A 72,089-nucleotide genomic window follows, 5' to 3' on the forward strand; every position below is an offset into this window, starting at 1 on the left:
TTTATTTGGTTCTTCCTTAGATCCTCCCTTCATTTGTTCATTCATTCATTCGTTCTTTCATTCATAATTTTGGTCCTTCCTTCATAAAGTCCTTTGTTCATTCATTCGTTCTTTCTTTCCTTCCTTCCTTCCTTCCCTTAGTTTGTTCAGTCCTTCCTTGAATCCTTCCTTCTTTCATTTGGTCCTTCCTTCCTTCATAATTTCAGTCCTACCTTTGATCGGTCTTTCATTCCACTTTTGATTCATTCCATTTAGTGGTTGTCGACATCTATTTTCTCATCAGTGACATCAAGTCTATTAAAATCTGTGCGACAACGTGTGTAAAGATTTTGGACATCATCTTGGACATTTTTAATGCTTTCAAAAAGTTTGCTGCATTTATAAAGAGCCCATGTGTTGATGTTGTTCAGTATCATGCGATTTACTTTCTATGTGTGATTTGATTGGACAGAACTCACAGGACTAATTTTTTTACTTTAGCCAATCACCATAGACGAGAAAGAAATAAAGTGGTGACTGCAGGTTAAAGGAAAGTAGTGAGGTAAAAATACCGATACATCACTAAAAATTTACTCAACAGAGAGTAAAAGTCCACGTTTTTAAAACTACTTAGTGACTTACAATTTCTGAGAGAGACTACTCATTTACTGTCATTTTGTATTTGTAATTAGTTACTTTACACCACTGCTGGTAGGCTACATTAATTTTAGCTTTATAGTAACAAATATTATCTTGTAATCGACTGATATATTATCAGTTCATTAAGAACATAATAGGCTAATATAACAATGTATCATATAAATAATATATAAATATATATATATAACATAAATAAACTACTGTGATATGACAAAATCTACTAATTCACTAAATATATACAGTATTTACTAGTTCATCAATCTTAATGCTTAAATCTTAATACTATAATATACCAAGATCCCAACAAACACACAACGTTGCCTCAGGGTAGCGATCTCCTTAAATTGTACCAACCTTGCAAAAAGGTTGAGGATTCTACAGTGTTGTGGGTTGTCAATAGTGTCATAATGTTGCTATTTAAACATCATGAGGGCCACATTGTAGTAAGTACTGTATTATAGCTTTCTACTGTATTTTTATCATGTGTGTTAAATGCGTTTGCTCCACTGGTGTCAGTGTGTTTCTACCTAAGCCTGTTTTCCACAGAAATCTATTTCTGTTACTCTGCTTCCGTCCACCTCATTCAGACGCTGACGCACAAGATCAAGCACGCAGGAGCTGCAGGTCTGGCCCTATTTTGTCTTGCAGTCTATGATCTGGCCTGGTGACCGCTCGACCGACCTGTCTTTGTGTTTCTGAAGTAAGGACAACAGACTTCATCTTTCCTAGAAGTCCACACAGGAGAGCCGATGGATGATTGTGTTGCTCCAGTTGGCTGAGCTCCTGCCTGAGATTATTACACATTTTCCAAAACATCCATTGGACTCGTTCCGTCTACATCACACTCCACATGAAAAAAAAAAATACTATAGCCATTTTGAACTATATATATGAGTAAAGTGTATTATATTACATATATTTTTACTATGCAACACTTTTTTAATGTTAACTATTATTTAAATTGGCCGACATGGTGGTGCAGTAGGTCGTGCTGTCGCCTCACAGCAAGAAGGTCGCTGGTTCGAGCCTCAGCTGGGTCAGTTGCCGTTTCTGTGTGGAGTTTATATGTTCTCCCAGCTCCGGTTTTCCCCACAGTCCAAAGACATGTGGTACAGGTGAATTGGGTAAGCTAAATTGACTGTAGTGAATGAGTGTGAATAAGTGTGTATGTATGTTTCCCAGAGATGGATTGCAGCTGGAAGGGTATCGCTGCGTAAAACATATGCTGGACAAGTTGGCGGTTCAATCCACTGTGGCGCCCCTAGATTAATAAAGGGACTAAGCCAAAAAGAAAATGAATGAATGAATTATTTAAATTGTAATAGTATACTTTAGTTTTTACTATAGCGAACTGTGGTTTATTGTAGTACTGTACAGTATAATACACCCTGCTGCTTAGGGCCTTAGGGAATTAAGCTGGATTTATACTTTCGCCTGGTGCCGCATCGCGCACCTCCACTGACTCCGCACGCACCTCGTGAAACAGACGAGGCTTTTATACTCACCGCGTTCACCATTGTGATATTCTTTAAAACAACAGGGGGTGGTCAAAAGAAACTGACCTTAAAATCAGATAGATAAACAATCTCATGGCAATTCATAACCTTTTGATTTAGTGGCCAATTCGTATGAATTCGTACGATCTACGCTCAGTTTTCAGCATTTTGTGCTTTTTTACTCCATCTGTCCTCAAATCTGTTGTCAAATAGTTTCAAGTAGTGTGGTCACGATACTGGAATTTCAGACTTTGATACGATACCTTGAAAAATATCGATATATCGAATATCGGTATAAGTATGCGAATTGGGACGCACCAACTGATTGGGCACTGAGCAAAGAAAAACCAGCCTCAGACAGTATTTTAACAGCCTGAATTTGAGGACTGAATTTGATTGCTGGTTGACAAGCGGTATAAAATGGCACGGAGAAATACCCTAACCACAACAAAAACATGACTTAAAAAACATTTACCCTGACTTTTAATGTTTAGAATAGATCTTTTAAAAACTCTATGACTGTGGGAATAAAGTCAGTATGAAGGCGTCGGCCATTTTGGAATGAAAACTCCAATAGAACAACAGCATATTATAAGTCTGTTAAATAAACTATTGAAAGTGCTGATGATTGTAAAAGTAAGTGTTGTATTGTTGTCTTTCAGGTTATATCTCAGCTTTAATGCACTTTTTAAATAAATAAGTAAAAAGCAAAGCAGCTGCTTGCCACCGCGACAATAATGAGATCCAGTGGACGGCCGATCACTTTCACTCCAAAATGGCGGAATCCGGGGCTGTTGCTGGGCGCTGCTGTTGCAATGGAACGTTCTATTGAGTGTCGTCTCCTGGTCATTCTAAGCTCTTTGATTACAGTCAGTGTAGCTCTGATTCCGAACGCGTTCTAGGGTTGCCACAGCAGCGGAGTTACAACATGGCGGAAATGAGCATTTTAAAAAATCTATCTACTGACCAATCAGTCATTAAATACAACATTACAGATGATTAATTTAGCGTGTTTTACATCACACTGTAATACGAGATGCTCTTTAATGTAAATGTGGCCATAGTAGTCGTACTTAGTCCTAATTATTTTGAAAATATCCGTTTTCTGCTTACTTGCTAAAGTGAATTAGCTAACGCTAGCTACAATATAGATGGAGTGTACTGAGATAGTATAAGTTAATAGGCTAATGTTGCAGCATGCTGATGATCATTTTTCATGGTCTTTGCGGATCATAAATTTAATTTTAAAGCTTGAAAAAAGAGAAAGTAAATTTGAGCTTTGTGGAATACCTGAACAAAACAAATCCTCAGACATGCTAAGTTAAAATAGCCAGATGAACCCTGTAGTGTGAAGCTTTTATGATTTATTAAGCATATTTTTTTGTTACGATTTTCCCTCTGAGAATTCTCTTTGATAATGTGATGTCGTACTGACTGTATGTGAGTTGACTGAATAATTGCCATTACACACTTTTACCTGACTCATAAATTGTGTTTCAGACTGATGTAAATTACTCATCCGCGTGTGTTTCTAAAGCTCTAAACTTATGTTGATGTTCAAAACTGAAGGAGATTTGTTGATGTGTGTTGTTGTCCATATAATAAAAGCCAATGAGATTCACTGTAGTTTTTAGAAAACGGTCCAAGATCTCCCTCTACTGGGTCTTTGACAAAACAACTGCGTTACACGGCCAAGTGTTTGTTAGGGTGTGTGTCTGTGAGTGAGACAGTTTGAGTTTGACATTGAGGTATAGATACACCATTATGAGGGATGTAAACAAAATAGTTCCAACATGTTTGCTTTTTTTACATTTTTAATTTCTTTAGCTTCAAAGAATCCAAAAAGAGCCACATATGGATAGATATGTAAAAAAAGTAAAAATACCCAGTTGGTAGTGCTGTCGCCTCACAGCAAAAAGGTCGCTGGGTCGCTGGCTCGAACCTCGGCGCAGTTGGCGTTTCTGTGTGGGCTTTGCATGTTCTCCCTGCCTTCGTGTGGGTTTAATCTGGTTGCTCCGGTTTCCCCCACAGTCCAAAGACATGTGGTACAGGTGAATTGGGCAGGCTTAATTGTCTGTAGTGTATGAGTGTGTGTGTAAATGTGTGTGGATGTTTACCAGACATGGGTTGCGGCTGGAAGGGCATCCGCTGCGTAAAAACTTGCTGGATAAGTTGGCGGTTCATTCCGCTGTGACGACCCCGGATTAATAAAGGGACTAAGCCGACAAGAAAATGAATGAATGAATGTTACGGCACCTGTTTAAACATTAAGTTACGACAGACTTGCCTCTTGTTACAGTTATGAAATAGTTTGATAACAAGCAGGAAGTGTTCATGGCCAATGACATGACCATATTGAAATGATCTATTGGCTCGGACCTTCGTTTAGGTTTGATTGTGTATTATTTATTGATTTTTATTGATAGAAAATATGTTTAGATTCCTTGTTGAATTCAAGTCCAAGTGTGTTCAGATTGCAGGCCTAAACAAGTGTCAAGTCTTGAACTGCTCAGGAAACTACGTTTAAATAAATCAGTAAACATTTACAGAACAGGTAGCCCTAAGCTACATAGTTTACTAGTGTGGCTGTACTTAAATGAACAGAATACAGCAGAACGCTGTATTTTATTGCACATTTAAACAATAAGAAACTAGATTAAAAGCCAGATTAAAGACCTATCTTTTCAATAAAGCATCACATACTGATATGATCCATGAGCTCCATGCGGGTGAGTGGGCTTGACAAACCACCTGTTGAACACACTCCTATCTTAATGCACCAGACATTTACTTAAATATACTTATAAGCTCTATATATTTGTGTCTGTGTTTGGTTATATATTATTATATACATATATATTTATAGTTAGTTTTTTATATTTATTATTATTACTTTGTTTCTTTTTCATATGTTCAATTTAATGTAAATGAAATAGTACAAATGCTTTGGTATGATATTTGGTATGTCAATACAGCCAGTTTGCATCAAATAGAATAGAATAGAATATAATAGAATAGAATAGAATAGAATAGAATAGAATAGAATAGAATAGAATTACAGAGTGCGTGAGTGAGTGAGTGAGCGGAGCTGTAATGAGCAGAGGCGGCATTCACTGCTGTCCCGTTACCTCATTGACATTCAGTCCCAGTGACATACACACACAGAGGAGAAGTAGACATTGTCCAGAAGAGACAGACAGCGAGCCGCTCGAGCTCCACAGACCCGCAGCAAATGGACATTCCGCGGCCGGAGAGGATGAGAGTTTGACGCGGTCATGGAGGAGCGTGAATGAAGAACAATGAGCAGCGAGTGCTGACCTGGAAACAGTGAGTTCGAGTTTGGCTGGGGGTGAGGGGTGGACGAGGGATTTACTGGGTCAAACTAACTAGCTAAACTACCCCCACCACTCTATAGAAAGTCGGAGAAAGAAAAGTGAAAAACACAGCAGACAAAGCGCCGAGGACACGATGAACATTGACAAGGTATGGGGAATTCATTTCAACTTAACTGCTGTTTATTCATTAAGTAATGCAGTTTAAACGAACAATCTGATGACTGACTCTCAGTGCCACAAGTGGCGTTATAAGAGTACAAAAATGCGACCTCCTGATGGACGTGATTGGCATTGTAAATTCTGAGGCTGATAAAGTTGCATTGTTAGTTTTTTTCGGCCCGAATGGGACTTGTTTGATTGGCTAGTTACAAGTTATTAAATTAACACCGCGACAGTATCACTTTAATAATCAGATCTAACGGGAAACAAGTGTCAAACGAGACCAAGAGTGAAATAATTAATAATGGTATACATTCCTTCATTACTGAGTTGAATGTGTTTTTTTTAATTCAGAGACCTGATAATGCCTCAATTCAGTAATGATAAACCGTTTTATTTGTACAAGTGGAATTAATAATGTAGCCTACATAATAAATATGCATGTTTTCTTTAAGGTACATGTAATTATTGAGGTAAAGTTGGTTTTATATTCGCACATTCGTTCCTTTTTGAACAGTGACAACTTCCCAGCAAACATTTTTTGTTCATAAGATGTCTAATAGACGTCTGTACATTTAGTTTTCTTGGCTAAAATGTGGCTAAATTTGGGCGGTCAGTGAAAATCTGATAGACGTCTATAAATAGGCAAAAACTAGACTAGTCATCAAATAAACAGAAATGACTACACACGTAAAAATCTGTCTGTTTGAGGACTAGTCTAGTTTTTGGCTATTCTTAGATGTCTATTAGATTTTCACTGACAACCCAAATTTAGCCTTATTTAAGCCAAGCTGTCTACGTTTAGATGTCTATTAGACGTCTATTAAACACAACATTGTTTGCTGGGTTGTGACATAGTTTAAAACGTTTACCATGTTACATTGATTATTTGGTCTCAAGTTGCATGTAAGAGTCACTTCATAACAACATTAGCACTATTTAATTGACTGAATTGATTTTTTTTTTTTTTTTTTTGCTTTTAAAAGATGTCTAATAAATGTCTAAACATAGTCGCCTTGGGATTTAACAGTGAATATCTAATAGATGTCTAAGAATAGGCCAAAACTAAACTAGTCATTAAATAAACAGAAATGAATGACCACACATATAAAGTCTGTCTAGTTAATGGCTAGTCTAGTTTTGAGCTATCCCTAAAAGTCTATTAGATTTTCACTGACAACCCAAGTTTAATCATGATGTGACATGGTCTTTATATTGTTTACCATGGTACTTCAAATATTTGTTCTCAATTTGCATGTAAGAATGACTTCAAAGCAACATTAGCACTATTTAATTAACTGAACAATGTACTTTGATAGTTATTGGCTGCTAATATAATATTCTTATTTAGAATTTTTAATAATACTTTTCTTTAATTATATTATTAAGGACGAAATCTGAATGTGCGAATATAAAGCCAACTTTACCTCAGTCATTGTAAACACAACAGCAGAAAATGTAACGTTTAACAGATGAAGCTCTTGCATAAAATTTATAGTATTTATTTTGTGGGAAAACAGACATAAATTCAAATGACTCTTGCCTGCTGGGACATTTTATGTCCAATTGAATTCATTCTGAAAATAAAAAGTAAAGTTTGTAGAGAAACTTGATAGATAGATAGATAGATAGATAGATAGATAGATAGATAGATAGATAGATAGATAGATAGATAGATAGATAGATAGATAGATAGATAGACAGATAGATAAATAGATAGATAGATAGATAGATAGATAGATAGATAGATAGATAGACAGACAGACAGACAGACAGACAGACAGACAGACAGACAGACAGACAGACTGACTGACTGACTGACTGAATGACTGACTGACTGATTGACTGATTGACTGATTGATTTTTTTCTTTCTGTCTTTAAGATGGCACACAAGATTTGGGCCAGATGTAAAACGAAGTGTTTGGCCCAGATTTAAAAAAAGTGATATGTGGGCCATGTGAGTTTGGCCAGTCTTGACTCTTGAGAAAAAGCATGTACGTAGTGTGCCTAAAGTGCAACGCTTTATCGACTTATCAATTTCATTGCAATCATTGCAATCGTGACACAAACATATCTGGCCCAGTTCATGCCCAGTTATGAGTTATTAGCTTGGCTGAGACTTGGCCTAGATGTGGTCCATGTTTGGCTCTTGTCTGGAAGCCAGACTTGGTTCAGTCATGTACCGTAATTTACTGCAGCATGTGGGCCAAGCAAAAGCTGACTGGACCAAGTCTGGCTTCCAGACAAGGGCCAAACATGGACCATATCTGGGCCAAGTCAGGAAGCCAAGTTAACTGAGCCTGAACTGGCCCAGATATGTTGGTGTATCACTACTGCAATGAAATTAATAAACCCATGAATCACTGCACCTTATTTTTGATTTTTTTTTTCTTTATTTGACAAAATTAAAAACATATATTGTGGGTCAAGGTGGGCCAATCTTACATGGCCCACATATCAATTATTAACATCTGGGCCAAATACTACATTTTACATCTGGCCTAAGTATTCTGTTCTGCCTTAAAAACCCATTGCCAAACCTGGGCCATTTTTGGCCCGCATGCTGTATACCAGTGCCGGATGAATGCCTGCTGGGCCAGATTAATGCCAAATCTGGGCCAGAATTCCTTGCTACCTGGGAAAAAAAATGGGATTCAGCTTGAACAGCAAAATATTTTTTTGAGTGTAGTCTGCTGCAGTAAGATGTTGTAAATACTGCAATATATATATAATTTACTGCATTTTACTATAGTAAATCCTAAAGTGTATGGTATTTTTTTATGTTGGAACATAGCTATTACATTTAACATTGTCACAGGAGTGACAGAAAAACAAGCGGAGAGATGTGGGTGTCATACGATGAGAATGTTATTGTTTTGGGGGTCTCGGTCGATCACTTCTCTGGGGTCAAATTCTTCCTCCAATAACTCACACGAGAGGCTTCATCGCTGCAGTTTTACGTGATGCTAACTGGAGTCTGTTATTCAGGATGACTGAAGAAGGGAAACAGTGTGAGCGCCAGTGTTTGTTCAGCGGCGTGACTCTTGTTCTCAGGATTACTCTGCTTCGGGGCACTGTGACATGTCAGACTCAATTTCAGGAACTCAAGACATGCAATAACAGTGTATTAGGAAGGCTTTGGCCAGACTCAGACTATATAATCTCTGGGGGGTTCACATTATCAGGGGTGGTCCTTGTTTTGATGTGTTTTGATGTAAAGTATTATTGTCAAGGTCTAAGTTATCTAATTAGTTTGTTTAGAGCTATAAAATTATTATGATATTACTATTATTAAGATATTACAAACATGAAACAATGTACATTGTAAAATTGACTTAACTCTCTTAACACAATTGTTGCTAATATACAGTCAAGCCTAAAATTATTCATACTCCAAGGGATATGACTTTTTTGGGCTTGACTGTATTTTTGAAATTGATTCTTATCCCACATAAAAAAAAATACTAAATGCCAATTGTGTGTGTGTGTGTGTGTGTGTGTATATGTATATATATATATATATACATATATATATATATATATATATATATATATATATATATATATATATATACATACAAACACTTGTTAACACACTTGTTAACATTACAGTTGTTAATAATTCTTGCATACGGTAGTAATAACTATTAGTGAACTACTATAACTACTAGTGAACTGATAAACTCAAATAAAAACTGTAGTATACTTTAGGTTTTACTACAGTAAACTGAGGCATTTTGTCATGTGTTTAGATAACTATCGTTGTTGTATATTATAACTTTAGAATCACTGCAGATTAATTCAAGTACTTTACTGTAGTCGTTGGGTTACCATAGCAACTATAAAATCACCACAACAGATTCATTCAAGTACTTTACTATAGTCGTCATGTTACCATAGCACCTATAGTTTAACCACAACAGATCAACTGAAATATTTTGCTATAGTCGTTGTGTTGCCATAGCAACTATAGCATCACCCCAACCAATTAATTCAAGTATTTTACTATAGTCGCTGGTTACCATAACAACTACAGAATCACCACAGCAGATTAATTCAAGTACTTTACTATAGTTGTCTTGTTACCATAGCAACTATAGAACCACTACAACAGATTAATTCAAGTACTTTACTATAGTCGTCATGTTACCATAGCAACTATAGTATCACCACATCAGATCAATTCAAGTACTTTACTATAGTTGTTGTGTTAACATAGCAACTGTAGAATCACCACAACTGATTAATTTAAGTACTTTACTATAGTCGTTGTGTTACTATAGCAACTACAGAATCACCACAACAGATCAATACAAATACTTTACTATAGTCATTGTGTTACCATAGCAACTATGGAATCACCACAACTGATTAATTTAAGTTCTTTACTATAGTCGTAACTATAGCAACTATAGAATCACCACAACAGATTAATTCAAGTATTTTACTGTAGTCGTTGTGTTACCATAGCAACTAAATAAACACAACAGCAGATTAATTCAAGTACCTTACTATAGTCGTTGTGTTACCATAGCAACTATAGAATCAACCCTAACGCTAATCATAGTACTTTACAATAGCATGGCTCAAAAACACAACAGTATTTACTCTATAAATTACTCTGATATTTGTATCATACTGGATTCAAATGGAGAAACAAAGGACAATGTTCTGTTAGCAATTAAGCCAGAATAACATAAATATTTGGGTAGAAGGGAAACAGTGATGGCATGCGGTGATATTTTTATGGTTATGGTTTCCAGGTTTTAAAGGACTTGACCTCTGATAAACTGGGCCAAAGACTGCGATTCTGGCCAAGTCAATCACACGATCCCTGACCTCTCTAATGCTCTTGTGCTGGAACACAAGCAAATCCCCTCTGCAATGTTCAGGAAAGCATTCCTCCAGTAGGGCACGATCAAACCCAGTGCTGGCTGTATTGAGCTACAGAGTCACTAGTTGCTTTAATTAAATTACTTCTCCGCTGAAAAAGTAAAGTAAGGGATTACTGTTCATTTTTAGGTCATTCAATTTCAGCTTCTTATAATGTCTGCAACACAAGCTTATTGGAAAACACAAAAACCTACCTCAACCTACATTTGACTGCAGTTTGTAGGTAAAATGAACACTAGGGGGCAGTATGACAACTACAACTTTTGTTTCTTTTCACACTACTGATATTTACAAAGACATCTGATCAACAAATTAAGGATTATTTTTGTGCAGTTCTTTGCACGACACTAATTATACGCCACAAAACAACATAATGCTGTCTATGATTTGGAATGAATACGTTTGCGTCACCTAAATATCTCCATATATGGACTTTTTGGGCGTGGTCAGTTTGCTCGGATATCACTTCGTACAGTAATGCGCTTGAGGACTCGGGTTCGAGTACATTGAAGCATGCTTTCACAAAAAAGATAAAAGGAATGTAAAATCAAGGTAAATTAATGGGTATTTACCTATATTAATGGTAAATTTCCTCCTATGTCTGCTTTTGAAAACACTATTGGTTGGGTTTAGGGAAGGGTTTAGCTGAGTGGTTCGCTAGCTAATCTACAACAAGCTCAACCTTCTGGATGTGTACAAGAAGGACGTGTGCCTGAAACATACAACAAAACACCCCCTAAATGACCAATTTCAGATTTTAAAAAATTCCAACAGCGCCCTCTAGTGGATTTGACATCTGAAACATACTATTAAATGTTCTCCAAGCAATCAATTTTAGGTTTTTGTAAAGATTTAGCCTGAGGCACAGATTTACAGTGAGCCTAGGCTTAAATACTATTTCAACAGTTCTTTATAAATCAACCTAATTCATCAACTTGATTTATTAATCAACTAATATCAATTGTATTTTTAATAAATAATAATAATGTTTGCAGAATAATCTTTTTTTTTCCACTACAAACGGTTTCTTTTAATAAGACAGTTGCTCGAGATGTTTGCAAATTTGCTTACGAAACAATAAATTAAGAAATTATTAATGACAATAATTGGATGCGCAACACATTGGTGGCCATATTGATAACGGCCAATAATAAATGCTGTTGTTTTTAATGTGATCATTATCAGTCTGATATCAAAATTATGCAGATATTTAATAAATTGACTTGACTTGAAACATTCATTCATTCATTTTCCTTCAGCTTAGTTTTTATGGTGTCATTGCTTTGAAATCATTCATGTAATTCAAATTTAGTAGTTCTAATTCAATAAAAAGAGTTTTGTTTGTTATTAAAATTATGAAATATTCATCATGTTTGACTCAAGTTCAATTTCCATTGTCTATATGTTGAGATTTATTGGGATTTTAAGAACTATTCAGTCAATTAAATTCCTAATTGAGTAATTAAATGACTTTTTAGTCACTGGAAAAATTATTTACACAGAATTTTAATTATGTAATTAGTAATTAATTACTCTTTTGAAGTAACTTACCCAACACTGATCAATTTAACAAAAAGTTTTAGAGCAAGATTTTAAAGAGCAGGGTTTACCATTCCACTGTAAAACCTGATCTGAAAATATCTAGCTAATGCAATTAACACAAAAATAAAGCAAGGTCATTGGATATCACTCATATTTTGTCTTCTCTCTGTGTAGTTGCGTCTGCTGTGATTCCTGAAGTCTGAAAGCAAGGTGAAGCTGGAGAGAAATCACAATGTCACGCTCAGATGAGGTCAACAAGATGACAGAAAATGTCTACAAGGTACGATTAAAATTCTCGTTAGAGAGTGCCAGGTTACTTACTGTAAAATAAAAAGTAATCTTTGAATTGTAATGCTGTATACAGACATCGCTATTCCCAAGTATTTAAGGTTGCGGTAAAAAAATATTCGCTCTCCTGTGAAAGGTTAATTTGTTTCATATATTTTGTAGGTGATGTTTTCATATATTTGTAAGCTATAATTCTGACCTTAGAATGTTCAAAAATAAATTAAAAACTGCTTTTATTCTAGCCAAATTAAAACTAAGACTTTTTCTAGAATAAAAAATATTATCAGACATACTGTGAAAAATTTCCTTCTTTTGTTAAACATCATAGATATATAGTATAGTATAGTATAGTATAATAAAATTATAAATAATAATAATAATAATAAATCAGATTTAATAATAATAATAATAATAATAAATCAGATTTTAAATAATAATAACAATAATAATAATAAATCAGATTTAATAATAATAATAAATCAGATTTAATAATAATAATAATAATAATAATAATAAATCAGATTTAATAATAATAATAATGATGATAATAATAATAATAATGATAAATCGGATTTAATAATAATAATAAATCAGATTTAATAATAATAATAACAAATCAAATGAAGCTTGCTACAGTGACAAAAAAGCAATATTTAAAAAAATTTTTCTGTCTGGATTGTATTTAAAGGGATAGTTAACCCCCAAAAATTTATTTTTTCACACTTGAGTGGTTATAAACCTTTATAAGTTGAACATAAAACAAGATATTCGAAGATTATTGGGTAAAAATAACATTCATAAAAAAAAAAAAACTGATTACAGAAGTCAATGGTGATTTTTCCAGCATTCTTCAGTATATCTTGCTTAGTGTTCAAAAGAAGAAAGAAACTCAAACAGGTTTAGAAAAGGATAAGGATGAGAACAAGATGACTGAATTTAGATTTTTTGGTGAACTATCCCTTTAAAAGTAAAAAAAAGCTTAGAATGCAGACAGAATGCAGATTAGGTAATAGTATATGAAATATTCATACTCATATTCATCAATATTCATTGATACATTACATTTATTTTATCCATTGGTTATTTATCTAAATCTGACTAATCAGATGGAGCCTGGCTATCTTTATCCCAGCCTCCTCATGGTTGCTGTTCTGCTATTGGCTGGGGAGACCCAGAAAATAAATGCTTATAAAGGCAACAGCCAATCAGAGTCAGAAGATCTGCTGAGGTTTTCACTCATTCATAGTGTTTTAAGACTAAATGTTTGCCCCTTGACACAGTTTTGTAGTCTGAATTAAAATAATTTAGATCCAAAAAAAATCTCATACCCATTTATTTCAATATCATTAAATAAATAAATGATATAAAAAACACTTTTCTGTTATATATCATAAGAAACAACAACATTATCGCAGATTAATCCAGTACCATACAGCCCTAATGCTACCGTTTTCCATCATCTGCTTCAATTAAATAATCACTAATTAGAATGTCTTCATCAATGTCCTAATTCAATTTCCTTGCCGTCTGTGTTTGTTCAGGGCATTCTGGACCAGTTCAACCCCAGTCTGAAGAATTTCGTCACTATGGGGAAACACTATGAAAAGGCTCTGACTGGTCAGACATCAATACTCCCATGCTTCATTGGTCTTGTAATGGGCAACAGTCCGCTGGAACTCATGTTTGCTCATTAGCACTTTGTTGTAGCACACATAGTGCTGTAACTCTGTCTGTCTGTGTCTCTACAGGCGTCACAGTGGCAGCTAAAGGATATTTTGATGCGCTGGTTAAACTTGGAGAGCTGGCCAGCGATAGTCAGGGCTCAAAAGAACTGGGTAAGACACTTTAAAGGGGACCTATTATTCAAAAATCACACTTGAACACAGTTGTGTGACTGCAGAGTTTAAAGATAGCTTAATAAAAACAGCAGAAATATTTTGATTGACATTTTCTCTTTGCACGTGTCATCGGTGGGGGAAAGCCCCACCCATAAGAGACGAGGCATAGGTGGTTATAGCGCCGCTCTCTGGCTGGGAGCACAATTTCTTTTGAATTTAAAGCGACAGTCACCAAAACGGCACAATTAGGATCAAAGCCTATAATGGGCAGGTTCAAAGAGAGAGAAAAAAATATCTGTGGGGTATTTTGTGCTGAAACTTCACATACACACTTTAGGTTTTTTTTTTTACCTCTTAAAAAAGTGGCATAAAAGGTGCCTTTAAAACTCTAATACACCAAATTCACTACAGGGTGTCACATGACTCATTCCAGAAGTATATATAAACAAACACATCTGGATTTGTTTTCACATTTTTATGTTACAGCTTTATTTCAAAATGGATTAAAGTGAAATTTTCTGTAACCTTCTCTAGCCTCAGAGGTCTACAGACAATCCTTTGTCTTCATGCTTGGTTTGTGCTTTGACATGCACTGTCAACCCTGGGACCTTATATAGACACATGTATGCCCTTTTCAAATCATGCCCAATCGACTGAATTTACCACAGGTGAACTCCAATTAAGCTGCTGAAACATCAAGAATGATCAGTGGAAACAGAATGTACCTGAGCTCAATTTCATGGCAAAGGCAAAGGCTGTGAAATCTTATGAACGTGATTTTTCATCTTTTTTAATTTTTAATAAATTTGCAACAATTTCAAAAACTCTTTGTTCACATTGTCATTATGGGCTATTGTGTGTAGAATTTTGAGGAAATAAATGAATTTAATCCATTTTGGGAAAAGCCTGTAACATAAAAAAATGTGGAAAAATTGAAGCGCTATGAATACTATTCCGGATAGTTCCAGAGTTAAGATGCAAAAACCTCTAAATGCCTCCTGAAATTTTCCTCTAAAATGTTAATTTTTATCAGTGTACTTCAGTAATATCACTTTTTATGGCAAAGAAGAAGTCCTTTTTTCTGCTCTTTAAAGTAAAATATCTAATATCTCAACATAAACACTATATATATATATATACAGTTGAAGTCAGAACTATTCACCCCCCTTTTTAATTTTTTTCTTTTTTAAATATTTCCTAAGTGATGTTTAACAGAGCAAGGAATTTTTCACAGTATGTCTGATAATATTTTGTCTTCTGGGGAAAGTAGACTAGAATAAAAGCAGTTATTAATTTTTTAAAAACCATTTTATGGACAATATTATTAGCCCCTTTAAGCTCATTTTTTTCTTCATAGTCTACAGAACAAACCATCATTATACAATAACTTGCCTAGTAACCCTAACCTGCCTAGTTAACCTAATTAACCTAGTTAAGCCTTTAAATGTGACTTTAAGCTGTATAGACGTGTCTTGAGAAATATTTAGTCAAATATTATTTACTGTCATCATGTCACAGATAAAACGAATCAGTTATTAGAAATGAGTTATTAAAACTATTATATTTATAATTGTGTTGAAGAAATCTTCTCTCCGTTAAACAGAAATTGGGGATAAAATTAAACAGGGTGACTATTAATTCAGGGGGCTAATAATTCTGACTTCAAATGTATGTATATATATATGTATGCCTAAATGTGATAGGGGACAATAACAAATTAATAATGTGATAATAACAGAGTGGACTGCTATTAGACTGAAAATCTCATTGAATGATATTATTTTGCAGAAATTTGTCCTTGGGAATAATTTAAAATAATACTTCAGATAATAAAAATATGTAAGTCAGAATCATTAGCCCCCGTTTATTTTTTCCCTCATTTTCTGTTTAACGGAGAGAAGACTGCAAATACTTGTATAAATCAGACACGGCTATTCAGATCATTTATTAAAGATACAGTCATTATATATTGCGAATGTATTTAAGTAAATTTAACTACTCATTTAAAGTTTGCAGCACGTCAGGGTTCACAGGAAACGAAAACTTAAAACAAGTGACTAGAGGAGAAGAGAATAAAGAGGCGAGCCTGTGTGATAAAATGCAGATGAAGAAACTAAGAGAAAGCCAGAGACGGGCAAAAAAAGAGAGAGGTCTTTGTTGGAAGATTAACAACACCACATGATCTCATTGTGCTGCTGGAGGCGGCGGGGAGAGCAGAGGGAGGAGGACGACAAACACACACACACACACAAAACAGGAGAAAGAAGAGCAAGAGCAAAACACATCATTTACACCATTACTGACACAGGAGAACCACACCGTCATATCCGCTAAAGGAAGAAACTATTCACTTCTGTTTAGAATAATAAAGTCTTAAAAGTTTCCAAAAGTGGTGCCAAAAATAAGCGTTCTGGGTTCCCCTAAGAACAATTGTCAACCTTTTACTGGCACAAAAACTCTTAAAATTTCTCTTTTTTCAATTATGAATTCATTCATTTTCTTTTCGGCTTAGTCGCTTTATCCATCAGGGGTCACCACAGAGGAATGAACCGCCAACTTATCTAGCATATGTTTTAAAACAGAATTTTTTCCACCATTACTCCAATCACATGATCCTTTGGTTATTATTCTAATATGCTGATTTGCTATTCAAGAAACAATCAAGCTGTCAATATTTGTTATATAATATATAAATTATATATAAATAAAAAATTATATATATAATTATATATAAATAATTTTACATGAACATACTGTATGAATGTGGATAAAGATGAACATATTTATAGTTTATATCTATTGTTATTTAAAGGGACAGTTCACCCAAAAAAAGGTGACAATTATGCCATTGCCTCTGACTTCCATAGTATTTTTTTGCTTCAACTATAGAAGTCATTGGCTGCTTTTTTCCAACATTCTTCAGACTATCTTGTTCCAGAAAACAGACACTGAAGGTTTAGAATAACTTGAGTGTGACTTAATAACCTTATAGTCAATTTGGGGTAAACTGGTCCTTTAAAGATCAGTAAGGAGCTATATTTACAGGTAAATGTTTTTCTTATTTAGGCGACACGTTGTTCCAGATGGCGGAGGTTCATCGGCAGATCCAGGTCCAGCTCGAGGACGTGGTAAGCAGCAGAAAAGCACACATAAATTATACATTTCTAGCACATTCTTTTAAACTAAAATCACTTCAGTTGCACTTTGTAAGAAATAATTGATGACGGTTCATTGAATTGAGGTGGTGATTTGTGTGATTTTCAAATAATTCAAAAGGTCAGAGCGCATTATTACACTTATTTGTCTGTTCAGTTGTTGTATTCGAGACATTTGACAGGTGTTTGTCCTTAAACTGCTCCTGTGTGTAAGACTAGTTTCTCACACATCTCATCCAAAGCCTTGTGTTGTGTGTGTTGATATGATATTTGACTGTTGTAGCTGTGAAATAACTGACGTCATTCAGTGTAGTGATACAGAACTCAAAACCTGCCGGAACTACTTTAGCTGTGTGTATATCTGAAATTAATGGCACACCTTAGAATACTCACCAGCCAATCAGAATCAAGCCGTCATCAGATTTGTATTATAAGGCAATTTAATAATTTGCTATGTTATGTTCTGAGACATGGTATGATAATTTTATAGCCATACAAGAAATGAATGGGTTTTCATGATGACTATTTGTTGTTGTGTTTGCAGCTGAAGCTGTTTCATTCAGAGCTGCTGTCTCAGCTGGAGCAGAAACTGGAGTTAGACATCAAGTATCTCACTGTAAGTGTACAGTACTACTTCCCTGGCTTACTCAAGCTGGATTAAAAACATTGAGTAAAATGAATGTTAACTGCATATCTGTACATGCAATTGAACACAGAATTGATCTTTTAAACTTGGTAACCCTCGTGACAACAAAGTTTATCAAGGTAAGCTTTATGTTGGCTCGAGAAAGTCTAACCAGAAAAGATTTAGTAGATTTAATAGATTTTAAAGTTGAAGAAAGTAATAAGATTTAGTAGGATTTGCGATGTGATCGCCAGGGCATAGTTGTTAAATCAACGTAGCTTGTACTTTTTGTATTATATAGTTTTTATATCAGTCACTATGGTGTTCTAACTGGTTGCTAAGTCATTGTTTAGTCATAACAGAGAAAATTATCATAAGTTGCTTCCCAAAAGTGCCTCTTTCAAAATTAAAGTGCCTTCAAACCCAATGTCAAGTTTTCGTAAAAACAATGTCATCTTTACATTTAAAACGACATAACTGAGCAAATGACACTAAAAGGGCCATGAAACCCCCTTGTTTCAGCAGGAGGTTTTCACACCTCCTTTGTTGACACAAAAAGTCAGGAAAGTGGGCGTGTCCAGCTCTGTTTAGGGGGGAGTGTTGGAGGAGGGAAAGAGGGAAGGTCCGTTAAAATTTGCATAAAAATGGGAGTGTCGGTTTTGGCAAAACAAACACAGAGAAGCAGGTCAGAAAGACAGTGACTGTTTACGTGGATATCAGTAATCAAATTATTTGCCAATTTATTAAATGGTGGACTTTAACTGCAGTTTGGCTCTTTCATTCAGAAATTTAATTCATGCCCCTCGTGACAAACAAGATATTTGATTCGAGGAATTGATTTAACCGTGTATTTTTAATGCAATGTTTGATACTGCACGGCTAATGAGAGAAAAAAAAAACCTCTGCATTTCTCTATAACTTATTTGCACTCGAAGGTAGTGTTATTCCTGTCACAAATGGGGAAAAAATCCTGCACGACGGTAATAGTTTGATTGTGGTGCTAGCATGTTAACACTCTGGGAGCAGTATTTACAGTGGATTTTTCAGTCCATAATATTGTAGTGATATTAACGTACGGTACACTTTATTAACTTTCATTCATTTGACTAAGGTCTGTCTTTAAACACTGTAAGAGTACTGCTGATGATACAAACAAACTTTGCCTCTGAATAAACAAAGACCACTAATCGCTCACTTACCAAATCTGTAGAGACAGGACAATCAACACCAAATGGAGCCTTGTCTTTTTTAAAAGGAGACAAGGAGCAAATCCGGAATTCACCATTTCCAGATGAGAAAATCTCTCTGGTAAAAAAATGTTCCTTAGACACATATTTTTGTCGCGGGTCGTGTGCACTGATCCACACATGAGTCCAGCTGCGCTCTCATAGAGGGAAAATGAAAACAAAACCTTCACTGCAGCAAATTATAAAAGCAACACTGACGACCCGTATCACCAAACAATTCTTTTTCTCCCGCTTGGCAACACAACGTGGCGTCTCTCTGCCGTCTGAACACTGTAACAGGTAAGCTATCATGCTTATTAGTGAAGTTGCACCACAATAGCGCGCGCTGATTGGTTTGAACCAAGTCTTACTCATGAATGAGTGCAGCACACTCTGAGACGTTATAAGATACTCCCATGTACAGACGTCCAGTTTACATGCTGGAATACATGCTAAGATCTCATAGCCGTGACGCAGCTTCAAAAATTAGTTTCAAACCGGAAGAACGAATTTGCTCGAAATAACGCAAAAACAACCAATTTTCACTTTTTAGTGAGATATATGTGTCCTAATAGTGTTTTTAGCAGTGTGGGACACATGAACAACTGTCAACAGCTTGAAACATGTGTTTTGGTGTTTCGTGACCCTTTAATAACATTTGTCATAAGCATTACAAACTGTATCGCACATAAATCATATAATCATTATCCAATGATATTACCGAAGTTAATATAAAAACAAAGTAAAAATATTTTCACACACTTTTACATAAGTAAATATATAAACTCAATGATGGGATAAAAAAGTCTGGCGATAAGTAGTCCTAGGCCTACTCATCGCCAACACTGTTAAGAAATCGTTTACATTTTGAGTCTTGCAGAAGCCGATCCTGAAGCTACACTATTGCATCTCATCTCTGAAATGTGATTATTCTATAAAACCTTTCTCAGGGCACGCTGAAGAAATACCAGAGTGAGAGGAAGTCAAAGGCGGAGTCGATCGAGCGCTGTCAGTCACAGCTGAAGAAGCTGAGAAGGAAGAGTCAGGCCAGTCGACATCCCAATAAATATGGAGACAGAGAGATGCAGGTGTGTCATGATAATACTCTGCCTATATTTTTAAAACCCTTCAGTATAAAAAATTACCCATGTTGACCCGCAATGTGAAGAGTGGGGGGTCTGGAGGGCTATGAAGGCCCTGTGTACGGCCCTGCCGGGTTGGACCCCTTTTGCCTTCAGAACTGCCTTAATCCTTCATGACATAGATTCAACAAGATACTGGAAATATTACTCAGAGATTTTGCTCCATATTGACAGAATAGCATCACGTTGCTGCAGATTTGTCGGCTGCACATCCATGATTTCACCACATCCCAAAGGTGCTCTAATGGTCTTCTGCTGCTGTAGCCCATCCGCCTCAAAGTTGGACGTATTGTGCTGTCAGAGATGCTCTTCTGCATATCCCGGTTGTAACAAGTGGTTATTAGAGTTACTGTTGCCTTCCCATCAGCTGGAACCAGTCTGGCCATTCTCCTCTGTCCTCTGGCATCAACAAAGCATTTGCACCAACAGAACTGCCGCTCACTGGATATTTTCTCCTATTTAGACCATTCTCTGTACACCTTAGAGATGCATGAAAATCCCAGTAGATCAGCAGTTTCTGATTTACTCATTCAAGCCCATCAGGCATCAACAACCATCCCACGTTCAAAGTTGCTTAAATCACCTTTCTTCTCCCTTCTGATGCTCGGTTTGAACTGCGGCAGATCGTCTTGACCATGTCTACATGCCTAAATGCATTGACTTGCTGCCATGTGATTGGCTGATTAGAGCAGTTGGACAGGTGTACCTAATAAAGTGGCCTGTGAGTGAACACTCAAAAATATATATTTTTGCTGCTTGTTCAAAACATCTCCTTACCACAACTTGTTTTATGTTCAATGAACTTAAATTTGAACAAAAAAATAAGCTCACACTAACTCGATCAGTTTGCATTGTGACAACATGGAGGAATTGTGTGGAACCCAGCATTTTTCACAGTGCAGTTAATACTAGCATGCTGCAGTACACTTGACTGAAGGAAATCCAAAAGCATCCTATGATATTTTCCCATGCAGGGAAGCACTTGAGGCTGATTAACACTGTCATCAATGAACAGTAAGTCAGATGGGATTAGCACGCCTGCTAATGAACTGAGTAATTGTGTGCTGGCCAGCTTATTGGCTGCTGTTCATTTACTGTAGACTGTAAATCATGTACAGCCGGTCATTTGTAGATTCTGTGTGTTATAATGACTGGATTGAGCTCAGCGCAGACTCACTGCGTCCTACATATTAGAGCTGATTTGTTTATTTGAGCGTGTGTTTATTCAGGACTCAGCTTATCTGTGTTTGAGCAACGCTATCACGAGCGTTAGCGTAAGCGTGTTGTTTTTTTTGGGCTCAGAGAAAGAACTAACAAGTGTTTAAGTGTGAGATTGAGCAGATATCCGGAAGAGCTGATCTGGGGCCAGAAGAGAGGAAAACTGAGGTAGAGAAAAACAGATTATGAAGTAACACAGGGCCTCTGCTTGAAGAGTGACGTTTAGAAAGGAAAATAAAAGAGAAAATGACTGATGTGTTAAATGAAAAGGCCACTTAGTGAACTGTTTGGAATCACATGAAAAAATACTATAGTAAATGCACACGTAGACGTCACCTATATACTATATAACTGCAGGTTAACTATGTTTACATATATTAACTTTAACTGTTAAAAGCTTTTAGTTACGGGTGTCATGGTGGCTTAGAGGTTAGCGATGTCGCCTCACAGCAAGAAGGTCGCTGGTTCAAGTCCCGGCTGGGTCAGTTGGCATTTCTATGTGGAGTTTGCATGTTCTCCCCGTATTGGTGTGGATTTCCTTACAATCCGAACACATGCGCTATAGATGAATTGAATAAACTAAACTGGCCATATTGTATGAGAGTGTATGGGTGTTTCCCAGTACAGGGTTGCAGCTGGAAGGTCATCCACTGTGTAAAACATATGCTAGGTAAGTTGGCGGTTTCTTACCCAAATATTTTATTATTATTATTATTATTATTATTATTATTTTTTTTTTTTTATTATTATTATTGTTATTATTATTATTGTTATTATTATTATTATTGCTATTATTATTATTGTTGTTATTATTATTATTGTTATTATTATTATTGTTATTATTATTATTATTATTGCTATTATTATTGTTGTTATTATTATTATTATCATTATTGTTATTATTATTATTATTATCATTATTATTATTGTTGTTATTATTATTATGATTGTTGTTATTATTATTATTATTATTATTATTATTATTATTATTATTATTGTTATTATTATTATTGTTGTTATTATTATTATCGTTATTATTATTATTATTATCATTATTATTATTATTGTTATAATAATAATAATAATAATTATTATTATTGTTATTATAATAATAATAATACTTGTTATTATTATTATTATTATTATTGTTATTATTATTATTATCGTTATTATTATTATTATTATCGTTATTATTATTGTTAATATTATTATTATTATTATATCACAATAATATTAGTAAGTTATTAGTCAGTTTTCTACAACTATAGGTTATATTATACTACAATAGACCACAGTTTACTGTAGTAAAATCTAATGTATACTACAGTATTTATTGATGACGGAAAATAAAAGAGAAAATGACTGAGGTGTTAAATAAAAGTGTCACTTGTTGGACTGTTTGAGATAACATGAAAAACACTATAGCAAATATGAGTGTTTCTGAGCTATACTAATTAATTAAGTAAGTATGTAATGTGTATTTATAAAGTGCATTTATTGTGTATGGCCGTACACCCAAAGCACTTCACAATCATGAGGGGTGTCTCCATACCACCACCAGTGTGCAGCATCCACTTGGATGATGCGTCGGCAGCCACAGGACAACAGCGCCAGTGCGCTCACCACACACCAGCTATTGGTGTAGTAGAGCGACAGTGACAGAGCCAATTCAGTGGATGGGGATGATTGGGAGGCCATGATTGGTAAGGGCTAATAGAGGGAATTTGGCCAGGACACCAGGGTTACACCAATACTCTTTACGAGAAGTGCCATGGCATTTGTCATTTTGAAGTGTCTATTTAGGCTAAGTGCAAATAGCACACCTCGTTGGAATGAGCTAGTTGAGTGATTTCGCCCATCACCGTTTGATTGACAGAGACAACAAAACTAAAGAGAGCGGCAAACATCAGTGTGAGTGGCGTAGCTCGTAAAGCTCAAGGCAACATGTTTTGACACGTTCGAGCATGAACCCGGTGCAGTCGATCACTTCGATTACATTGGGAAAACCGGCGATCGCTGCAAATTGTGCTTTAATGTTTGACTGGTCAACACCGTGGTATGTAAACCTTAAATCCCTGTTAGACATGCGGATGAACCCGTCTCATACAGCTGCCCATGATTCCTGCTAGGATTGAGTTTAGGGGGAGCGAATATATAATCATTGCATATATGAGAAGAGCCCATAAAACTCAGCATGTGTGTGTGTGTTTGTGTGTCAGTATGTGGAGCTGATGAGTCGTCGGCAGGCAGAGCTGGACTCTTTGGTGGCGGTGGGCTATAGATCTGCTCTGACAGAAGAAAGACGGCGCTACTGTTTCCTGGTGGACCGTCAGTGTTCGGTCACCAAGATCCTCATCAACTACCACTGCAAGGTAACAACACCCTATTTTAGGTGTGATCAGCGATTTAAAAGTTAAAGGGATAGTAAAAAATAAAAATGTCATCATTAACTCGCTTGTTTCAAACCTACATCAGTTTATTTGCTTCTATTAAACACAAAAGAAGATACTTTGAAGATTGTTTGAAATTTAGGGTGTTTTAAAATTTAAAACCATAACTTTGAGCCTTAAAATTCACTGAAATATTGTGTTGTAGGTCTTATATCATTTTAAACAGGCTTTATTTTTTCTTTGTCCACATGAAGCTACCCAATCAGGCCAACACACACACAATCGCCAACAATCTATCTTAATAACACTTTTAAAAAGAGTTACATCTTTATCTTGCTTACATGCATACATTAACATTTGTTTAAAAGTTCTCCATTTATTTATATATACCAGGTGAGGACACTGACCCGGACAGACCGTTGTGCGCACATTTAATTTATTATAGTTTTTAAAACTTTTAAGGGGATATAAAACTTAATAAGTATCTATAAGTATGTAACTAGAGTTTGTTCGTTATGACACATTATTTAAAATATGTGGCTAAGAACTAACCAAATTAACCAAATCTTTTTAATGAAACTGAACAAAGAAATGGAAGAAATTATAAAGGTTTGGATTGACGAGTAAATATTGAGTAACTTATAAATTAATATAATCGTTTTAAAATCATAAATTACTCACCCTTTACTAATTTTAAACCTTCATTCATTTATTTCTACTATTAAACACAAAAGAAAATACTTTGAAGAATGTTGGAACAAGTTAAAACATTTTCTACTGGACATTAGAAAACAAATCCATAGCGCTTAGAACTGTATAAGTCCGAAATTTACTTTGTTAATGTCTTAAAAAGTCTTACATTTGACTTAATGAAACTAGCAGAAACCCTGAAAACCTGTAACCATTGACTTCTATTTGTTTTTCATACTATGGAAGTCAATGGTTACAAGTTTACAACTTTTTTCATAATAAAATATCTTCTCTTGTGTTAAACTGAACACAGAAATGGAAGAAATTATAAAGGTTTGGATCAACCTGAGTAAATTTGGAGAACATTTTTAATTATTTAATTTTTTTTTAAATCCTCATTTACTCACCCTTTACTTGTTTTAAACCTTCATGTGTTTATTTTTTCTATTAAGCACAAAATAAGATACTTTGAAGAATGTTGGAAACCTGTAACCATTGCATTTGTTTTTTATTCTATGAAAGTCAATGGTTACAGGTTTTTAGCTTTCTTCAAAATATCTTCTTTTGTGATATTCAACAAAATGTTGCTTTTGTGAAACTGAACAAAGAAATGAAATAAATTATAAAGGTTTGGATTGACGAGTAAATATTGAGTAACTTATAAATTAATAAAATCATTTAAAAATCGTCATCATTTTAAACTCATCATTTTCTCACCCTTTACTTGTTTTAAACCTTCATGAATTTATTTCCTCTATTAAATATAAAATAAATATTTTGAGGAATGTTGGACAAAAAGTAACCATTGACTTCCAGTAACTGAACAAAAAAAAAAAAACTGAAAAAAAAGGAAGAAATCATAAAGGTTTGAAAAGACCTGAGTAAATATTGAGTAAATTATTTAAATCATTTTAAACTCATTATTTGCTCACCCTTTACTTGTTTCACAACACACAAAAGATATTTTGAAGAATGTTGGAAACCTGTAACCTTTGACATCCACTGTATTTGTTTTCTTTCTATGAAAGTCAGAGGTTACAGGTTTTCAGCTTGCTTCAAAATATCCTCTTTTGTGTTAAACTGAACAAAGAAATAGAAAAAATCATAAAGGTTTGGAACAAGTGGAGTAAATTTTGAGTAAATTTAACATTTTGGGTGATCTATTCTTTTAAATTACCCCAGTAGCAAAGAATTCTGGTCCAGATTTGACATAAAACTGGCACAGCAGGTATTCATCCGGCTTTGACATACATCATGTGGGCCTAACATGGCCCTGGTTTTACAAATGTGGCACCGTCTTTAAGGCAGCATTCAAGGGCCAACATGGGCCAGATGTCAGATGCAGTATTTGGTCTAGATCAGGGGTCACCAATCCTAGTCCTGGAGGGCCGGTGTCCCTGCAGGGTTTAGCTCCATCTTGCCTCAACCCACCTGCCTGGATGTTTCAAGTATACCTAGTAAGACCTTGATTAGCTTGTTCAGGTGTGTGTGATTAGGGTTGGAGCTAAAATCTGCCGGACACCGGCCCTCCAGGAACAAGTTTGTTGACCACTGGTCTAGATGTTAAATACTGATATATGGGCCGCATAAGTTTGGCCTATCTTGACCTACTTTTAAAATACATTAAAATTATTTTTTGAGTAAAGAAATTTTTTGATGCACAAAGTCATTTCCATAATGCCTTTATTTTATTCCAGGAAACAATCAAGATTTATTAATCTATTGTTTCCTGTATGATGCAAAATAACTTAATTTAACCTACATTACATATAATTTATTAACCGAATTATTATTTTACAAATTAAATTGTTAACTATTATTAAGCATTACCATTATTAATGCGCCTAAATGCTTGATGGGTTTATCAGTTTCATTGCAGTCGTGACACACCAAATATGCTTCCAGACAATGACCAAACATGGTCCATTGCTGGCCCAGTTCAGGCCGAGTTGTGGGTTATTAATTTGCAGATATGGTCCATGTTAGGCCCTTATATGGAAGCCAGACTTGGTTTAGTCCTGTACCGTAATTCACTGCGGCATGTGGGCCACGTAAAAGCTGATTGTGTGGGCCAGGGAAATTTTGCTATGTGGGTAGGGCTTTCCAGGGGGAAAAAGCTTTGTGTAATGAGTGTGTTGTTGTGCAGGTGAGAGAGCTGTTGTCTCAGAAGCTATCATCATGGCAGCAGTCATGCGCTCAGCCCACTAAACTGCCAGAGCGGGCGCTAAACCTGCTGCGCCACACTGCCCCCCAGAGCTCTGGAGGAGCGGGACTGGCGGAAGTGCTGCGAAATGCCAAACTGGGCATCACACAGCCTGCAGAACAGGTGAGAGCAGGGGGCACTGTTGTGCAAACATAATGGTCTTCCCATGCTCTGTTCCCCATCTCATCTCATCCCCATGCACTGTTGTTTTCTGATCCCTGTCAGAGGCTGTCGGTGCAGGAGGTTCCTCCTCTGTTGAACGGTGACAGCAGCAGCAGTCGCTCTCAGCAGCAGCAGCGCTCTCAATCTGACAGTCTGTCCCCCAGCAACGCCTCTCAGCAGAACGGACACTCCAGCTCTACAGCAAGCCCTGCCCACTCTCAGCCACACCAGGGTGTGGTCAGCTCTGTAGGCCACACCTCCAGCTCCTCCCACAGCTCTCTGCAGGGCCTGACTCCACCTCTCGCGGCGCCTCACAGTCCTCCTCTGCCCCACAGTGCGCCACTGTCCCGTGCGCTCACACCCGTTCCATCTGCGGCCCCTCATGCAGCGTCCGGCCTCGGTCTGCTGTACGGCACGTCCACCCTCCCACTGCCCAGGAGACAGAGCAGCGACGCACACACCTCTTTCTTAGGTCTGTATGTGTGTGTGTTTAAATGAATGAAATAGTCATTATATATTACATATATACAGCCTATACACAAAGAAACGAGATTTTACATATACAAATAAGGCAAATAAGAATAATAAAAATATAATAACCAAAAAGAAAATGAAAGGAAAATAAATACAGTGGGGGAAATAAGTATTGAATATTTCAACTTTTTTCTCAGCAAACATATTTCTAAAGGTGTTATTGACTTGAGGTTTTCTCCAGATGTTGGTAACAACCAAAAAATCTGTATCTATAAAAGAAAACAAATCTAATTAGTTTACAAATGAAGTTATGTGCAATAAAATGAAATGACACAGGGGGAAAGTATTGAACACATGAAGAAAGGGAGGTGTAGAAAGGCAGTGAAAGCCCAGACAGCAGCTGAAATCTCTCAGTAGTTCTTCAGCAACCCTCTGCCCTTCCTCAGTGTAAAGAATATTCGCTGCTTCAGTCCAACATCTACATTAGCAGGAGGATGAAGATGAAACCAGGGTGGACATTTCAGCAAACCAATGATGCAAAACACAGCCAAGGAAACTCTCAAATGCTTTCAGAGAAAGAAAATCAAGCTGTAGAATGGCCCAGCCAATCACCTGAACTGAATCCAATAGAGAATACAAAATAAAGCTCAGATTTGATGGACGAGATCCATGGAACCATCAAGATCACACCTGAGTTATGCATGTGACTTCATTCTCTGTTTGAGAGGCGTCTTTAAGCTGTCATCACCAATAAAGCCTTTTATATAAAGTACTAAACACATTTCAGTAGTTTAGCACTTTCTCCTTGTGTCATTGCATTGGTATTACACACCTCATCTTTCAGATTTTTTTTGTTCGCTTCTTTGTATTGTTTGTACATCAGCGGACCTGAGACGGAAGCCAAAAACAGAAGCCAAAAATAAAATGAACAAGTAAATAACAGGGTGATAATATGGTAAGATTTGAAAACGTTGTTAAAAGCAGGCGAGGGCTTTTCTTTTTCTGGATTGCTTTTTAAAACTGTTAGTTGGGTTTAGAGGGGCGAGGCAGGTAGTGCTGTCGCCTCACAGTAGGAAGGTCGCTGGGTCACTGGTTCGAACCTCGGCTCAGTTGACATTTCTGTGTGGAGTTTGCATGTTCTCCCTGCCTTCGCGTGGGTTTCCTCCGGGTGCTCCGGTTTCCCCCACAGTCCAAAGACATGCGATACAGGTGAATTGGGTAGGCCAAATTGTCCATAGTGTATGAGTGTATGAGTGTGTGTGTGGATGATTCCCAGAGATGGGTTGCGGCTGGAAGGGCATCCGCTGCATAAAAACTTGCTGGATAAGTTGGCGGTTCATTCCACTGTGGCGACCCCGGATTAATAAAGGGACTAAGCCGACACGAAAATGAATGAATGAGTTGCGTTTAGGAAAGTGGGTGGGCGGGTCAATCTGTGTTCTTGAAATCATTGGTTAGGTTTAGGGAAGGAGGAGGGTGGGTCAGTCGATTTGTCAGTCAACAGCGGCCTCTGGTGGGTTTACGCAAGAACAGCAGGTGTGAATGGCACTTGTGAGAGAAATTTGAGATGTGAAAAAGCATACACAGCGGCCTCTGGTGGATTTGCGAAAACAAAAACTGCAAAAAAACAAAGATCCTAGGATCCTAGGTTTGTCCCTCTCCAGAAATTTACATTTTCAGATGTAATGAGCCTGGGTTGTTTTTTGCTTTTTTTTGTTAATACACTCAGTACCTTGAAAATAAAAGTGCTTAATGTACTACTTTTGAAATCATTTTTCATTTTTGTGCATAGCAATGCGATTAAATTGCAGACAATCATGATTTTAAGAAATTTAATTGTTGCCCAGCACTAATATATTTATATAATAAAATAAAATTAAATAAACTGCAATACAATACATTATATTAAAATATAATTCAGTACAATACACAACATACCTTCATTCAGATTCTCTCACTCTCTCTGACCGTTGTTGCTGTTGTTGTTGTTTGTGCTCCACAGGCTCCACTCTGCCTCGTGTTCTTCCTCTGTGTTCTCCGTGTCGTGTGGAGGCTATGTTCGCTCACTCCTCTGAGTCCTGTGATGGAGATCCGGCTGGCGGAGGAGGCTCCTGTCTGCTGTCCTTCCAACCCGGAGACACACTTGGCCTGCTGATCAGCGAACCCCGAGACGGTTGGCACTACGGGCAGAACGAACGCACCGGACGGTATATCCTCCATCTCACACACCACAACATTAGTCATTTTGTTGTTGTTTTTTGTGTGTGTTTGATTTGTGTACCTTTTTTTTGTCAATTTTTGTACTTAAACTAATTTATTTTATTTTTAGTTAAATTTTTAGTTAGGTGTTATGGCTGTTTTTAATTTGATTTAATTTATAAGGTTTTTTTTTTCCATGTGGTACTTATATTTATTTATTTACTTTTATTCATTGATCATTTTGTTTGTTTTTTATATTGCATTTGTATTCTTGTTTTATATTTAATAATTATAGTACTAATTCTAATTTTAGTTAGTTGCAAAGGGTTTATATCTTGTTATATTTATTTATATATATATATATATATATATATATATATATATATATATATATATATATATATATATGCATAATAAATATATATGCATAATATATATATATATATATATATATATATATATATATATATATATATATATATATATATATATATATATATATATATGCAAACACACACAGAGACACAGACACACACACACACAAACACACACACACACACACACACACATATATATATATATATATATATATATATTAAATATATATATATTAAAGTACCTAAACTCATTTTATTTTTAGTTCTTTGCTAAGGCTATATTTGTTTTTCCATTTTTATAATCATTAGTTTTCTTTAATTTCAATTGTATGTTATGGTTTTCCATGTGCTAATAATATTTATTTATTTATTTTATTAATTGCTCATTTTGTTTGTTTTTACATTAATTTTTTATTACTGTTTTAGCTTTAGTAAATGTAGTACTATTGTTTTTATTTAGTTGCTTAGGCAATTTTTTTCATTAATATTATTATTAGTAGTAGTAGTATTGTTTAATTTAATTTATATGTAGGTTATGTTTTTTCCTGTGCTAATTATATTTATTTATTTTTTATTATTTGATCATTTTGTTGTGTTTTTATTATAAAAAAAAAATTATTACTGCTTTATCTTTAGTCATTTTATTTTTAAGCTCGCTAAGACAACATAATTTTGACATTTTTATGTAATTATTGACGGTTTTATTACATTTAGTTTGTTCTAAGCATACGTTTTCTATGAGCTACATTTATTTACTTTTTATTAGTTGGTCATTTGGACATATTTTTGTTTTTAATCTATATACTTATTTAATTTCTGTTTCAGCTTTAGTAATTGTAGCACTTACACTTAATTTAATTCATTTACATCCAGCATTACTGACAATGCTTTAAAAACTGGAGCATTTTTTTTTCAAAGCATTAAGAAGATCTGACAAAAACGCCACTTGTCTGAAATACAGTTCAGTCATCATAATGCAGCAATTCATATAAATATTAGGAGTGTATTTTATTTAATGTGAACAGACATTTCTTTATTGGGTTTTCATTCTGAGCATGAACAGGCCTTTTAAAACAAGCTTACAGGCGGCTGCTGTATACGTTTACATGTCATCATCATCCTTCTCAAGATACTCCAGTGAAGAGCTCAGATGGCTTTGACTTTATTAAGATATTAATATGCCTGGTTTATTTTAATGCTTATCATCTAAACTCTTCTTCTCAGAAAAGGCTGGTTTCCCTTCTCCTACACGCAGCCGTGCCCGAACACTCCTGGACAAGACATCAGGTCAGCAAGAAAACATTAAATATAGTATATAAATAATACATATTCTGTCTTAAATACAGCTGAAGTCAGAACTATTCACCCTTCTGTTAATATTTGTTTCTTTTTCAAATATTTGCCAAATGATGTTTAACAGAGCAAGAAAATTTTCACAGTATTTCCTATAATATTTTTTCTTCTGGAGAAAGTCTTACTTGTTTTATTTCAGCTAGAATAACAGCAGTTCTTAAACATTTTACGGTCAATATTATTAGCCTCCTTAAGCAATTTTTTCTCGATAGTCTACAGAACAAACCATCGTTATACAATAACTTGCCTAATTACCCTAACCTGCCTAGTTAACCTAATTAAGCCTTTAAATTGTACCTCAAGCTGAATATTAGTATATCTAGTAAAATATTATGTGTTGTCATTATAGCAAAGATAAAATAAATCAGTTATTAGACATTAGTTATAAAAACTATTATGTTTAGGAATGTTTATTCAGTTCAGTATGTTCAGCAATGTTTATGTTTATTCAGCCGATCTCTGGGTATGGAGGGAGCTCTTTTAGCTTAGCTTAGCATAGTTCATTGAATCAGATAAGACCATTAGCATCTCAAATTTTTTTTTTTTTTTGAGTTTCGATACTTTCTCTATTTAAATCGCGCACTAAGATCAAGCTCAAATGAAAAGTTGGTATGTTCCAAGCTGATATGACTGAAATTATACTCTCATTTAAAGAAAATACTTCACTGTAGTATAAATTCTATAATACTCGAGTGTTTTGAATCATACTATAGTAACATACTATATATTGTTCTGGAGATATTACAGATGCTATGGTAACACAACAACTTATAGTAATATAAACAAATGACCCAGTACTGTAGTACCTACAACTATAGAGTATATATTAACCTACCAAAACACCGCAGTTTACTGTAGTAAAAACTTAAATATAGTATAGTATTTGTTACAGTATATCAGTTCACTATAGTGTTGTAGATGCTATAATCAATGGATACAGTATAATACACTTTACTGTAACACGGATCAAAAAACACTAGTATTTACTATATAATTTTTTCATCATTGAAATGTAAACATTTTTCACATGACTGTAAATCTGTTTGTGTGTTTCTATGTGTGTGCGTGCTGCAGTCCTGCTGTGCTCTCTAAGGTGAACAGCACCAGTATGGGTCAGTTAGACAGGCTTCCCCCTGCCGGTCAGCAGCCGCAGGTCAGTCCAGACTCAGAGGACGAGCGGAGCATCATCTCTCAGCGAATCAGCACCTTCAGGCCCAGACCCTACAGCATGATGAACCCAGACACTGGCAGAACCAGCCCACGCCTGCGCTTCAAGGACAGGGTCAGTAACAACACACACACACCCGCAGGCTTCAGCAGACATCTGCACTGTTTATGGCTGATTCTGCAAGCAAATCAGCAGATTCTGATTTTCCATTCATTCATTCATTTAGATATTTAAATTAATTTATTATTTTATTCCATTCCATTTCTATTAATGAATTCTATTAATTCATTCATTCCATTAATTAATTATTTTATTTAATTCCTTTCATTCATTTGCATATTCACATTATTTAATCCTTAATTTTGTTCCATTCATTCATCCATTTATTCGTTCTTTCATTTCATCCCATTCATTTTTTCATTTGCTTCCATTTATTCATCCATTCATTATTTAATTCCATTAATTCCCTTAATAAATTAATTCATCCATTTATTCTTTAATTTCATACCCTTCGTTCATTCATTCATTCATATTTGTTCATTCTTTCATTTAATTTTATTCATCCATTCATTCTCTCATTTCATTCCATTTATTAATTTCATTAATACATTTAATTCATTCATCCATTTATTCTGTAATTTCATTCAGTCATTCCTTCATTAATTTATTCATTCATTCCTTTATATGTTCAAATTTGTTCATTATTTCTTTTAACTCTATTCATTCATCCAGTCATTCATATATTCACATTTGTTCATTCTTTTTCATTCATTCATCCATTCATTTTTTTATTCAATTTATTAATCCATTCTATTAATAAATTCATTCATTCATTCTTTAATTTCATACCATTCATTAATTCATATATTCATTCTGTCTTTTAATTCTATTAATTCATCCAGTCATTTGTTTATTCATATGTTCACATTCCTTTATTCTTTCTTTTAATTATATTTATTCATCCAGTCATTCATATATTTACATTTGTTCACTCTTTCATTTCATTCCATTTATTAATTCATTCCTTCAATAAATTAATTCATTCATCCCATTTATTAATTTCATTCCATTCATTCACATATTCATTCTTTTTTTCTTTAATTTAATTTATTAAATTATTTAATAAAATTAACTAGCATTAAATTAATTCGTCCATTCATTCTTTAATTTCATCCCATGTAATTATTCAATTCATTCGTAATTTTATTGCTTTTTATTCATTCATTCACCCATTTATTCATTATTTTATTCATTCACTCATTCATATATTCACATTTCTTCCCTTCCATTAAATAATTAATTCATTCATTATATTATTGCACTCCATTCATCCATCCATTATTTCACTCATTCATTCAGTTTAATTATATTCCATTCATTCATTCATTCACATTTATTCATCATTTTATTGCACTTCATTCATTTATCCATCCATTGTTTAATTCATTCAGTCATTCACTCTTTCTATTAATTCCATTCATTCATTATTTTATTCCACTCTTTATCCATCCATTCATTATTTCATTCATTCACTCTTTCATTTCATTCCATTCCTTCATTCATCCATCTATTCATTATTTCATTTATTCCTTTGCATTCATTCATTATTTTATTGCACTCCATTCATCCATCCTTCCATTTATCCATCCATTATTTCAATCATTCACTCTTTCTGTTCATTCATTCCATTCATTCTTTAATTTCATCCCATTTATTCGTTAATTTGCTCCATTCCATCCATTCATTCTAGTCATTCCTTACATTATTTCATTTTTTTATCCATCCATCCATTCATTCATTCATTTATTCATTCATTCTTTCCTTCTATAAAATTCATTCATTATTTTATTGCACTTCATTTATTCATTCACCCTTCCATCCATCCATCCATTCATCATTTAAAAATTCAATTATTCACTCATTCATTCCATTATTTCATTCACATGCATTCATTATTTAATTCACTCCATGCATTATTTTATTATTTAATCATTCACTCTTTCATTGTATTCATGCTTTATTTTTCATTCATTATTTTATTGCACTCCATTCATTCATTCCATTCATTCATTCATTCATTCAATCCAGTCCATTCATTGCTTAATTCATTCTAGAATGCTTGTTTGCCTATAGCATCTCATTTCTGGATGATTTTTTTTTTCATTGCACATTCACTTTTGTCTCTTTCATGATTGAGAACATATACTGAGATATACAGTATACTGATGTGGGTTTTCTTTATGTTTTCCAGATGTCCACTGATTTTTCTCCTCCACCTCCATCCCCTACCAGGTAAAGGACTAATCAAGTCTGGTTATTGTTGGTTAGTCTGATGGATTGGTTAATTTAATTTATTCACAGGATCAACCCATTCGCTCATATTCAGCTCAGGAAGACAGTGACCAACGACCGCTCCGCTCCTCTGATACAGTAAAGATGATCGGTTGATTACTGCAAAGATGCCTTGATGATCTGCTGAACCCTCCAGAGGCAGGATTTACACTTTTGCTGACAGAAACAGAGAATTAGGTGCAGTTAAATGTGTTAAGATCATTTAGCAGATCGAGTTTATATTAGTAATATATAGAGTTAAAGACAAGCTGAAAAGCCCCTTTGTAAATTTAAAAAACATAAATATTTCTCAAGTGCAGCTTAACAAAGCTAGGATATTTGTACACTATTTTCATTATTTTTGGAGAAAATCTTATTTCTTTTAGTTTCCCTGAAATAAAGTAAAAAAATAATTAATTAATTAAAATAGATAAATTAAATTTGCTATAAATCAAACTAATTAACCAGGTATTTTAATTGCACTTTGTCCTGCAAAATGAACAAGTAAAATATTATGTGACATGAGAAATTTGTAATAAAGTCTATTATGTTTACTAATTTGTCAACAAAAATCTCAATCGGGTTGAGATCAGGAATCTGACTGGTCCACTCCAGAATATGTATTTTCTCCTGTTGAAGCTATTCTGATGTTTATTTACATCTATGCTTTGGATCGTTGTCCTGTTGCATCCCCATCCTCTGTTCCTTCAGATGGTTTTAAGCAGTGGTCCCCAACCTTTTTCATTGCAGATTACAAAGCACTGCAATGTTTTGTTTGTCTGAGATAATTAGTCTACGAAAAGTGTATATTCCATACAAGCTGAATCTGATTGGTCAGTTGATGTCACATGACACTCCTGGTATTCATTCAACTGTGTGCGTCTGGAAGCGCAAGCCACGCACCTCCATTGGAAATAATGAACCTGCGCAAACTCTCGATAAGACATGCAAATGACCCCTAATGCTGCGTTCACACCAGATGCGGAAGAAGCGTCAAGCTTCCATCATCCAGGTATAGTTTAAAGAGGAGTTTATGAGCTCATAACAGAGCTGGGTGCACCACAGAATGGATCCAGTGGACTCCGACACAGCTCCAAACGAATCAATGCTGTTTTTCAGCCTTCCTAAAGCACATAAACATAGCTATTCTCTCAATAAAATCCTTGTTAGCCATTTAGCAATGAAATTATGGGAATCCGCCCATGGTGCGAATCCGCATCTATTGTGAAGTGAATTTGATACGCAAATAAAGTGGATTTGGCTCAAATTGTTCACACATCTAATAACATGTGATTTATTTGCACATTTCACGTCTGGTGTGAACACAGCTTTGAAGGCTGCCATCATTTATGATCTCCAGCAGTTGATCTTCTTGCCCAGACATGGAGGATTCACCTGATTTTAAGACAAATGGGTTGCGGATCTATTCCTTGGCAGTTCGCGGGCCCTTCACTGGGCCTTTTCCCCTTAAAGAAACTTTCCAAAGAGGACTTTTTCTTGCTCATTTTGCTGCTTGTGGGTTAAATTTGGGCACTTAAGTGACCGAGATAGAAGCGAGAGAATTCAGACATTTTTCAAAATAAAAGATTTTTTTAAAATAAAAGATCCTTCAGATTCAGATAATAAATAAAACAGAAATAATTCATGATTTTCTGTGTGGTCCGATCCTAATTGATCTGCTGCCCAGTGCTTGATAACCACTGGTCTTAAGTTTTCCTGAAAAATGTCAATAATCTTTGAAATTCATTTTTTTTTTTGCGTTAATAACAACGATCTGTCCTGCCCCAAACTCCAAATTAGCTACTAAAACTAGTAAAAACAGGGAAATATATAAAAAAAATACTAATATAAATCTCAGGAAAGCTAATTATTTTGTTTTCAACGGCCTATATAAATATACAGTTGAAGTAATAATTTTGACCTTAAAATGGTTTTAAACATTGTAAAAGCTGCTTTTATTCTAGCCGAATTAAAACAAAACTTTCTCCAGCAGATAAAATATTATAGGAACTACTCTGAAAAATTCCTTGCTCTGTTAAACATCATTTAGGAAATAATTGAAAAAGAAAACTAAAATCACAGGAGGGCTAATCATTTTGACTTTAACTGTGTATATATATAAACATTTGCTTTCATATTCTGAACAGATTATTCAGGATTTGAACACGGTTACTGTGATATCTGGTGCCTACATCACTGAAATACAGTGAATTCACATGAACACGATGACAAACTTTTATATTTCCCATGGTAGAGATGTTAGCGGGAGCCCAATTTAGTTTTATAAAACATTTTACATGAAGTCAGAGTGATACGTGTGTGAATCTTGCATTGGTATGCAAATGCATTCATTATATTTTTGTCTAATTATCTTTTTTAACCCTTTATTGGTGCATATGTGTTAATGACATTGATTACATCATATATATTTTCAAGTCATAAGTCTTTTAATAACCTTTTTACCCATACGTGCCCTATAAAGGGTTAATGAAATAGTTTTCCAAATGTAAATGTAGTCATTATCGACCACACATGCTGTCATTTTTTCTTATGCTCAGCTCATACAATGCTGGCATCGTCTTTGGGTGAGTTATTCCTTTATTTGAGTTACTTTTTGAGATTTCTCCAAAAACAACAACAACAAATGTTTATTATATATTTGATTGCTTAAGGCAGGGTGTAGTAGAGCATTCTGGGAGGAGGAGCAGGTTTGATGTGAGCACAGAATGGATTTTAAATACTGAAGGGTTTTGAATGTGCTGTAAATGATATGATGTGATGTGTGTGTGAGGAGGCTCTCAGCTCTTCTGTCTGTCTAATGCAGTGTGTTAAACTCCAGACGTCCAGAAATGAAGCTGTAGAGTAGAGAGTTGAGGATGTGAAGGATGAGAGATGTGAAAGAAAGTTCTGGAAAGTGGAGATGTGATGGAGGACGTGATGGAGGTGAAGCGCTGCATCTGGAGGTGCTTTTATTAATTATTTTTTTCCCATTTTTTGGCATCGGTTTGAGACAAATTAAGTCCTGTGGTCTAAAATGAACATAAAAAATAATCAGTAACGTAAGTTTTTCATAATGAAAGCATATTTTCTCCTCCGGAATATAAAAACAAACTATTTTATGTCTCACAATTTTGGGTTTTTATCTCACAGACTTTTTTCCTCATGCAATTCTTAGTTATAAGATATAAAACAAGATATCTGAGGTAAATTCTCGTAAGATTAACTAAAATACCAATGTACAAAACAAGAATAAACATCATGGGGTTTTTGCGCTCATCAATTTGGCATAAACATTTGTGTCCTGTGGTTTAAAATTAACAAAAATAATCCTTTTAGTTACGATTAAGTTTTTATAAAAGCTTCCAGGAGTTTGCATGTTCTCCCTGTGTTGGCGTGGGTTTCCTCTGGGCGCTCCAGTTTCCCCCACAGTCCAAAGACATGCGCTATAGGTGAATTTAATTAAACATGCTGCGTAAAACATATGCTGGAATAGTGGGCGGTTCATTCTGCTGTGGCGACCCCTGATAAATAAGAGACTAAGCCGAAGGAGAATGAATGAATGAAAGCTCCCAATAATAATAGAAAAACTACATGTACTGTCTCACAATTGTTTCTTATTATCATCACAAGCTAATTATTATCATAAGCTTTTATCTTACAGACTTGTGTCCTTGTAATTCAAAAAGTTCCAAGATAAATTTTCTCAGAAGGAAATTCTCAAATGTGAGATTATATACATGCAATTACAAGAGAAGAATTATCTTTTTATTGATTACTGTTGTTTTAAATGAACATAAAAAGGTTTAGTTACACTTCTGTTTTTATATATGAGCAATATCACACAAGTAGTAATGTGATGTGGCTGTATATCGGCACTGGTGGGAGGCGTGTTCCACCAGTGATGACATACAGCCATATCGCACTGCAACGAGTGTGATATTGCGTTTATGCAACAGTTCGATGACACAATCGTGTAAATAAAAAAGCAAATCAAACACGGAGAGTCGAAAAATCCTTTAGTATTAGGAACTACTTTCTTCCGCCGTTCATTCACATCTGCAGCTGACGACAGAACAGCAGAAACCTTTACTAATTCACCAACGTCACTTTAGAGCTAGTATTTAAACGATTCTCTAGCATAAAGTGATGACAAAACAGGTGATTTAGCTCACATTTTAAGATTATAAGGCTAAACTGCATGAAGTCTACAGAGATTGCTCAGTATTTCTCTGTTGCAAACAGGATATCACAATAATTAATCCCGAAAAAGCCAAAGCAAAGCAAACACTACCAAAAACACCACCAGACTATGGTATAAATACAGCACAACATACAAAACACGGAGATCGACTTAAAAAGTCACTTGCCTGTTTCATAATGATTTGATCAGCTGTAGTTTGAAATTGCATTTTTCTCCTTAAGGGCTCATGTGTGAAACGTTGCGGGGGAAACGTCAACTGTCTTAGCTTAGCTGAGAGTATGACAGGCTGATGGATGCTGACGTGCTCCAAAATTAGAAATATTTAAAATAGGCCCTATCCTTATAAATAAACTGCATAGTTGCAATCTTACAACTACATTCTTGCCTAAAAAAAAGCCTTAAAGGTACATTATGTTGTCCAATAGCAGCAATATTTGTCAAACTGTAGTGAGTCTATTGATCTGCTGTTACTCTATGTAGGCGGATTAAGGTTGAAGAGGCTGTACGAGTGCTGTTATTGCAGAATATCGCACGGCTATCGGCCAATCAGATTCGAGAACCAGACAGAACTGTTGTACACACACATATATATATATATATATATATATATATATATATATATATATATATAAACACACACACACATACATACATACATATATATATATATATATATATATATATATATATATATATATATATATATATGTGTGTATGTATATATATATATATATATATATATATATATATATATATGTATATATATATACATATATATGTATATATATATGAATATATGTATATATATATATATATATATATATATATATATATATATATATATATATATATATGTATATATTTATATGTGTGTATGTGTATATATATATATGTATATATATGTGTGTGTGTATGTGTATATATATATATATATATATATATATGTGTGTGTGTGTGTGTGTATATACATACATACATTATATATATATATATATATATATATATATATATATATATATATATATATATATATATATATATATATATATAGCTTCCTCAGAATAAAAAAAAAAAAAACACTGCCGTCACAATGTTTTATCCTTGCAGTTCTGATAAAAGTATCAGTTGCATGAAATAAACTCTGAGAAGAAAATTCTCAAAAATCTGTAGAAATTTGCGATTGGGAAAGTGTGAAAAAAAAAATCACAATTACCCTTTCCTTTACCATTTTAACTCAAAATTCTGAATTTGAAAAACGCTTTAATGTGCGATAGAAACTCTCAATTATCTTTGCTCAAATTCTGAAATATGTATAGAAATTTGCAATTGTAAAATAAAACACAATTACCTTTTTTAACTCACGATTCTGATTTAAAAAAAGCTTGCCTGTGAGATAGAAACTCTCAATCATCTTTTACTATTTGGAATATAATGAAACGGTTTCTGAATTGTCATAGCAAAATATTTGCTTATGATTCCAAGACTTTAGAGTAAATCCAGTAAAACTAAATATTATTGATGATCGTTTTGTTCATATATGTTTGAATAATTTCCATTATTAACTCTTCTGTTATATAAAAAACTTAAATACTGTATATACACATGCAAACGTAACTGTGTTCTGTAATCGCATGATCAGATGAGGGTTTAATGATGATCTTCAGCTCATTTACACTTGATTAGAGATCCAGATCTGCTTGTTTTCCACTCTTTTTACAGTCATGTCATCCCAGAATGCATTTCCAAGTTGAAATGAACACATTTACGTGCTCTCAGGCTGCATGTTAGACTTTGTGTTTAATTTCCGAGCCAACATGTTCACGGTTGAGCAGATTTGATCCCTGCTGATGTTGTACTTTTATTAAATATCCCAGAGACTCCTGAACACATCAGTTTGACTATTCTGAGCCCGTATTCACAAAACATTTGACCTAAAACCTTTTAGTTCTGCCTAAACAGAAGAGTTTTTAGTTCAGAGGTTTATCTTAAAACTTTACTGGAGAAATCGGACACCGAGAGTGAGGGTTGGGTTGAGCTCATTATTATGCGTGATGTCATCATGAACATTAACTATGCACACAGTGATAGGCTGATGGGAAGTTTTATTCATGGGAACTTAGTAGAGCATGATATTATGCTATATTATGGATATCGGGGTGGCACGGTGTTGCCTCACAGCAAGAAGTTCGCAGGTTCGAGTCCCCGCTGAGCCAGTTAGCATTTCTGTGTGGAGCTTGCATGTTCTCCCCATCCAAAGTTTCCCACACAGTGCAAAGACATGCGCTATTGACCTTATCCTAAAATGTGGAAGTGCGCCTGTTTTCCCGATTGTTTTAAAACTTTAGATTCAGTCGCCTATGAGAGAAATGACTAGGAATAATAAACGGCAGAAAACGGTCAAACTACTTGCTCTACAAAGAAATGTTTGCATTACAGTACAGACCAAGTAGAATAATATAATAAGAAAATATCAGTTTGCAACATCAAACAGTAAAACGAGCAGTTTTTAATATCTAAAAATGAATGGAAGTGAATGAGACCGGAAGTCTCAAGCCAAAAAGATTCAAATGGCTGCGCCCGCTCGTCAGCGAAGAATAAGGTGAATAGGTGAATTGAATAAATTAAATTGTCCGTAGTGTATGAGAGTGAATGGGTGTTTTCCAGTACAGGGTTACAGCTGGAAGGGCAACCGCTGCGTAAAACATATGCTGAAATAGTTGGCGGTTAATTCCGCTGTGGTGACCCCTGATAAATAAGAGAGTAAGCTAAAGGAAAATGAGTGAATTATTCATATTCAAATAAAGGTTTAACATTAAACGTTGCCACATTTAAATGAAGAATTGCAATTGCAGGATTGCATTTAATAAAGTGTGTTCGTCGCTTTTTATGTTACAGACAATAAAGATTTTAATATAATATTATATAATAATAAATATAATATTTTGAAGACATAAAAACGGTCAAATTTGTATTTAAAGAACATGTTTACATAAATATATTTGAGATAATTTTTTTTTTTTAGTTGTTTTGTGTGTATTTTGAAACAAAAACATATTTCTTGGCATATGGAAAACATCTGATTACTTGTGATAACTTTTTCTTTCAAAGGCACACAGGAGTATAGCACATTTTAGAATAGTTTGTGATCACTATGCCGACGTTTTACTGTGAAAACATTTAAGCCCTCAATTTAGGATTGACATCCGCTTCTTTTAGCTTTAAGATGTTGTGTGAATACGGGATCTGAGTAATAAACTCTCATATAGCTACAAACACATCTACACTAAAAACGATGTCTGTTACAGTTTCGGTATTTTGTGATTCCCAAGTGTTTTCAGTTTATTTACGGCTGTGAATTGCATTTTGGGAGCTCGATCTCTGCTCTGCCGACTTTTGGCGTTGAAAATTCAACTCTACAGTTTAACTTTCATTGACATTTTAGTAGTTTGAAATAATAGAATGTGTAAAAAATAATATACAGAGAAATACATCTGTAATATAACAAAAACGAACTGGCAGTTTATTACAAGGTTTTTGTAGCGTAATATACAACAGCAGCCCAGACAATATCACTTTACACTGATATATTTTTACTTTTAAAGGCTAAAAGTTCTTGAGATTGATATCAAGGAACCATAATGCAATTTAAAAGCATAAATAGACATGGAAAAAAAAAACATGATACAGAATTTATGTCAAACTGCTAACTTACAGATATGTTTTACAGTGTAAATGAGCACTGGATTCAGAGTCTCTGTGGATCAGTCATATTTTTGATTCTTGAATGTTTTAATGTCATAACTATATCCTTTTCTAAATGATCTTACAATAAACAAAGTTAATCTCTGACGTTTTATGCGTGTCGGTCTCTGTTCCAGCTTTATATCAGCTATATGGCTGGTGTTTATTGTTGATCTGGCAGGTGAAACGAGAAGGATATAAACGGAGGTTGGAGCCAGGCCAGCTAGAAGTTAGTAGGACTTGAGCTCCAAGTGGGCTGTATAAACCTGGAGTTTTCATTTTATTATTGTCATTTATATGACATAGAGTCCAACCTATAGTGTTTAATGAATGTCTACACCTACTCCAACCCTAAACCCAACCTCACAGTAACCTGTTGTGTTTTATTAATGTCTACAACAACAGCAATCCAGCCCACTTGCGGCATAAGTCCCTCCCACTTGGGGGTCGCCCAGCCTACATGCAGTAAAACCCCTCCCACATGGAGGTCTCCGGTCTGAAACCTATAATAATTATGAAAAATGACAAGATAATCAAATAAAGAGTTTTATTATTGAGACTGAAGTAAAGGTGGATGTGGACTGTACAGGATTGTGTAGGACTTCTCACAGGTTTTTCAGCCATTCCAGGTTGCTTCCCTGTGGGTCAGACGGATGTGCTGGGACGTCCGGCATGTTTCCATTATCTCGAACAGGTACTGAAGAGAGATAGAGCAATCTAAAGGTTAAACTAACAACCACTGAATAACTGGTCGTGCATGTTGAGAATAAATGCACGTAAAATAACAATACATTTTAATATTAAATCTTAAATATGTGAATTAACATTACAATACAGCTGTAGTCAGAATTATTAGCCTTGCTGTATATTTTTCCCCAATTTCTGTTTAACAGAAAGTTTTTTTTCAACACATTTCTATGCATAATAGTTTAAATAACTCCTTTCTAATAACCAATTTATTTTGTCTTTACTATGATTACAGTACATAATTATTTTGAAAGACATTAGTTCCAGCTTAAACTGATATTTAAAGACTTAACTAGGTTAATTAGGCAAGTTGGAGAAAGGCAAAAATTCCTAAATCTTAAACATCATTTGGGGAATATTTGGAAAAAAAAATAATAATTTTGACTTCAACTGTATATTTAAAAAAACATATTGGGAAATTTTTGTTAAATTGTAGCAAAACTATAGCCCTGTTCCAAATGATATCATTAAAATTCTGGTTTCAGCAGAATATCAGTAATAGTGACAATTGCACTTGCACTTATTTGACTCCAATATGAAACCTTGAAGGTGCAAAATGTTGATGTTTGAAAGCACCAAAACAAACACGCCCATAACACAGAACTCCACCCCTTTTCCCATCTCTGCTATAGTAACTAAACACAGCTCCCCACCAAAAACATTTAAACATGTTCTTTTCACTCGGTCAAGCTTTTTAAAATGTACCACAGACAAAATTATTAGCACATTTCATTTATTTAAAAAGAAATGCTGTTTAACGAGGCCAAAAATCTATATAATTTAACATATTTTGTAAAGTCTCAATTATTATAGTTTGACTGAAATAAAAAATACATGAAATTTTAGAAACTGATTTTAGAAATCTTTTTTTCTGTCATCGTGTAATAATTTGTGCAATTTTAAATTGGCATTATTGCCATATTGTCTTTATTTGATAGACAGGAAATTAAGTGGGAGCTGGGATTCGAACTTAGAATACTGTTGCGTTCATTTAAATCTTATTTACATTGGCTGGAATAAAATAAATACATAAAAAATAAAACTGCAGCACAATAAGAAGTAGGGCTGCACGATATTGGAGAAAACAAACAGACATTGCGCACACACACACACACACACACACACACACACACACACACACACACACACACACACACACACACAGTGATATAAATGGAATTTCAGCAGATGACTTTAATAGCTTGTAAAGAATTCATAATTTTAGATGGATTGGGATGACTGTAGAAAAGCGTATCTGCATAAAATAACATTAAAAAAATTGATACGCAAAGTTAAATTCAACAGAGAAAAGATGCAAATAAACAAAGATTAGTCAGTATTCAGAAGCAGAAATTAAATGATCACCGTATAATAATAATGACAGCACTATTGTTTTAACTGAATATAAACTTTAATATTGTACAATTGATCTTTAAGCGGCAAATGTTACATTTATTGTGCCCAAATGGCTTAAATTTGCTTCAAATTCTTACAGTCAGGTCTTTAAAATACATGCAAATAATAAACTTTCACTCCAAGGTAAAACAATGAAATTACTCCACTATGTTGTTAACTGTAATGTCTGGTGAACTATGATCCCAACCACATTGATTGAGGTAAATTTGGTTTCATATTTGCACATTCATTTAGTGACAACTTGTGACATGCTCCCTATATTGTTTACCACGGTACTTTGAATATAATGACAGAAATCACATGTAAATATTTCTTCAAAACAGCATTAGCACTATTTAATTGACTGTGAACAATGTTATACTATGTCATTTGGCTGTTAATATGATTTCATTATTAGTACTTTGCAAAGAATACTTTTCTGAAAATATATTATTAAGGAGGAAGTCTGAATGTGTGAATATTAAACCAACTTTACCTCAATAGTACATTGCGATATCGATGGTTAAACGATTTATTGTGCAGCTCTATAGCTGAGGTTAATATCATTTTTTTCTGATATAGTGAAATAATTCGCAATTGATACCGTGCAGAGGCTATAAGAGAATATTAAAAAGCTAATTTTTATTTTTGTGTGAACTGCCCCCTTTAAAGCTGCGTTACATGGTAACAGTTTTCACAGGAGAGATGAGATGTTTAGCTTTAAAAGTGAAGAATAACATACCTGGATAATTGTACGGAACAGCCTTGTTCATCATTGCTGTGTATTTTGTATAAGGGCTCACGAACGGCACAATGCAGGCTGAATGAACAGCAAAACACATAAGTTACAATCAAAAAGAAGTAGATGAATATTCATAAGGTACCTTAATCTCGCACTCACCTGCCACTCCGATCACACAGGACACTGCAATCACAGGCTCCTTATCCCACATATACTTCAACAACCTGCCAACTGTACAAAACAACAAACAAAACGTTAAATGTTGAGCTGCTAAATTCAACGACAGCTGCTGCGAGACCAAGGTCATTCTCCCATTCGCACATTATACATTCATTAAATTTTAATACACCGATACAATATAAGTCCTCTCATGGTCTCCGACTGATTGTGTCGCTTTAAAATGTGACAAATCTGTACTACAGTAAAACAAGAAATCTTTGAAGCTGCTAGCATGCGAAATGTACTCACCTGCCGCCATGTTTGCTTCAGTGAGTCCTGTTCGGGCATCATGGGAATTGTAGTTCGATGACAACGCAGAAATGACGTACTTAAAGTGCGCCTCAGCTTCATTTGCCGTACATTTGAAGGCTTTGTTATGTTAAAGATTATTTTGTTTAAATGTTAATAAAACAAAATATTGATTGGAATGTAATTATTAGGCGTTGGCATTAACTGTAGGCAGTCAGCCCTTTCCCTGTCATGATGACAGACAAATCCAATTTTAGAATAGTAAACAATATAAAACAATGATGTTGTTAAAATATATAGAGACGGTAATTTTTTGTTCATTGAAGACTTTAAGCATCTAATTTCAGGTCAGATGAGTATTTTAAAACTCGTTTTGTTTTTGTGAGAGCCGCGTTTAGGAAGTTTTACAGGATTATGTGCCATTAAAGAACCCCTTAGTAAACAATGATTTTAAAAATTAAAGATATTTATTTTTTCATTGAAGGCTTCAATAATTTAATTTAGGCCAGAGAAACATGTTAAAACTTATTTTGGAGGTAGTGCTATTAAACTGCCATTGAAGAACCCCCACATGCAACCCCGCTGGTCCTACACCTATATATATATATATATATATATATATATATATATATATATATATATATATATATATATATATATATATATATATATATATATATATATATATATATATAGGGAAGAGAGTCAAAACATAAATATCCATAAATGTTAATTGTTAAATGTACAATTTATTCAGATTTATTATTTTATTTTTAAATATTTTTTATTGTATTATTATTATTATTATTATACTATGTAGCCTATTATAATACTATACTACTGTTTACTATATTTACTATGTTTTTTTTTTATTTTTATATGAATCGATGCTCTTTTAATTTAAACTTTATAAATGCTTTGGCAATACATGTGTATCATGCCGATAAAGCAATTATTGACTTGACTCGACTTGAATTAACTTGAGAGGAGTCAATTTTTGTTCATTGAAGATTTAAGCATTTCATTTTTGGACAGAGAAAATTTAAAATGAAAATATTAGTTTACATTTGAAAGATGTTTGTTTAGGAAGTTTTAAAAACTTTAGAGACAAAAAGGCCCATACATTTTCTTTATTTTAACAGCCAAATTTCTTATTCATAAATGCACATTTTCAGGTAAAAATCCAAGTTTTATTGCATTTAAAAATAAAATGAAGCATTATATTGAGTCTATGTTACCCTCTATTGTACAAGCCTGGATATCATTTAATATATTCCTGTGATATTGTTTATATCTTCCCCTAGCCTTTGACATTCCTTTGACATTTTCTTAACATTTTTTTGTACTTGACTTGCACAGTGATTCTTGATGTTATTCAATTAAAAACGGCCTGGAGGTCTGTAGCTGAAAGTTCTGAAAGTCCTGGCTGAGTTCCTGTTTTTTCTTATTGCTTCACTCTGTTATAATTTCACTAACACTTGACTGTGGAATATTTAGTAGTGACTGATGAATGGAAAAGATGTCATGACTGATGGTTCCAGCTATTGCTGATTTAGGCTATTTTGAGGAAACAAAAATGGAAGTTGATACTGTGTGTGCAGTCATAAGTTTAACTGTAAACGAGCCTTTAGCCACTAGATGGCAGTCAAACTCAGCAAAACGTTTCCACACGTTTTACTTTAATCTGCTGGATTAGGTGTTGAAATCTTACCTCACTTCTTCTGAAAACATAGAATATACATAGTCATTTAATATATAATGCAAATAATATAATATAATTCAATATCACACAAGGCCTGTTTTTGTCCTGAATGGCAAAAGTGCTATTGATTGTACACAGCATTTCTTCAGCTTAGTCCCTTATCATCAGGGCTCACCAGAGCACAATGAACCGCCAACTTATCCAGCATATGTTTTACACAGCGGATACCCTTCCAACTGTAACCCATCACTGTGAAACAGTAGAGCATTTCATTTAATATTAAAACCCTGTAATATTTTAGAAACAATACATTTTTTCTGTAAACTTTGCCAACAAAAATATTAAGCAGCAGCAAGACTGTATCTCAGACTAAAACACAGTAATTTAATGAAGAAATGAAGCTATGGTTCTCTTTATGAACGGACCATGGAATCATTTCATAAATGACTCCTTTAAATAAATGACTCATTAGAATGTTTCGTTTACCACCACAGTAACGTTCGTTTACTTGTAGTTTTAGTGTATTTGTAGTTTCATCCTTTAAAAAATAATTTTTTATTATGAATAAAAAAGTTAGTTCGGTAATACTTTTTCATCTTCACATGCATCATTTCCAACCTTTGTTTTTTTTTTGTTTTTTTTAGAAATATAAAAAAGTTTTTTTGAAAAATGTTGTTAACCAAACTGTTTTGGAGCTGCAGTAAAGGATCTCAACACACCAAATGCTTCAAAAATAAATGTTTTTATTTTTTTATTTTACACTAAACACTTTGTAATATTAAATATTGCACACTGAAGAAATAATAGCCTGAATTATTTATTTCCAAAGCTTATCTTATAACAAAAAATACGCTTTTTATTTTTAAAGGGATAGTACACCCGAAAATAAAAATTGGACCATAATTTACTAAATTTAAACTCATAGTGTTTCCCCCTATATTATTGATGTCATTTTCTGTTTTCCCCCCACCAAAATCCAGAATATCTTGTTTTTCAGCAGAAAACGTTCATAAAAGTTTAGAACCACTTGAGAGGGAGTAAAAGTAACTCTTCAATTTTGGTTGAATTCTCCCTTTAGTTTTAATTTTAATGTAATTTTGTGAAAAATATCTCTGCCAATATGCATAACAGAAACAAACAAAACAAAAATGGTACTATCAATTAATGATATATATATATATATATATATATATATATATATATATATATATATATATATATATATATATATATATATATATATATATATAATGTGCCAGAGGTCAGAGGAGAATGACCAGACCGATTAAGCTGATAGAAAGGCAACTCAAGTAACTCAAGTAACCACTCGTTACAACCGAGGTATGCAAAAAAACATCTCTGAACACACAACACATCCAACCTTGAAGCGGATGGGCTACACCAGCAGAAGACCACACAGGGTGCCACTCCTGTCAGCTAAGAACAGGAAACTGAGGCTACAATTCACACAGGCTCACCAAAACTGGACAATAGAAGATTGGAAAACATGCCTGGTCTGATGAGTCCAAATTCCTGCTGTGACATTCAGATGGTCGGGTTAGAATTTGGCGTCAACAACATGAAAGCATGGATCCATCTTACCTTGTATCAACGGTTCAGGCTGGTAGTGGGTGGTGTGATGGTGTGGGGGATATTTTCTTGGCAAACTTTAGTACCTGAGTATTGTTGCTGACCATGTCCATCCCTTTATGACCCCAGTGTACCCATCTTCTGATGGCTACATCCAGCAAGATAATGCACCATCTCATAAAGCACGAATCATCTCAGACTGGTTTCTTGAATATGACAATGAGTTCCCTGCACTCAAATGGCCTCCACAGTCACCAGAGCTTAATCCAATAGAGCACCTTTGGGATGTGGTGGAATGGGAGATTCGCATCATGGATGTGCAGCCGACAAATCTGCAGCAACTGTGTGATGCTATCATGTCAATATGAAGCAAATTCTCTGAGGAATATTTCCATGACCTTGTTGAATTTATGCCACGAAGGTTTAAGGCAGTTCTGAAGGCAAAAGGGGGTCTAACCCTGTACTAGTAAGGTGTGCCTAATAAAGTGGCTGGTGAGTGTACATATTAATATATATGAATATATATTTCATATATACTGTACATATACATAAAATTGGTTAAAATATAAATTTTCTAAACAAAATATGCATGTAAATAACCTACAGCCTTAAATCTGTTTGAAACAGCACTTAAAAAATAATAACTGCAGGTTATTATCCCTTTTTCACCATGTAATATAGTTATTGAAGGTTTTGCCAGTATCACTACAATTTATCTAAATAAACCGATTAGTCACAGAGCCCAAAACCCCTTTTTTAATTGACATGAAGACTAGATCTGGACAGAAAGAGTGATGAACGGAAAGTAAGAATCATGACTGAAGGCCTGTGATGAATCTGGCTTATTTAAACAGCAACTATGACTGATCCTGCTCTCAGGGCGCAGGGGAAATTGGAGGATTCCAGAAAAAAAAGGAGCGTATTGTTGAGCGATATTTAGCAGTGGATGATAAACTCTGAGGGACTCTCGACGGCTAACTGGCCAATCTAAAAATGGCTCCCCAGTCTGTTCATTTCCTTAATGTGACGTAACAGCAAGACCCTCAGGTGGTCCAATAACCACTTCCTCTATGATTGCAAACGGTCGACGCATTGATCTCTGTCAGAGTTTCACCAGAGGACTGAATCTGGGATGGCTCTGGGGATGTGCGCAGCTCCTTTGACACTGGTTAAGATTAAAAGACTGCACATTCTGTTTTAAACATAACAAGGCTAAATTGTTTGCTAATTAACTAGGGATGCCACAATAATCAGTATGACCTAATGTTGAATTGTTCAGTACGTCCGCCTCGTTTTAATCCGCATATGTAAATTATGTTCTTTCGGTTTTGCATTTACTTTAATAGATTGCATTTTGTGGGCGGCACGGTGGCTCAGTGGTTAGCACTGTCATCTCACAGCAAAAAGTTTGCTGGTTCGAGTCCTGGCTGGGTCAGTTGGCATTTTTGTGTGGAGTTTGCATGTTCTTCTTGTGTTTGCGTGGGTTTCCTCTGTCCAGTTTCCCCCACAGTCCAAAAGTTGGTGGTTCATTATGTGTGGTGACCTTTGATAAATAAGGGACTAGTGGTACGGTACGGTGGCTTTTATGGCCATTTTCACTGTCAAAAGGCGTACCAAACCAAACCGTACCGTACCACTTTTTCGGCACCCTTACAAAGGGTACCAAAAGGTGGAGCTAGAAGCGCAGCTGAACGCTATTGGTTTACAGAGATCCATCATTCATTAACGCAACAAGCCAGAATGAAAACAAAGGAACCGCCATGTTTTAAATACACAGCCAAGACATTACATCATAATAATATATACATATAATAATGAGCTATTGTCGACCCAAGCTCAAACAAACTTGTCTTGATGAACAGCCACAAAGCCAAGAAGAACAAAATCTGCTGTGTCCTGTTGTTGTTTTACGAGCCCGTCTAAAAGTGCGAGCGGTTTCACTTTGTCCAGAGAGCTCGCAATCTCGTCTATATTTGAAATAACAAACTTTTTGAGCTCATATTAATTATGTGCGTGTGATCATTGAAGTGCTTTGATATCTGATCCTGTCAGAAAGGAACAACCCAAGAGTGAAGTGCAAAAAAACAAAAGAGAAGCCGGAAAAAACATCAGCAAATGATGCGTCTGCAACATAAAACATGAACAAACTGCCTTGACTAACTATTATCATCACCTTCTGGACTATTATGAACTCAGAATTACTTTCTAACAAGAGGCTATTTGTCCCACTAACGAATACAGACACAGATGAGAGGTTTGCTCTGACTGTGGGCTATATTTCATGTTGTTTTTAAACCTAAATAAGGACTAAATGTCTGCTGTTAGTAGTTTTTCTGTAATTGGTAACATATCGGAGACTGTAAGGGTCTGTATGTGTTCATATATGTTGCATCTATTTATTTATTTTATATTATGGCAGACGTTACAATAGGCTATTTCGCACTGTCATTGATCTGCGATTGTAATCAAATTATGTTCGTAGAAAAGTTAGTAATAAACATTTATACACAAGTGTTTATGTGTGTAAAGCATCTGTTTTGTGAGAAGTGCTTCTCGTATGATATGTGATCGACCCGTACAGCTTGACTGTAGACATTTCCTCGAGCAAGAATGACGTTGTCTGAAACATTCTGTCGTACACCACGCCCACCAAAAGATTACCATTGGTACCATTTAACAGTGGAAACGCAAGCCTGACAAAGGTGACCTATACCGACCCATACCGTACAATACCACTCAGTAAAAATGAGCGATAAGCTGAAGGAAAATGAACGAATGAATGATTGAATTGCATTTCCTTGTGTTTTAGTGTAAGTCCATGCACTAGACTGCTTCCCATTAGTTCACTGTCAAAATAAATCTGTAATTTTACGGTTTATTTCCGGCAGCTGGAATTAAAAGTTCTTGGAAGAAAGATCAAGCTCTTATGATGCAATTTAAAATCATAAATAAATAAACACGAAAAACAAAATAACAACATGAGCCACAAAATATGAAAAACTGCTAATTTACGGATATTTTACAGTGTAGTAAGGCTAATTAATACAAAACAAGCTCATTCTGAAAACCTAGCCCGTGGACGTTTCTGGAAAATGCGATTTACATGGCCGGAGATATGTATGGCTGCGATTGTTTTTTCCAGCGAATGCTACGTCGGCGGTGTGACGCCGCTCCTCTTCGCGCTCACCGGCTGACGGCTCACCTCTTCCGTGTGGAGGGCTTTCCCGCCACAACCAGTTTGTCCGGTTAGCTCGTCGTGTTACGACAGCGGAGCGGAGGCCCGGAGTAGGAGGAGCCCGCCGTGGCGATGAACAGGTTTGAGTCCGGGGAAGAGCAGTTCCAGAAATCAGGTAAGACAAAAAACATAATCCAAAAAATAAAGCGAACGAGTTCATAATGGGGCGAAAATGTGGTGAAATCTAAAAATGCAGTCAAAATCGGACGAGAGCCTTTCTTTTTCTGGACGGCTTTTGAAAATCGTTGCTTGGGTTTAGGGAAGGAGAAGGAGGGTGGCTGGGTCGGCCGATTGGCTGGCCGCCCAGTCAATCATCAGTCATTCGGTCAGTCAGTCAGTCGCTCAACAAAAACTGCACAAATACCTACCTCCCGGGACGTATTTCACAGCCTCCAGAAACGTCTGCGGGGCTACATTTCCAGAATGAGCCTGGGTTGGATTAATATGTTAAATTGTTAATTTTTGTTTAATTATTAAGCTATCCAATTAAGTTTCCATGCATTTAGCGTTGTTCTGAACGTTGTTATAAAAATACAATCTGACTATTGTGCATGTTCATCATTACGATATATTGAATTACAGAATATCTGATCATTCATGAACAAGCAAAGTTTGCACTCTGCATTGTGAACTTGCTCCCATTCTTCAATTGTTTTTTTGTTGTCGTTTGGTTCACCTGGCAACCATCTCCTCTTTGTTATACAGTGACAATGACATCCATCCGTCTCTGATCTCACTGAGCCATCACTTTTGCACTGGACGTTCTAGAAAGATGTCATTTCAGCACTCGTAATTTACAATGTGGACAATTAGCCTGAGCGACTGTCATTTGCAATGGAGTAGGAAGTCATTATGGAGTGAAGGAGATGCTTTTATTGGGCTCAGAGGGCATTCGGAGACAGATGAGAGCAAGGATATGAGCGCTGGCCTCTTTGATAAAGTGTGCCATTAAATTTGTGCTTGTGTGGAGACAAACAGCTTCTAACTGCCCTGCATTCGGACCTGTGAATCTGCTACTGTGGTTACACTATCAAACGCTACATACAGGAAGGCTGAGTGTTTACATACTGCTCCAAAAGGCTTTTCACCAAGCACATGCAGACGCTTGTTTTGGTAATTTGTGAGGACTCTACAATGGCGTAAGACATTTTTTACTCTAAAACCATCACCTTAACCACTAAACTCAATATAAAAATGTATTTATTAAGACCTTGTTAAATAGGAGGACACAAGGAATGTCCCCATAAACCACCTGTGTATTACCAAAGCCAAAATGTAACCAACATTGTCATATTATTGTCATTATACAAATTTCGTAAACCACCAAAACTATGGGTTACAGGGACTCTCCAAAGGCGTAATGTATTTTGTACAGTAAAAACACTTACTATATGGCCTTACACTATCCCTACCCCTAAAGCCAACCCTTTTGAATATGAAAATACCTCATTAAATAGGATGTTAAGCATTTTGAATTACTGGGGCACAAGGTGTGACCCTGTAAACCACCTTAATAGAGTACAACTAAGTCATGCATGTCAATCCAACTTGCTCTTTAAGATCTCAAAACTCAGGGCTTCAGGTAGGAATAGCAAACTCATTCATGGCTATCAAGCATACACAGCGGCCTCTGGTGGCTTCGCGAAAACAAAAACTGCAAAAAACATAGCTCCAGAGATGGATTTGGCGCTCTCCAGAAATGTATATAGTGGTACGTTTTCAGAATGAGCCCGAGTTGCAAATAAAGGTTCAAAATCTGCCACTGGGGTGGTACCTTTTCTAAAAGAACATTTTTGTACAATACAGTTGAACATTAGTACCGTTAGGGTTCTTGTGTCTTCTTTAGAGCACTTGTGCACTTTTAAGGTTCATTTTTGTAGCTTTAAGGTTTACAATTGTACCCTTAATGTTCTATGAGGTACACATTTGTACTTTTTAGGTATTAGTATGTATCTTTAAAGACTTGTTAGTAACAATACTGCCCCAGTGACAGATTTTAAACTTTTATTTCTAAGAGTGTAGATACAGGTTCCCAGGAAAATAAACAAAAACAACAACAAATACCACAATACTGTTACTAGCACTACAAAATATCTGTGAAAAAGCCTTCTAACTTGGTGAATAGACTTTCAGTGGAGGGACAGATATCTCTCCGATTTTATTAGAACATATCTTTATTTGTGTCCCAAAGTCTTAAGGGTTTAGAACAGGGATTCCCAAACTGGTGTCCTTTAAAGTTTAGTTCCAACCCCAATCAGACACACCTGGGCCAGCTAATCAAGATCTTACTAGGCTTTCTAGAAACATTCATGCAGGTTTGTTGAGGCAAGTTGGAGGTAAAATCTGCAGGACATCCGCCCTCCAGGACCCCTGGTTTAGAACATCAGGGTGAGTTAATAATGACCATGTTTTTTTAGTAATTGTTCAGATTAATTCACATAACATTTTCAGCACTATTTCACACAGTACAGAGACTCATTCTCACTTTTCCTGAGACTTCTGGTTCCTCTGAGACCATTAAACACAGTTCAGACCTCTTTAATAACATTTGCTGACTTCCACAAAGGCTGAAGTTTTTCTAAATGCGGAGCTATAATAAATCATCTACTGAAATACCACGACAAAAACATATATAGCTAAAATACATTTAAAAATATATGCATTGAGAAGAAAAATAATGGATATTTTTTTCATTTCTAAAAAACATTTGAATCTGTATGTATGAGCCTGTGCAGATGTGTCCGGTAAGTGTGTGAGATTGATCACTAAAGAGAAAACTTCATCACTGTAACACTTCCTACCTTGGAGAAACCAAAATAGCTTTAAGACTTTGCTTCACTGTTCATCTATTTTAAATAAGCTGCAGGGCTTCATTTGGTTCAGAGTCCATTTAGACCAATCCAGCGGGGAAATCAGTTCAGGAGTCTCAGTTAAAATTCTGAAGGCAAATGAAATCTGATAAAGTCTGTCACCTATAACACTATTCTTTAATCGATGTAGGATGGAGGATCAAACCGGATGATTGGGTATATGTTGAATGTCATAACACCACACCGGAGCCCTTACGTCATCATTCCCCTTCCCAAATAGCAGTCATTTGCAGGCCTTTTTCTAGTTTGTGTATTGCTATTGTTATTTGTATTATTATTTGGTATATTTCTATTATATTTCTTACAAATGCAAACAATGTTAAATTAAACGGACAATATGCTAACACAGAGGAAGTTACCAAACCACAATGTTTGGTCTTGGAGTGCTGCAGAGTTCCACTCAAATCTTAATGGGGTATATGCTGAAGTATGCTAATAGGACTTTTAATTTTGCAGTAATCTGGGTTAAGCGCTTCCGATGAACTGAATGCGACAAAAACGGCGCGTTTAAGGTCTGTTTTTTTTTTTTAAATCTGCGATTTTCACTGGCTAAGTGATATCCGATATAAAGTGGGTCTCAGATTGTACAAGAAGCACTGCATTAAATTAAATTTTCTCCCGCCATGTCTTTAAAGTATGAACATTTATTTTACCCCAGTATATTCAATGGAGCTTCTGCGCTAGCCTGCCAATTCTGACAGGCGTTTGTGAGTTAACGGCCTTTTGCCTCGTTTTACGCTTGAGCGAAAAAATGAACAGAGTCTATTTAATTGATTGTATTTTAATTACATTATAACATTGATGCTGTAAAAGGAATCATATAAAATGGAAAAAAACAACAACAACAGGTCACCGGAAGTTTATAAGCATGGGAACAACACTGGCTCTGCATATACCCTACTAAACACCACCTAACAAGCTAATTAGTTAAAAGTCCATCCTAAAAACATGCTATGCTAACAACATGCTAAAGCTACTAGAATGCTAATTCAAATAAAAACATGGCAACCACGCAAGAAACACAATGTGTTAGTTCATGTTAGAAACATGCTAATTTATGCTAGAAAATGCTAGTGACATTCTTAAACTGGATGGCTGGCCTTGGCTGGTTAAAGCTGGAAGTAGCTGGTTTTAGCAAGCAGGAAGTGTCCAGATAAGACCAGCCTGCATGCAGCTAAAATTAGCTGACTAGCTTAGGCTGGTTTAATATGGTTATTTCAGCAGGGCTCTAAACCTAATCTGTAGCCATAACAGAATGCTAACTAATTATCACCATGCTAATACATACTATAAACATGCTAACAATGCTAATTTAAACTGACATTATGCTAGAGGTGACAGACCTAGATAGATGCAGTGCTACAGACTTCCACTCAAACCTAAATTAAACACCACCTAACAAGCTAATCTGTGTGAAAAGGTTAGAACTCTTTAGTGGCTCTCCAGTTAGAAACATGCTAGCAACATACTAATTCACACAGCTTTATCAACATTACAGAATTAAAGTCATTAAATTTTGCTCATCTGCTTATTATATAAATTTGCTAGCTACATTTATTGTGTAGAATTTTGCAAACCTGCCACTATAACTACAGCAAATGTAGACTTACCTCACTAGCAGATACTTAATAAAGACTTATTTTAAATAAGTAGGGCATTTTATTATGTAGTATTTGACAGAAAAAAAAGAAAGAAAAGAAAACATGACATGCCGAGCACACACAATGGAACCAGTCACTAAATTGTTTTTTAGATAGAAAGACCCTTTTTTCTATAGACAAATGGCATATGATGTATTCAAAATGAGAATATTTTGTTCCCTCAACAAGAGGAGTACAATTATTTCAGAATAGGCAGAAGATTATGTTGCATCTTTTTCAATCATACTGGCCTGATTTGCCAAAAATCTATGATTTTCTTCACATGTTCTTTAATATAAGACACCACTGTGTGTTTCTTAGCACAGCCTGGGGAAAAAAAATACTTGCCCATGATGGAAAATACACGTCACTGTTCTTATGACTGTTCATTTTCTTGGTTATGTGCTACCTAATTTCCTCTGGAACTACCTGACATGCCCTTCAACCAACAGCATATTTAGGTAGCATGTGATGCATCCAGTCATGACATCCAGTTTCGGTTGATTTTAACACACACTCACCGGCCACTTTATTAGGTGCACCTGTCCAACTGCTCGTTAATGCAAATTTCTAATCAGCCAATCACATGGCAGCAACTCAATGCATTTAGGCATGTAGACATGTTCAAGACGATCTGCTGCAGTTCAAACCGAGCATCAGAATGGGGAAGAAAGGGGATTTAAGTGACTTTGAATGTAGCATGGTTGATGGTGCTAGACGAGCTGGTCTAAGTATTTCAGAAACTGCTAATCTATTGGGTTTGTCATGCACAACCAAAGTGCCATGTCATAAAGCGTGAATCATCTCAGACTGGTTTCTTGAACATGACAATGAGTTCACTGTACTCAAATGTCATGTCAATATGGACGAAAATCTCTGAGGAATATTTCCAGCACCTTGTTGAATCTGTTCCATGAAGGATTAGGGCAGTTCTGAAGGCAAAAGTGCGTCCAACCCAGTACTAGTAAGGTCTGCTAAATGACTAAATGTAAATGTAAATGTGTACCTAATAAAGTGGCCGGTGAGTGTACATGCATATGTATACATACAATAATGGCTAAAGGAAATGCCAGTTTTATTTTTAAATTATATTATTTTATGAATATATATATATATTATTTAGATGAGTAAAATTTGATGACTAACATATTGTTATCTGAATTAGCTTTAACATATTGCTAGGACAGCATGTTGTTAAGATCGTTTAAGATTGTAGCATGTTGTTAGGATAGCATGTTGTTAGTATAGAGTTTTAACACTTACACGCTGGTTAGTTTGTTAGGGTGTGTTTAATAAGGTTCGAATGGAAATCTGCAGCACTGCGCGACTCTTCAGGACCAAACATCGCAACCCCTAGGTTAGCATATTATTAGTGTAAACTAGCATTGTTTGCTTCTAGCATGTATTAGAATGTTGCTAATAAGTTAGCATACTGTTAGCGCTACTTAAATACTAAGGCCTAATCCCAATTCTATTTTTGTACCCCTTCTTCTTCCTTACAACCGAGGGTGAAGGGGAAGGGCTTCAAAATTTAGCCCTAAGAAGTGGGACAGCACTACACCACCTGCACACGTCATCATATGTCCTCGTGATCTCCTGCTTCATATGAGATCATACGATCGCGACTGCTGTAGTTATTCCAGTTGTGCTATTTGTTGGTATTTATCTTCAGGAAATCCCTGAAGGCAACAACATTGTTATCATAACGATCTAATGTGGCTATAAGATCATAACTGTACTGTGCATTTACACAGTGGCCATGTTCATCAATATAAACACACCAAAAACAACATTAACATTATAGCACACACTGTAAGCCCATTGACAGCCACTAGACGTTACTGACAGGGAATTAGAGTGTCAGAATATTGTGGGACTGCTGTACAGCAGTTATTAATAGGAATTATAAATCGCGAAATCTAGTGTTTTTTTTTTTTTTTCAAAAAGCATGACGGTAAAACACGAACGTGGTTATGATTATATTACAACATGTTTGTTTGTGGTAAAAAATCGTAATGAAGACAAAAAAAAAACTAATTTGTGGATCTCCTTACCTCCAGGTTCAGCAATGCTGCCGTTGTGGCTGGTGTATTCTGGGAAATTTTCTTGCCCATTGGTCCCTCCTTCCCCTTAGCCCGACGCTTTCAAGCTAAAGAGAATTGGGACACCCCTACCCCTTGGCGTGCCCCCCCCGCCCCCCCCCCCCCCCCCCGATGGGTAAGGGGAAGTGCTAAGGGGTAGAATTGGGATTGGGCCTAAGTCATAAGTAAAGTCAAAATGCTAAATAAACATGAATTACTTTAAAATAATTTTCAGTCTCAGTATGTGCAAACCAAGCAAAATATGACAACATTGTACCACACAAAGCAACACAATCAGTGCATGAATACACTATTTCACTAGATGCGCAGTACATAGTAGCATTTGGACTTTTTATTTATTTATTTATTTTTTACTAAGTCGCACTGGGTCTAAGATCTTTGCTGTGAGTGAGATAATGAATCATCCTCTTTCCACAATTAAAGTCATTGTCTGGAAGGGATAAGTGGTAAGTTTGTGCCTTACTTTAGTTGGTTACGAAAAGATGCACTTTCTTGCAACCTCGGTGGACTCAAGTTTCCTGTAAAGCACCACAGTATGTAGTAAATGGGATTCCAAAATGCAGACAATACCTCTTAGTGCTGTGAGGAGAATCATACAGAGTGCTCATTCAACCTAGAGCTTATGGTAATGGAGAATCTTGCAATCCAAATGTTAAAAAGTAAAAATCTTAACAATACATGTGCAAAAGATAGTCTACAATAATGGGAAAAGACACAGGAAAGCACTAAAGATGAGTCTTGGTCAACTTACAAGACAAGTCTTGTCTATCATTACAGGAATAATTTATCCAGAATGGGATTAAGTTAAAATGCCTTTAGCCTTTCAGACAAACACAACCGGAGTTTTTGCAAATAATGTCCTGCTTTCTTTGTAATCGCTGTGAATGAAAGCTCTAAAAAGCACATGCACTGAAAATAAAAGTAGTGTCAATACTTCAATTTATTCATTATTATGTACAATAATCGAGACATAAAATGAGATAGTAAAATATAATCAACAACGAAAATGTAAATAGAAACGTAAATGAAAACATAAATGAAAAAGCCTGTTTAATGACTGTCTTACAGTATATATAGTCATCTCTCTATATTTAGGTTAAAAGACTGCTGTATTTATTTATTTAGGCCTACTTATTTGTACTGAATGTTTGTGCTTTCATTTCATTTTTTTTATCTTTTATTTCTTCAATTCTACTTTCCAAAATGAATCCTCGTTGCACTTAACAAGTTTGCAATGATAATAAAGCGTGTTTACAAATGTTTAATGATTAATGAAGGAATTATAATGCTTTGTTGTATCGTTTCATCTTCATTTATAAGTAGCATATTTACAGCTGCTGTATAGGCTATTTCTGTCCGTTCGCATACCGTCCCTTTGTGCCCCCCTGGCGGCATATTCGCAAACTGCAGTCATACATTAAAAACACGTGCTTGCCCATTTAAAGCGGCGGCGGTATATGCCACAGCAGTAACAACCACATTTAACTCTAACCTACTGCATCTCGTTTATGAGTAATGAATGACTTCTGAAGCTAAGTGATGGGTTTTTGTAAGAAGTTGTTCATATTTACTTTATTACAATTAATATTTGTAACTTTTTGTTCCAATTATTGCATTATTATGGTGACTTAAGAAAGCCAACATACTGTTATCCTACAAAAACGTATTCTTTTTCCGTCTTCTTTTTCTTCTTAGACTATTTAAAGAACACATCTCCTCCTAGACCATTCATACTACAACCACCGAACTAATTCCAAACTATACTGAATTAAGTTGCTATATCTTTTCCAACTGATCCGACTTACGGTTTTCCGTAGACTGATCTGGAAAATTTGTTCCATTGACTTAACATTGCATCAAACTTTGTGACCTCATACCTTTGCGCCAAACTGTAATACAGACTTTGGGCTCAGTCAGCTCAGACTACCAATCTGAAAATCACTGATAACCTTTCAACTTACTAGCCGCACCCTAGCAACCTCTTACAGCACCCTAGCAACTGCCCCATTGCTAACATACATCTATACCCGACTCGGGCAAACTCCGTCTCTCTTTCTACTCCGCCCCGAAGCCCCAGCTGGCCCTCTTTGGCCCAAGATATTCGGCGGACTAAAAAAGGCCGGTTGCTGGCCCCGAGAAAGCCCCTCTTTAGCCCGATCAGGCCCCAGAAGTGACAGTGGAAATGTGACTGACCCTGGCTCTCTCTGGCATGCATGCTTTAGGCACAATATTGAAAACGTGGCTACTCTAGCTAAGCTTCAGAGATGCAGTCGGTAGATGGGAGTACAGAGGAACTAAAACAACTGAATCAATGTAGTTATATGTGAATTACTTTTATGATGAATAAATGTTTTGTTAACACCATTTGCTATCATTATTCAGCTTGAAAGAGCCACAATATTTATTACTACTTAGATTCTGTTCATCTGAAGGAAGAATATATACATCTAACTAGAGGGTGAGTGAATTGTCATAGTTTACTTTATGAATGAGTTATTAATTTTTAAGCCTTGTCACGATGCCTACTGAAAAAAGATGGCTTGTTTTAGCCAACAGCCTAGCGGAAGCACTGCAAATACTTGCAAAAACATTTAAGGACAGATAATTGTTAATTAGGCCTTTTTGTTCAGGGAAAAGACATTATTGCTTACTGGAAGCAATATTGAAAACTTAGAAAGGGCTATTGGGAATTGGTGCATACAAGCAAACAGTATAACAGAAAATCACACCTTTATCCAGCCTCTTGTTGTGACCCAAAGCTTATCTATAAGCAATTTCTTCTGGTGAAAAATGTGAATGTCTTGTATCCCTAAAGTGATTTCAGAATGTACAGAATGAAGCAACAAAAGCTATTGTCATTGATATTATGTCTTCTACAACAATGACAAATGTGCAGAAGTGCAGAGCTCACAAGTGGGTATGAATCTTCAGATGTCTTCAGTCTTGTTACTTCCTCTAATTTTCGGTCAGTTTTGGATGGATCCCCTGAAAAAGGAGTAAAATAGGTGCCCTTTGATTGTCTTTACAAATGTAATTAAATTTCACAAGAAACAATTAAGAGTTGATTTAGCCTATTTTAAATAAGCAGTTTGAACAAGCAAAGAAGATTAGTTTTGTGTGTGTAACAAACTAAATTCTTGTGGAAAATGACAGATCTCTAACATTTTACAGCTGTTACGTTCCTGCATTCTGCAGTGGCTAACTGGCTAATGCTAAATCACAATTTGCATACTTATACTACGCCTTAAAAGTATGTACTTTTTTGTGAAGGAAAAGTTTATACTTTCGAGTGTGCAACAGAAGACTGCAAGCTTTGGGACATACTGTACTACTTCCTCTTTAACAGATCGTTGTGTTGCTTAGTTATGCCCCCTGTCAATCGTCCACACACCGTCCACATTTCTGCTGTATTTAATTCCCTACCTTATTGGAGCAGCAGCAGCAGGATTATCTCCCATTCATGAGTCTTTCATGCAGAGAAATCTCCTCGTCCAAACACGTCTTTATATAAGTTCACTATTGTTGTTGCAGATGAAATATAACACAGATAATGCGATTTAAATATTTTCCAGTGGGCTAGATATTGACTAACAGTCTTAGTTTGTACAGCACCCCACTTAGTTTGTAGTTTATTTACACTTTTCACATGCGTTTGTAGTTCTAATCGAATTCATGTCCAATGTGCAATGTATTGTGGGCAGTATCGGCGGTTAGAGTATGGATGCTTCTACACTTAAATTCTTTACCGGAAATAGCAAACCATCCGGGAACTCTGGCATACTCTTTTTAACTATGGTTTGGGACATACTAATTTTATTTTCAAATACTATTTAGGATGGATAGTGTGCGGATTGGACGCAGCATAACTCTAAACGCATTCAGAAAAGCAGGTTAACAAAATAGGTTGATTAAATCTCAGAGGTGAAGTGCGTTGTGGGATAAATGAGGTCAAAGTGCAGCAGATGTCCACGGTGCATGATGGTGCATATCCCAGCAATGTTCTTCTAATAAACATTAAGCAGAAATAGATGCAAAATAAGGGTAGGAAAAAGATGATGTGTTAGTTTTCTGTTCGAGCTTTTGCCCCAGGCACTAATCCCGGACCTTTTCTCTTAATCCAGCTCATCAAAGCTGACACACACTCCTGTCTTCTTCTGGAGAGCCGGCATGGCCAATTTAATTGACTCGTCAGCGCTGCCACATTTTTATTCAACCCAGTAACTCAGAAAAGTGGAGGTTATTATGAATTCATTAACCCCTCTGGATGGACTTGCAAAGTTTTACTTGTGAAACTAAATAATCAGCTTTCATAAATATGCAATCAGCAAATAATCAGCACTCATAAAATAATAAAAGTCAATAAACGTTCATTATTGTCTTGATTGAATAATGCTAGGTCAGTGCTGTTCAGTTATACATTTTCTGGGCATTAGTGTTTAACAACACTATAATGAAATGTTTAAAAACGATCACGTTTAATTCCCACAGTCCCCCTGCTCTTCAGTTCACCCCCCCTCCGCCTTTTTTTTGTCAGTTCGCGATTGCATTACCTCCCCCCTCTTTGGAAAGTCTCTGCACGGTCCTGCACACTGGTGCTCTAGGCTAGTTTTTAACTGCACACGGCAATCTAGGCTAGAGTTTAACAGCAGTTCAAGAGTTCACACTTAGCTGATGATTGATTATAAGCAAGTTTGGCATGCTGTCCCGGGAGAGAGCCCTGAGCTCGAAGGTTCTTGAGCCCTGGGCTCCCTCCCGTTTGGAGGTAGAGAGGGGAGCCTCGAGCTCAGGTAGATCTCGACAACTCCCCTTTTTATAATAGCTAAAGATAAAGATTGAAGGCTATTAAAAGATATGCTGCATTATTAGATTACCTGTATTGAAATTTAGATTTAACGATTAACTTGTTGTACATGTTTTTGGAATGTGGGAGGAAACCGGAGAACCCGGGGAAAACCCACGCAAGCACGGGAAGAACATGCAAACTACACACAGAAACGACCACTGGCCTGTTAAGGAACTAGAACCGGTGAAAAGGTTGCTGGGTCGCTGGTTCGAATCTCGGCTCAGTTGGCGTGTTTAGTTAAAAATAAATCACAGCGATTGACCCAGTGTATAAGATAATCCTTGGACAGTTTATAATAATTGCCATTTTAGATAAAATCATATTAAATATATGTTTTCCACCCTGTATTCATTCTACAGATGAATTTGAACAGAATATATCTTTTGCAGGCCCTGCTTGTTAAAGAGATATGGGCAGATCGTGAAATGAAGTGGAACGGTTTTATTCCAGGCCTGTGCTAATGACGCAATGGGGGGATGACATGGATCAATACTAAGTCTGGTTTACAGTTAATAAAAGGGAATGTGTTTGTTAAAATGATCAAACGCGACATTCCCAAGTGTTGTTCCTGAAAGACGTGAACCAAATTTGGAAGCTAAAGCCACAAGCCATTAAAGACGCCAAGTCTGTGTAGGGATGTGTGGGCATATCCTTTTGAATAATATTCAGTCTCTCAGACAGAAGGATTTGCATGCATTGAGTTGTGAGAACAGTTTTTCAGTTTAATGAGACTGATGGATGGACGGATGGACAGACAGACTACCTGATAAAAGTCTTGTCGCCTATCCAAGTTTTAGGATCAACAAATACTAACTTGACTTTTAGTTGATCATCTGGTGTCAGAAGTGGCTTATATGAAAGGCAAATGCCACTAGATTACTTTAGCAAAATAAAATATGATCATGCCTTTATTTTTAATTATTTAATTAGGACAGTAAAGTCTGACTTTGCTTAGAAAAAAGTATTGCCAGTTAACAGAATTAATGTGCAGTATAGAATATAAAGTCATGCTGCAGTGGAAACAGAATTAATATTGTGTCTGACTCCACCATGAGCTTGGAGGACTGCATCCATACATCTCTGCAATTACTCAAATCACTGATTAATAAAGTCATCTGGAATGGCAAAGAAAGCGTTCTTGCAGTACTCCCGGAGATCATTAAGATTCTTTGGATTCATCTTCAGTGCCTCCTCCTTCATCTTATCCCAAACATGCTCAATAATGTTCATTTCTGGTGACTGGGCTGGCCAATCCTGAAGCACCTTGACCTTCTTTGCTTTCAGGAACTTTGATGTGGAGGCAGAAGTATGAGAAGGAGCGCTATCCTGCTGAAGAATTTGCCCTCTCCTTTGATTTGTACTGTAATGGGCAGCACAAATGTCTTGATACCTCAGGCTGTTGATGTTGCCATCCATTCTGCAGATCGCTTGCACCCCCCCCCCCCCATTCCAATCAGCAGTTTACGTTTCTGTCAGCTTTTTGTGTTTAATTAAATTATTAATTGACTGATATGTCTTAGAACAATGTTTTGTTTCTAATTTGTAAGTTTTGTGACAAATAGTAGCTGTAATAAACGTGAAAAAATACATCAAGGCAATTTTTTTTCAGATAATAAAGCTCTTCTGTTTTTATACAACAGGCTTTATTATGCAATAACAACCTCCTGGATGCACTTTATCCCTTACATTTAAAAAAAATGGATTCATTTCAAATCGACTTAGAGTTATTCATTTAAAAAGAAGACTGAGGGGTAAAGAGTTAGTTTTAATATTTGGTCTTTCAAAATTGTCATAGGTGGAGATTGGTTCTGATTTACTTTTGTTTCTTTATTTCTTTCTCAGTTTCGGGTCCATTAAATTGTATATGCACATATAAGATTATTATATGTGTAATAATCTGCAATAACAACTGCCTGGTTGTCTTTTATCCATTATTCATTACACGGCTGTCTGGAATACCTGATTCTGATTGGTCAGTCGCAACATTCCAAGCTATGTTATTCCCAGATAACAACCAGTTAAACTAACAACACTGGCTCATTCGTAAACTATTCATATGCTTGTCTCTGATGCTGTTTTTGACTGTTCGGCGCCATCTTGTGATTGAATAATAGGCAGGTTAGTGTATGCTCCATTCAGCCATTTTCGTTTTTGTACATCAGGCAATTGTTTTTAGAAAATAAAGCTCTTTGATCTTTATACAACAGGCTTTATTCTGTGATAACAACCTTCTGGATGTATTTTATCCCTTACATTTAAAAAAATGGATTCATTTCAAATCGACTTAGAGTTATTCATTTAAAAAGGAGACTGAGCGGTAAAGAGTTAGTTTTAATATTTGGTCTCCAAAGGTGGAGATTGTTTCTGATTTACTTTTATTTCTTTATTTCTTTTGCAGGAGAAGTTTCGAGTGGCATTAAATTGCTTTTTTTCTAAGTGCTGCACAAAAATCAGATAGAATTCAATCGATAGTGGTTCCATCTACTTATTACAGAACTTCACATCCTCTTTTATCTCCACGGCTCCAGTGTCATAAGTGAGGTCTAGCATGCCTCTGTAGTGTTCAGAAATGAGACTGCGGGTGAGTAAGACAAGCATGACTCATTACAGCAAGCAGAATGTCATGAATGACTGAATCGCCAGACCCGTTTGTCTCCAAATTGTGGACTCTGTGGATTCTGGAGACTTTTCTCTCTGGGAGAAGGAGAATAGGAGAAAGCTATTACATTAGGTGTCTCAACTCGGAAAAAGATAGTTTGGTCTTTATATTAGTAAAAGGTAAAAAGTGGTGATGTGTTTGTTATCTTAAAGGATAAACTTACCTCCAAAATGAAAATTGTCCATCTCATGTTGCACTGTAAGGAAATATCAATTAAAAAATTCAGGGTAGTTTTTTGGATTCACAACTGTTTTCTATTTCTTTATGGTTGTGAATAGCATTATGGAAGCTTGATCTCTACTTTGTCGACTTTTGAAGTTTTGAAGTGCCTTTTTATTGACATTTTAGTAGTTTAAGATAATATAATGTATAATAAATAAAGAAATAAGTCTGTAAAAGAACAGAAAATGTCCACCCAGGCTCATTTTTAAAATGTACCTCTATGTTTTGTACATTTTTGGAGACTGAAAATATGTCCCAGGGGGTACGTTTTGCAGTTTTTATTGTCGTGAATACACCAGAGGCTGCTGTGTACACTTCATGCCATTCGTGCCTGCTGTTCTAGCATAAATGAGAGGACGCTGTCGACTGACTGACTGACCAATCGACTGACCCACCCTCCTCCTTCCCTAAACCCTACCAATAGTGTTTTTAAAAGCATCGATTGACCCGCCCACTCACTTCCCTAAACCCAACCAATAGTGCTTTCAAAAGCACCAATTGACCCGCCCACCCACTTCCCTAAACCCAATGACAGTTTTCAAAAGCAACCCAAAAAAAGAAAAGCCCTCGCCTGATTTTCACCACGGTTTTAGATTTTACCACATTTTTACCCTGTTATTTACTTGTTTATTTTATTTTTTGCCATTGATTTTGTCTTACCTGCTTTCTAGAAGCGTCCTTCAACGCACTCGAACCCTGTTTTTATTATATTTTACATTTCTTTGTTTATTTTTAATGAATATGAATTGTTGATCAATAGATGAATAGTAGTCAGTCCAATTCAAAGCAGCGGCTGTTTTTTTGCCATCGCCTGTTGTCCTGTAGGTTCATTTATTGAGGCTTCATTTTTATTGAGGTTTCTTTTTTAAATGCTGTAGAAAAAAATAGAGAATAATAGTAGAAAGCAAAATCATTTTAATAAATTAGAGGTAAAAATAAACGTTTTCTCAGACAGTCAAAGAGAAAATGTCAGACAGGTGGGCCTTCAAAAAACATTTTCGCAGAAGGAGGAGGTCAGCCTCGAAGTAAAAATTGGTTGAGAACCCCTGGTCTAGAGCACTGTCTGCTGTTAAACTATACTCTAGTGCACCGTCTGGTATTAAAGACTACCCTGAAGTGTCGTTTGCTCTTAAAATCTAGCATAGAGCACTGTTATACAATAACCTAGAACGCTATCTGCTTTTAAAAACTAGCCTAGAACGCCATCTGCTGCTGTTAAACTCTAGCCTAGAGCACCATCTGCGATTAAACACTAGCCTAGAGTGCTATTTGATGTTTAAAACTATCCTAAAGCACTGACTGCTGTAAAATAGTAGCTTGGAGCACCATCTGCTGTTAAAAATTAGCCTAGAGTGCCATCTGTTGTTAAACAGTAGCCATAGAACACCATTTTCTGCTGTTAAACACTAGCCTAGAGTGCTATCGGCTGTTAAATACAAGCCTAGAGCAGTATCTGCTGCTAAGCAGATCACTTTCTGCTTGTTAACACTAGCCTAAAATGGCATCTGCTGCTGTTAAACACTAGCTTATAGCACTGTCTGCTGTTACAAACTAGCCTAGAGTGCCGTTTGCTGTTAAACACTAGCCTAGAGCATAATTTGCTGTTAAACACTAGCCCAGAGCGCTGTCTGCTGTTAAAAACTATCCTAGAACGTCATCTGCTCCTGTTAACCACTAGCCTAGAACGCTATCTGCTGCTGTTAAACACTAGATTATAGCACCGTTTGATGTTTCAAACTAGCCTAGAGCGCTGTCTGCTGTTAAACACTAGCTTAGAGCATAATCTGCTGTTCAACACTAGCCTAGAGCACCATCTGTGTTAAAAAAAACTAGCCCTAGAAAACCATTTTATGCTGTTAAACTCTATCCTAGAGCGCCTTCTGTTGTCACAAACCAGCATAGAGCATAATCTGCTGTTCTACAGTAGCTTAGAGCGCCATCTGTGGTTAAAAACTAGCCCTAGAACATTATTTTGTGAAGTTTATTCATAAACTAATTTCGAGAGGAGCACGTGATTATGATTGAACACGGCTGGTTCTGCATTAGCATGCTTGATCCACCAATCAGGCCATTCCTAACCACTATAAAGAGGCAGGGTTTTCTCACTAGAGTCATCTTCGATTTGAAGAATCCCCCCTTCCACCCCTACCTTTTCACCTTTCCCTCCATAGGGCAGCACGGTGGCTCAGTGACTAGCACTGTCGAGGGGACAGCACTAACTACTGCGCCACTGCGTCGCCACTTGCCATAAATAAATTACTAAAACTTGTTACACCTAAAATAACTAACTTAATTTATTACTGATGACTGTCATAAGTTGTTTGTCAAACCTAATTCATTTAATTGTAACAAGTCAAAGTAATTTGTTTAAATTTTCACTTTTTACGGTGTAGTATAGTAAATACTTTACTAACTATTAATAAGCAGCTAATTAGTAGTTTATTGAGCTAAAAGTCTTAATAGAAGGTTCGTTAATAGCATGATTTGTACATTAGAATAAAGTGTGACCACATCATTCTTTCTTCTAATGTCCAACACAATCTCACAGGAATTTGTAACTTTTTGATTTAGTGGCTAATTCGTATGAATTCGTACAATCTAATTCGTACAATTTAGTACGATTTGCTCATCCCCCAATGACGGTTGGGTTTAGGGGTGGGGTTAGGTGCCACGCCTCCTTTTTAAAATCGTACAATTTCGTACAACTCAACTTGTACAAATTCATACGAATTAGCCACTAAAATGGCAAAACGTAAAATACTTAGGTTTTCTCGTGAGACCAGGCAGGTATGTCTGAGACTCCTTTGAATACCCTTTGTGTCTTCATGTTCTGTCAGGCAGGATTCCATCTCTGCTCAGGAGTGTGTAGGAACACACTGCGCTCTTGCCTTTTTTTTTTCCTGCAGTGATTTAATTCCTATGGACAGAGTAGAGAAAATGTTATGATGCAATCAAGCTTTCTGCATCACAAGCAAAGACTGTTCCTATTCCTGGCTTCTGAGAACAGCCAGAGCCAGTCAGAAGGATTTATAATCAGTGACCCGAACAGAACTTCATCTCCACCTCAACCTGAGCAGGTGATGCTGGAGAGAACAAAACCAAAAACTGCGGAAAACGGACAGATTTAAACAGTATTGCCTTGATTTGTCCCTACTAAATGACAATGTTTTTGCAAATCTGTTAAATCAGTTTTGGTGAAGTTAGATTTTTTTTTTTTGGAGTCTTCATCAAAAATTAAGGTCACTGTTTATATTTATATTTAATTTTGCTATCAACAAACCAATAACTATAGGTTTTAGCTCAATAAACTCTTAATTACCAGCTTATTTATAATTTTTAAGATTGTAGTTTTAGATATTGGGTAGAACTAGGGATGTAGAGTAAAATCATGCAGATTATGTACTTTATAAGTACAAATAAACAGCTAATGTCTTAATAATTATCAAGTAAAATGTATAGTGAAATGAAAGCATTACTAATTATTCATTCATTCATTTTCTTGTTGGCTTTGTCCCTTTATTAATCAGGGGTCGCCACAGTGGAATGAACCGCCAACTTATCCAGCACGTTTTTACGCAGCGGATGCCCTTCCAGCCGCAACCCATCTCTGGGAAACATCCACACACACATTTACACACACACACATACACTAGGGACAATTTGGCCTACCCAATTCACCTGTACCGCATGTCTTTAGACTGTGAGGGAAACCGGAGCACCCAGAAGAAACCCACGCGGATGCAGGGAGAACATGCAAACTCCACACAGAAATGCCAACTGAGCTGAGGATCGAACCAGCGACATTGTCTGTGAATAGCAGAGATGAGATCCTGTGGTGCCCGAACCAGACCCCCTCCAGCCCAAGGCTGCGCCTAGAAATTCTGTCCATAAAAACATACATGTAACTAACACAAACCAGCATTCACAAGTAAATATATCCAATTAATTAGTGTTTAGGGTTGGGCAATGTCGACCAATTTGGCATCGTACGATGTCTTAGGTCAAACATCGCGATGGACGATGGCATTGTTGTCATAGGCGGAGGTGAATTCATTATTTATAATAATTATATAATTCATACGAATTAATTATTTGTAGCCTGCCTTTTTAACTACCTGACCCGCATTGCCTTTGTTTTACCCATAAACAAATCATAAATAAATAAAGATAAGTTTCACACAAATTACCACCTGTTAATAACTTTTTCCGTGGTAGGTTGGTCAGTAAAAAAGGTGCACAACCAACAGTATCTGAGGTTTTCTCTAAAATCACTAAATACAAGTGTGAAAGTGAAAGACTGAAGCAGTGTGCTGATGCTGTGACACGTTATCCGATAGATTAAAATGACCGAAGAGTCGTCAGATCGAGACGAGATTAATTAAAATCGCATGTCTTGTAATTTTTTTAAAGCCAAAATTTGAGTATTTTTAAATGACTTATTTTTTTAACCCAACGGTTGTGTTGAATCACATTTTATTCACATTTGTGTTAAGAAAATAATTAGAACGAGACAATTAAGTGTTATTTTTTTCTAAAGTACCTTAAAGCAGTGTTTTCAAACCCTATTCTTGGAGGCACACCAACAATACATATTTTGGATGTCTCCCTTATCTGACCCATTCACTTCAGGTTTTGGAGTCTCTTCTAATGTTCCGATGAGTTGATTAATGTGTGCTTGATTAGTTAGAGGTTGAAAATGTGTACTGTTGGTGTGCCTTCAGGAACAGTGTTGGGAAACACTGTCAGTAAAACTCCGCGGACCCGGTACCGTGACGTCATCAACTTTCACTTTAAGATTTAAAGGGCTAGCATCGCACCAGACCCCCGTAAGTGGATTTGTTTGAAAGTGTAGAATCTATATTTTATGCACATATGCATCACTTCAGTTTTTATAATACTGTAAAAAAGTATTTACACTTAAATACAGTATTTTGGATACCCGAGCTAGGTATTTTACATCAGTTCATTTTCAAATTTTTCATATGACACATGTACAAGTTATAGCTCAAATGAAAGCTCTTGCCGGTG

At 35.6% G+C, this 72,089-nt stretch overlaps 2 protein-coding genes and 1 long non-coding RNA gene across 6 annotated transcripts in view; 1 reads left to right on the forward strand and 2 right to left on the reverse strand.

The window, feature by feature from the left end:
* Window positions 1-5,298: 5,298 nt before the first annotated feature.
* zgc:158689 lies at window positions 5,299-36,733 on the forward strand. 4 transcript variants are annotated; one of them, NM_001328388.2, is given in 16 exon segments: window positions 5,299-5,462; window positions 5,551-5,618; window positions 12,240-12,345; window positions 13,895-13,970; window positions 14,102-14,188; window positions 17,258-17,319; window positions 17,891-17,962; window positions 20,148-20,285; window positions 23,777-23,929; window positions 26,784-26,963; window positions 27,066-27,474; window positions 29,479-29,683; window positions 31,277-31,339; window positions 32,480-32,687; window positions 34,825-34,865; window positions 34,935-36,733. In NM_001328388.2, coding segments are annotated over 14 exon segments (1,815 nt in total). In that variant the 5' UTR covers window positions 5,299-5,462; window positions 5,551-5,618; window positions 12,240-12,297; the 3' UTR covers window positions 35,008-36,733.
* A 5,865-nt stretch (window positions 36,734-42,598) lies between these two features.
* On the reverse strand, window positions 42,599-46,254 carry ndufa3 (NADH:ubiquinone oxidoreductase subunit A3). Its single transcript, NM_001003516.4, is given in 4 exon segments — window positions 42,599-43,543; window positions 45,731-45,808; window positions 45,890-45,961; window positions 46,199-46,254. Coding segments are annotated over 4 exon segments (252 nt in total). The 5' UTR covers window positions 46,209-46,254; the 3' UTR covers window positions 42,599-43,451.
* A 24,024-nt stretch (window positions 46,255-70,278) lies between these two features.
* The window catches only part of LOC137487832 (uncharacterized), a 46,962-nt gene continuing 45,151 nt past the window's right edge, over window positions 70,279-72,089 (reverse strand). Inside the window, exon 4 of the long non-coding RNA XR_015510876.1 lies at window positions 70,279-70,942. This is a non-coding gene — a long non-coding RNA (uncharacterized LOC137487832). The remainder of the gene's footprint in view (window positions 70,943-72,089) is intronic.

This window comes from Danio rerio, chromosome 16 (genome assembly GCF_052040795.2).
Source record: "Danio rerio strain M-AB ecotype USA chromosome 16, GRCz13ab, whole genome shotgun sequence".
Classification (NCBI taxonomy): domain Eukaryota; kingdom Metazoa; phylum Chordata; class Actinopteri; order Cypriniformes; family Danionidae; genus Danio; species Danio rerio.